Genomic DNA, 72,089 nt, shown 5'->3' with positions numbered 1-72,089 from the left:
AAGTTAATTAGTAGAAGGCACTGTGGAATTAAATATGCAAGCTTACTGCATTACATATAGTCAGGCATGCTAAACAAGTCAACTGCAGTTATGAAGCAGACTACTAGGTTGATTATATTATGATCTGTTTCCCACCATTGACGGAAATGTACAGCTTTCCGTGTTTTCACTGATACGGTAGGGGGGGCGCTGTTACACAACTTCTGAAAGAGTACAGAATCTCTTGATTAAAGTGGTCATGAACTGAGAATTAAAATTTTCCTCTTTTGACAGTTGAGAGTTATAGAAGGACGTGAGCTATGTTGCTGCCAGGCCTTGGCCCGTGTGGCTAGGGGTTGAATGAAATCTGGGGGTTGGTTGCCGTGTGACGGGGACCTGACCGGCCGAACTATGGAAGCTAGAAAAATATTATTTTCTAGTGTGTTTTGGTTTTCTATAAAGGCAGCTTTTGTTGTCTGTGGCGCGTGCTTTGTGACGGGCATAGAAACTGATTTTTGAACATTTTCAGCCGGCCGAACTGTGAGGGGGGGCATGTTAGGAAAACATTCAGTTCTCGCTCTGTTTGAGCTGCTGTAAAAACAGTGTTTTTTTTAGCAGTTATAAGGTGGGTTAATAGAAAAGTGCTCTTTTTGTGCTTTATTTGGGTTAAAACAGCGTTTGTTTGTAGTGTGGGTTTTTGTAATGGGCCCACTGACTACAGTTAAAACCTCTCCAGTCACCTGAACTTAAGAGGGGACTGAGAGAAGTGCACAAGCTTTCTTCAAGGGAGGTCCGGCCGGGGCGGGACTTAAAGCCTCTCTTTTTCCCCGTCTAAGAGGCCTTCCGAGGATCAGGGTCCAAAACAAATTTGGGTTGGGGGACCTGATGTGCCAGGAACGGGTAGTCCTTTGCAGGCTTTAGGCGTCGGCATCAAAGTGTTTAAACTTCAGCCGCTGGGCGGGGCTGCGAAGTCGGTGACGCGGACTTGGCTGGCTGAGGGGGTGGTGCTTTCTTGGGGCACCCTGAAGCCGATCTCGAGCGTTTGGTCAGAAAATGTCTCATGGCCTGCGACGATTTCTGCGCCTCAGTGAAGCCTGTGAAGGGCATCAAGGAAAGCGGTTCTGTCCCTGTCCTTGATCTCCATAAGGTTCAGCCAGAGGTGGCGCTTCAGCACAACCAGACTGGCTACACCTCTGCTGATCGCCTGGGCGGTGGTTTTGGTGGAATGCAGGGCCAAGTCAGTGGTGCTCCGCAAGTCCCCAAAGGCCACAGGGTCTGGGCCAGTCTCATCCATAGAGCGGAGGAGCTTGGCCTGGAACACATGAAGGATTGCCATAGTGTGCAAAGCCGATACAGCCTGGCCGGCGGCGGTGTAAGCGTAACCGGCGAGGGCAGATGTCATTTTGCAGGGCTTGGATGGATGGACCGCCTTGGTTCTCAATCTGCTAGAGGTGGGTGGATAGCTTTCGCGAGGACGCGAATAAATTCAGCGTCCCCGCTTGCTCTAACGCCGTCTCCGCTGGCTTGGGATTGAGGAGCGTGGTTAACTGTCAAGCCCGGCCAATCTTCTCCCAGAGACCAGCTTACGTCGCCATCTTCCGTAGATGCAGCAAACAAAACGAGTCCTGCCGCTTGAGAGGAGGGGGATAGATCCGTTTGCGATACCGGTGAGAGGGTCTAGCAAGAAGAGAGCGAGACTGGATGGAGATTGGCAGCCGCCATTGTTGAGTGCAGTCTCTGCGTGGGCGAGGCCCAGGCATGGGGCACACTCGCTGTGTCCGTCAGTTTCATGCAGAGAGGTTACTTACTTTACACCTATACATTGCATTATTTAATAATTACATTATTTGAATTCATATTTGTCATTATTATTTTTACTAAAATAAAAATATCTGAGAGACTTGCTGTCTATTTTTTACTTATGGGGGTTCCGGATCCCCCAGCCCCCCCCTCAATTCGAGCACTGCTTACCACACGAACACAACAGTCATGCATCCTCGCAGCGGGGTGAAAGTCCAGTCCAAACGCAACAACAATGCAGCTCGCGATGAGTCCCGTCCCCCAAACACTGTTACGAGTCTATATAGTGAAAACAGTCTCAAAACCTTCCACAAATGCACGTGAGAGATCCACATGTGCCCACACCAATCCACAAATGTGTGAGAGAGATCCGCATGCGCGCACCAATCCATGCGAGAGATCCACGTGCGTGCGCCAATCCACAAATGCATGCGAGAGATCCCCACACAAAAGCAATCCACAGATGCACGTGACACGCAAATCAATCCACAAATGCATGCGAGAGATCCACACACAAAAAGCAATCCACGGATGCACGTGATGACATGCAAATCAATCCACAAATGCACGCGACAGATCCACACACGCAAATCAATCCACAAATGCACGCCAGAGATACACACACACACACACACACACACACACACACACAGCGATCCACGAATGCACGCGAGAGAGCCACATACACAGCAATCCACAAATGCACATGAGAAAGAAGTCATTGAAACTGTTAAATCAACATTAAAACAACATTGAAATCCTGTCCATAGATCAATGGAATTTCAATGGTATTTCAATTATCAGGAATATTGAAACAATGTTGCAATTTCAACTGAACTAAAAATCAACGTGATTTCAATGGAATTTCAATTGTTTTTAAATGTTAATTTTAAATGTGATGCCATAAATTAAATAGCCTGCTTTATCTACAGCCAGGATGTTAAAAAGTAATGGAACATTTGAAATCTTGTATAAAACACTGAACACACCACACAAGCAAATTCATTTTTTTTAGCCTTTTTATTTAATTAATTGTAGGCAACTCTTTATTTACAATTCAATGTCCTCTGACGCCTGAATATTTTGTCGTCCAGTCCCTCCTGCCCGGTCTGGCACATGTGAATTGGGTGACGGCCGCTGTCCCCATCTGCTAAGGAAGAGCACCTAAAACAGAAAATAAAATCACAATGCAAAAAATTAGCATTTAAGTTAAACAGGAGATTATATTTATTTGTATTGGTACATTCGTGCCGCGAGATTAAGTATGTAACGTGGGGCTAAGCCCTCCCAAGTCCCCCCTTGACACCAGGCCTGGTTGTCAGGCGCTATAACAGTGCGCGCAAAAATCGTGATATCGCATAAGCACTAGTACATTCATATTTTGGATTTGTATTACGACGAGATTGTCTAATCGGCATTCCCAGTTACAACTCGAGACAGTTCTGCATTGAATAAAGTAAAGTAAGTCATGTCTTCTGTGTAATTCTGGCCCGCCGCGGTCACTTCTGTGGGTAGCGCTAGATGGAGCCCTGCTAGCGTTGGTCCCGCTGGTGTTCTCCGGTCAGAAGAAATAGCGGTGCTGTGTTAATAGTTTTCACGACACAACCAATGGATAGGCTACAGACATGTATTTTGAGCTAAATATCACAAAAATAGACTGGACTCGGAGGTTTTGCTAACTTTATAACCTAGAAGAGATCTACAAAGTAGGCCTAGGCTACTTTTGGCAGATTTTGACACCGTGGTAAAACAAAAATCTATTTCCTGCAGCACAGCGTCGGTTACTACACTAACCATCATGTTAACGATCAGCCTAACAGTATTTGATTTGGTACAATTCATTTATATCAAACATTAAGCAAGCTTACCTTTAGGCTTGTGCCAAGGGTCCAGAAATGAGCTGTGTCCAGTGAAGTACATTGGTATAACACCCGTTGATCTCCCGTTCAACCAAAAATCTATTGATTTTCAATCATATTTCCCGGTCAACTATATATCGATGCATTTTCAATCATATTTCCCGGTCAACCATTTGTTGATGACTTTTCGACAACAGCGTCGTTTCCCGGTCAACTATAAATCAATGACTTTTCAACACATTCAGCGATTGCCCGGTAAACCAAATATCAATGCTTAATCAATCATAATGATAACTATAGATCAATGTTGTTCCAATATCGTTGCCATCAACAATAATAACATCAGGTTTTCATCGACAGGGTAATGGTGATTCAACATTAATTTTGCATTGAAATTTCAATATCAACCATAATGATGATTCAGATGGAAAAACAATGTTCATTCAATGTTGGCTTGCTGTCTGGGTACTCATTGCTTTGCTCACAATCCACAAATGCTATCTTGCCTGCCTACCTGTAATTTCATGCACAGCAAATCACGAGTCTTTTTCATTGGTGTTCTGCCTTAAGAATGCCCCTGAATGTGCGCTTTTGTATCTGTGGAATCTTTTGAGACTGTCGTTCCGCGGCCTTGATTCACAAATGCACACAAGCCTATCTGTCCACATTACCTGCAGTGCAAAGATGGTGTCTTCCTGCAGAGGGCGCTAACGGGCCTTCGAGCTGAATCTTCCAAAGCGCTGGATTCATTTAGTTTTCTGACTTGGCCAGACAACTGAAGTCTAAACATTTTCCCACTAAATATCATATACATAAATGCAAATATAGAGTGAAACCAAACCTCTTTTTTTTATTCTTCAACGTGAAATCAGAATATATAGCCTATTAAGAAAACCATTCAAATAACAGGAAAGCTTCAAAGTCTTTATAATTATTTCTGTAACTGTTAGCCAACAACTAGGCTGTATGTTTTCTTTTGTTTATATTATTGTAGTTCTGAATGTACTTTGTGGTAATGTAATAACCCCTCCCCACACACACATATTAAATAGAAATTAATATATTTTCAGCAATTTCATATGTTTTGCTTGGATGAATGCTTCCACATAATTTAACCAAGTAACATATTTCTTTCAAAAGAATCCACAAGTATTACCCTCAAGTAAACAATTCTCAAGAATACTATTACATGCAAAAGTTTAAAGGTGAGATTTGCCTCAAATCGCCTCGGTGTTACTGTTTGGCTTCTAACTCAACACAGCTTTGCACTCTTAATTTTGGACCAGGTAAGTTGTCCCCTCGAAGGCTAATGAATGATTTCTCGGAGTTCGGGATCAAATGTTATAAATCCACTGATGCCATAGAAATCCGCAATGTGTGTGTGCACTATTCAGCATAACATAACAGGGCTCTCAAGTGTCACGCATTGAGCCACACATTGTATTTCTCACGCTGAAAAACTATTTGTAATATAATTAATATGCCGCAGCGCGTAAACTCGGCCGCGCCGCTCTCACTGTGGGACAGGTGTCGTGCCGAAAAGCGATGGTCTGCTGAAAATTGATTGCATTATTTAACGTTATTGCAATAAGTAGAGGCTTCAATCATTTTCTTGTTAATAGAATAATGCATTTTATGGGTTGTTTTCGACATTTAAAGGTAATTTAACAGGTAAAAAAGGCTGGATTGGTTGGTACACAGCAGGTAAAATAATGCAGTCATAAGGATAATTGCAAAAGAGATCATGTCTTTATTTTATATATAGCTCAGCAGTAAGTCATGTTATTATCCACAACTTTCCCGAACTTTGACCTTTCCATGAATCGCTATGGTAACGTAGAAAGCTTAGAACAAGCCGGTATCAAACTTCCTGTTTACATTAGCCTGTAGCTGCTGCTATCAGCTAAACGCTATTAGTATTTAGGAGTAGAAGTGCTATACTCTTACAACAACGCCGCTGGCAAAATGAGCACATCTCACAGATGGTCCCATGGACCTGACTATCTTACGAGAACTGGCGATAGAACAGTTAAAGTGCCCCATCCGTCTACCTTAACGGAATGGGTAGACGATATGAAATTGTGGCCAGACGTTAGCTATGTGGATATCGTTAACTATTTCGTGCTTAGTGAGGGTGTTGATGGTGAGACACTACGAAATTATAAGAGCACAGAGGCTTACAACTATCTACACAGCAACAAAATTGGAAAAATACTGTGTACAAAATACGACGAGTTCATCTTCCTTAAGGCTGAGGTCGAGCCGAGTCAGAGCATCAACAAGCCCAAACAACTTGCTTGGATAATGACGAGGCCGATTGGTATAATCGAAACAGTCGGCTGTTCATGCATTGCAGGGCTAGGAAAATCTTGTAGCCATGCAGCAGCTGTCATTTGGAAGGTAGGTATAGGCTGTTAGAGCGATCTTGCTACACATTAAATCTGTAAATTATTGAAAACAATAAAGAATACCCCTTACAAAAACAGCTTAACTGCAGTTTTTATTCTAAGTAAAGTGCAGGACAATGTCTGTGTTCGAAATATTGAATTTATGCAGGAGCCTTCGGCATTGAATGGAGTGCGTAGGGTGCTGGGCAACAGGTCAAGCGGGTCCGTCTATGTTGGAAACAGATCCCGTTCATAAAGTCCTTCAGTTTTCGCGTGTTGTTTGTGCACCCGACAACGGCACACGTTGAGCCACAAGGAGCCATTGCGTAGTCTGTCACATTTAATATTTATAAGTAATCAGTTTTCCTCCTTTTGTTTGTGCCGCGAGTAGTGTCCCTTGTTTGCTAGCTTCATTGCTGTCGTCTGTCTCCCTGCTAAGGCTAAACCGGAACTTATATACCGGCAACAGGAAGTATCGTGTGTCATGGCGACGCCCAATAAGACTCGCAGGAAAGTTGTGAATAGGCTACAGTCTGTTTTCCAAATACAAACACGTAACTGTTATTCCATCAGCAACAACAGGCTTCTATTATTTCCTATAATCACGTAAATGTCATACCTGATTAAGCTATAACCTGCAAACACTTATTTGGCCACAATTGTTATTATTATGTTAAAAGAAACGTTAAAGTATCACACAGACATACCTTTGCTATTAGGCCTACACCGGACATAAACTGATGGTTGTTTGCACGTTATTTCTGTTTGATCCAGCTGTAGACGTAAAGAGACTGGGCGCAATCAATTTACGGCGGACCATTAATTTTCGGCACAACAGCGGCAGGAATCAAGCGCGTCTCCTCTGGTGTTGTTCGTCGAGCTACACAATAGCCAATCAGAAAATAGCACTATTGTATCTGGGTAAGATTTAACACAAAAGCCAATGAAAAAAAATACACAGTTCTGATGGTGTATATGGGTTGACTACATTTTTCTACGTTTTTGTTTTGTAGCAGTGAAAAAAAAACCTACCAACATTAGCTAGCAACAGTATTAAAGTAGTAGTAAAGAGTAGAGAAGAGAGCCGTGGAATTGCTCAGTTAGCTTCAGAGTCAGTAACGTTACTGGTAAATTCATTTACCTAACACACTGTAGCCCAATGTCAAAACGTTTTTATGTAATTATATTATTAATTATTAATTAATAATAATATATATATTACCCACGGCAATGGATCTATTATTAGGGGTGGCCCACCACTAATAATAGATCCATTGCCTCTGAGAAGCTGACGGATGTATTCCGTCAAAATGGCTGACACGCGGCTAGGGGTCACGTGACTGGGAGATCCCTATATTTGCATTTATGTTCAGACGAAAATGCTTATTGGTCTTAGTCACATTTTAGTCATTTTGTCTTTCATAGTTTTAGTCTAGTTTTAGTTGATGAAAAGTAATTGCAACTTTGTCATTACTTTTAGTCAAACTGCAGTTACCGACATTCATTTTGGTAGCTATTTTGTATATAGTCTTGAGACAAAAAATGTCAATTTTTCTCTCCAGGCCAGTTCAACTATGCTTATTATGAGAAATTTTAATTAAGGTAACCGGCTGTATTGACATTGCACTCTTTAGCAGCAATCGTGCAATTCATATCCCTTTTCCTTAGCAGAAAGACTCGGGAGGTATAATAATGTAACAAAGCATTAATTTATTGACAGCCCAGCAAGCAATTATTTATAAAGTTCTTTGGCGTAGGCCCCGTCCGTAGTTCATAACCCGAGGGTAGCGGATCTGCATTTCCTGCCTAGTTGTCGCGTCAGTATCTGCGAACTCAAACATGTGTAAGTACCGATCTTTTATACAGCAAGTATAAGGACATGATTGGATAGATGTGAAGGTAATAAGTGTCGTAGTAATTAAGTCTTCCTGGCAGACCTTACGCTAAAGCTTTCATTTCAGTGGTGCTCCAATTTTTTATATGGGTGGGAATTGGCAAAAATGTGACGATTCGATAGTATTGCGATATTTGGGCCATAATTCAATATTATTGCGATTCTCAATATATTGCAATACAGCAAGTATTGCGATTCAATTCGGCGATATTGCGATTCATGTCCCCCATATAATCCAAAGACATTACAAAAAATTAGGAAAATAACACCGCTCAACGCACTTTAAATGTCACATTTAATTCTGTAAACATTATCTTCTACACATTAACTGAAGTGCAAAAACTTAGGAGGGTAGAGCAAAAACTTGAAAACTTGTTCTTGAACATTCAGGACACAGGACCTTATTACAGGACAGGACATAATTATTCTCTGAATAGGAGACCTCTCACATGAATGGTAAGCTCTAGGCTTGCTACAATAGTCTGTGTTACCGGTGTTACACGTTGTTCAGTCCCAACACTGGTTTCATCACTTCCCCACCGTGGCACCGCAACAAAAACAAACAAAAAAAGTTTAAAGCGTTAAAAATGTTTAACGCAATTACGCAGTATCCTTAATACCTTAGTATTATTAAATCCTGCCTGTATTACACACACACACACACACACACACACACGACCCACAGAAAAGACGCGCGTCAGTATCGAGTTCTCTTTCAGGCTTGAACAAACCATAACACACAAATCATGCCAAAATGTCTGTTTTGTCGAGTGTTCTCATAAGAGCAATCTTAAATGATTTAAATAAAGTCTTAAATGAACGTAGAGATTTGTGAGAAAATGGGACGCGTGTCAGATCGCGTCTCTGTCCCACATTGCACAGCATTAATGAATGTAGGCTAGTGTACGCTCAACGCCTGTCCAAATACGCTTACTCGTTTTCATTCACTCCTTCAAGTGAGTGAACAGTATTAGTGGACAAACTTAGGGAATAGGCCTAACTTAGTGAATGAGTGTTTAGGGGGCGATTTCAACAAATGTTCTCAAGCAGTGAAAAATAATTCCCAGCACATAACTTAAAATTATTTAAATACAATAGAGTAACATAAAGCAGACATAATAGAGTAACATAAACCTGAGAATAATCATAAAACCGAAATTTACCCACACTTTCGATTTGAAAGAAGACGGAGCGTCGTGTACAACCGTAATATTGAAGCCATTTTCATTTGAATTTGCTGTTGAATGTACGACAACAAAGCACCGCAACAGGCGTCACCTTGTGGATGTTATACGCAAATGTAAATGATCAGAGTAAACTCTGAGAAAAACAAAAAGTAAAACAGATAATTTTATAATTAAATATCGCAATACTTTGCGCTCCTGTATCGATATAATTGCGTGCCCAAAATATCGCGATACTGAATAGAATCGATTTTTTCCCCCACCACTAATTTTTTGTGCCGTAACCCCTCTTCCACTTAGACTGCAGTCATACCTTTTTCATTAAGGGACAATATTTGTGAAACGGTATTGATTGAATTTGAGGGGACAGTATGGCAAAAAAGGTATACCTTGGTTATATAAGCTACCCAGTGAGAATGTATGTGCCAAAACCATTGAGGTGTTTTAACTATCAGAGGTTTGGACATATAGCCAATAACTGTAGGTTATTAATAAATAAAATACGGCGTTGTAATTACAAAAGCCGCAAAAAATTTGCGAAATACACCAATGACGCCGCTTTTTACACCTTTCATCTCGCTATATTACGGTGTAAAAAACACTGTTTTGGTTAAGAGCGCGCGTTATTTTACGCCGTTTTGCTTATAGTATAATGAGCAGCGCCCACTGATTTCCACAGCCAGTAAATTTGAACTGTTTTCTCCCAATCAATGATGAACTGAGTCAGACCAGACCCAACACGGATCATTTGTGGTAATCCATTATACAAAGTAAAGAATCCAGATCGCTTTAAGATGGCCAGAACACTGAATATGTAACCTGAAGCACTAAAACCTTGATACTACACACTCCGGTACAGTAGGTGGCAGTGGTGTAGTCTAGTTTTTTGTAGTGAGTATACTGTGATATACCAGCCCAAGCCCCCCGTACGCGATATTTTTTTTCACAGGATGGTAGGGGAAGACTCATGAATATTCATTAGGGAACTCATGCCTGATTGGTCTGATGACCTACCCCCTAACCCCGCCCCTAAACCTACCCGTCACTGGGGGTCTGATGACCTACCCCTAAACCCCGCCCCTAAACCTACCAGTCACTGGGGTTAAGACCAATCAGGGATGAGTTCCCTAATGAATATTCATGAGTCTTCCCCTACCATCCTGTGAAAAAAAAAAACGCCCCCCGTACCCCCTTGACAAAACTTTGATTTTGACAGGTTGTCATGAAGACTTTAAAGTTTGTGAGTGTGTATATGATACGAATGAATGACGAAAGTTTTATCAAATGAAATGGTAAAATTCTTGTGAAGTGACTCTCATAAAAGCTCTGCAATGAAGTTCAAATGTGTGCATGTCCTCCTCATAGACGCTGAAAACACCACGAGTGTCACGTGCGCGTCAGTGTGTTGCACACATTGAGCACTCATTCACAGAAACACGCAGCACATTCAGAGTTTATTTCAATAGCAGTCTTTTTTAGCTTTAATATTCATAGACACTTAGTACATATCGAGATTTGATTCATTGTATCATTACTTTTGATTTATTCATTCAAAAATGGCCAAATTGCGTGACGTTCCGCTTTACAGTATGAGTTACATTTGTTGCTGGATTCCGCGATTCGATCCGTGTCGCTGCGCAAACACAGAAGTCACGGCGGGGTGAATTTATGAATTAAAGTTCTTTCACAAAACAATGTTATTACGTTTACGAATCCTCACGCTTTTTAAAGTGGGTATACGGAGATCTTTGACATTTCCTAGTGGGCATACGGAAATCCTTGACATTTTCTAGTGGGTATACGGCGTATACCTGCGTATCACGTAGACTACACCACTGGTAGGTGGTGGTATGCACCTGAACAAGTTGGTTGGATCAGCCATTAATCCTAGAGAAGAAGAAAATGGCCCATAGAAGCTTGTTTTTGCGTTGCAAGCGGACATTAAATGACTGCATAAGTACATTTTGTTTTGTTAAAACCTTACACAAATCAACTTTATAGCTAATGCTGGAAAGACTTATAAAATACGTGTTCAATGTTTGTTTTACAGTGTGAGAATGGTGATTTGCAGCCAGGGCCGGCCCTGGCCAATTTGCTGCCCTAGGCAAGATTTTACCTGGTGCCCCATCCATCACAGCCCATTGCGCCCTGTCATTGTGTTCATGATTATTTATCCTATATGTATATATATATATATATATATATATATATATATATATATATATATATATATATATATATATATATATATATATATATACACACACACACACACACACACACACACACACACACATTACAGCCTAAACACAAATAGCAAGAGCATTACACCTAGCATTCAAGCCAAGTCCCATTTATTTTTATAGAGCTTTTTACAATATAGATTATTTCAAGGCAGATTTACAGCTTTACAGTTTTGTTGCGTTTATAATTTTGTTCAGTAGCCTATATATAGCCGCTCTGGATAAAACAGTGATGTCATCGTCCAAATGTCATTCATGCACAAACTATTCATTGAGCGCTAGCAAAAGTGTTTGTATTGCATTTGATGGCAGCAATCTTCCACTAAACTATGGCACATGTAATGTTTTCACCATGAATGAAACTGTGAAATGTCTTCTTTAATGTTAATTTCACATAAAACGTTGCTACTTTTAATAAACCTGTAGCCTATATAAATATCATTAATAATTTTGGCAAATAAATTTAAAAAATGCCATATATCCCACTCAAAACTGCACAACTGTAGAGTAAAACATTAATTAATAAAAGTGATAGTGAATCCGTCTAAAAAAATTGACGTGATTGTTACAAATCACACTGTCTGGGGCCTCTGGAGAACTCAGAAGCTTAAATTTTAAAGTAAAAATAACTGCCATTAAATTATATATCTTACTAATATGCAATTAGATAAACTGTTCAGTGTTCATTCATTACATTACCTCTGTCTTTATCCCCTTTTATCCTCTTCTCTTCCGTTTGGCATTGTATCTATTGCAGACTATAATGCTAATTTAAAATATGTCATGTAAATTTGGCCATCCGTCACAATCAGGTAACTTTCACCATGTCTAGACCTGGCGTGAGCTGCCAGGCCCGTTTCTACGGGGTGCTTGTGTGACGGTCCTCTATGTATCAGTCTCGTTGTGTATGTGGAGCATCTGCACAAGGGGAAACCAAAACGAATCAGGAATGGCATGACATCGCAGACAGAGAATAGAACAGCCCACAGCAGTTATCAAAAGTTCTGCTCTTTTTTATTAAACTGGTTCAAATGTGATCGTATAGTGGAATGATTCTTCTTTTTTTAAACAAAAGTACAAATATACATGTTTCACAATTCTTTGTCTTTTCCACAGTAAAATGTGAAATAAAATAAAATAAATAAAATCTCCAGCTTCTAAAACATTTCTGCTATATGAAAACACAGTATATAAAACAGCAAATTGTTTTCAACAGAAATATTGCTCTTATAACATACATTTTTCACACAACAAAAATAAACTAAAAATTCTATATATTACCTGCACAAGGGGAAACCAAAACGAATCAGGAATGGCATGACATCGCAGACAGAGAATAGAACAGCCCTACACAACACACGGTAAATCAGACGGAGGAATAGCATTAGCAGCAGCCATGCAACATATGCTACATTTAACATTCAACTCTAAAACTAATGACTCACTCGACGTCAAACAAACAGCATTCATCTCTTAGTTACATCATAACAAAAATACAGTGAAATAAAACATTGTGTAATGAGATTTTAAGCACTTAGGCTATAATTGTCTCTGCAGCGCTTAACATGTGACTTACCACAGCAGTTATCAAAAGTTCTGCTGTGGATTACCCAGAATTCGCTATTTTTAGCACAGTGGCGCAATACCAAGTGACGTCCGCAGATGGCGCTGTCCCCATTTATGCAGGAATTTAACAACTATATACAACCCGTTACATACACCCCCCTAAATTTCTGCAAAATCAGGGGAGCGCATCCAAAACAGAAGAAAGAAGGGAAAGAGAAAAAAAAAATTAATTACATTGAGCGTTACTGCCTTATAGTCAGTTACAAAACTCCTCCTACAGAGATATGCAAGGATAGGGTGGTACCAAAACCTAAACCTTAACATAGACACAAGAGATGCCGTTTACACCTCTCCCAATTGACATAGCTCAAAAACTCCAGAGAAAATGGAGTATCTGTCTACACTCAGGAACAGAATTACTCAAAAGGCAAATTATAAAGTCTCAGGCTACACTGCAAAAACATGTCTCATAAGAGTAACAAAAGAACTAACTGAAGATCTTGAATCTTCCAAAACCTGGTCATTCATCTCACAAATTAATCTCTTTGGAGGTTTAATGGTCCTACCAATCCTAGTCATAGGCATGCCTCGCCTTGGCTGGTTAATTACAGGCTCAAATGATTCTGAGTCTACACTACTGGGAATATGTGAGTGTGCATCAGCTGGCGAGTCTGTGGGGAGCTGTATGGGGTGATTGTGGGCAGACTGATCGTCTAGAAATGAGGACTGGCTCACATCCCTGTCCCGGCCAGTACATCCATGACTGTCGTCGACAACATCATCCACATGAGTATTCTCTACTGTGTTAGATGAACTGGGTAACTCGACAACAACCTCATCAAGTCCAGCATTATTTCCAGATTGCAAAATCCACTGCAATGTTTTTTCATCGCTGTCAAGTTGGTCATGAGGCAAAGCATCACCATGATCACTTCCAGCTCCAACTGACATGGAATCAGACAACAGGTCAACTTCATCGTCTCTCAACAGGAAACTGACAGGAAGGAGCAAGTTCCGATGAACTGTTTTTTCTTTGCCAGTGACTGTGTCCTTCACACGGTAGACATTGATTGCAAATCTTACTGACAACACTTCGTAAGGAATTGACTCCCATTTGTCTGCAACTTTCCGTTTTCCTCTCTCGCCTCTGTTTGCCAACAAAACCCTGTCACCAACAGTCAATGGAGAGCCTTTTACCTTGCGGTCGTAGAGCTTAGCATGACGAGCCTGTTCGGCTGAACTGTGCCTCTGAGCAACCTGTGCTGCCTCACTCAGGTCTCTTTTGAGATGGGACACGAACTCTGAATGAGTAATGACAAGATCATTCCTTAGAACATGTTGAAACATTACATCAATTGGAAGTCTGGGAATCCTCCCAAACATGAGGTAAAATGGTGCAAAGCCGGTTGTTTCGTGGACAGTGCAGTTATAACAGAAAGTCAGCACTCTTAACGACTGGGGCCACTTTGCTTTGGACTTGGGGGGTAAGGCTCTGATCATGCTCCCCAAGGTCCTGTTGAAACGCTCTGTGATCCCGTTACCCATCGGGTGGTAAGGGGTAGTGTGCGATTTCTTTATCTCAGCCATATCCAACAGTTCCTTGATGAGCTTACTCTCGAAATTAGCCCCCTGGTCAGAATGCACACGCTTCGGGAAACCATATATGCAAAAAATATCATCCCATAAACGGCGAGCCACTTGTTTCGCTGACTGGTTCTTACAAGGAAAAGCAAAAGCCATCTTGGTGAAATGATCAGTCGCTACGAGAACATCAACAGACTTGTTATCTCCCTGCTCTGCTGACCAGAAATCAATGCAAATCAATTCCATGGGCTCTGTGGTGTGAACGTTCTCCAAAGGAGCACGAGCATTAGGCTCCGGCGTCTTACCAACAATGCAACGTTTGCAGTTTCTGACATAATGCACAATATCATGCGCCATACCTGTCCAAAAAAAACGGTGTCTGGCCAGGGAGAGTGTACGTGCGCGTCCTTGGTGACCTGCGGCATCGTGTATGCCATGAAGAACTTGTTGTTTTAAGCAATCTGGTACAATGAACTGATAGAGCTTGTTGTTCATGTTGTGATCTCTTTTAACTTTAAATAGCATTCCATCTTGCAGTGTGAGTTTGTTCCAGTGCTTGAGCAGCTTGATTACACTACGAGGCTCCTTTATACGCTCACGTTTTTCAGGTCTCTTGTGTCTCCGGACATAATAAACCACTCTACTCACGGTGCTGTCCTGCTCCTGCATAGTCAGAAGAGTGCTTTTAGGCAGAGCAGTGGCACAATCCTCCTTCTCCAAATGAGGGATGACTCCCGTCCCCATTACACGGCTTGTCCCACCAGAGCAGTGTGCATCCAAGAGGGCGGAGATTTCCTGAGATGTTAACTTGCCCTGGGAAAGTGGGTGGGAGAAATCAGAGCTTGGTTCAACATCTGTGTTCACAAGTTGACAGTTGTTTGTGTATCTGAAAGCATCTTGAACTGGTTCATCCATCACACCATTCAGTTGATTTAACAAAGCATGGTATGGCTCTGTCACAAGGCGATGACTGACACTCGACTGGACAAAAGGCTCTCTGCTGAGTGCATCTGCCACTACGTTCTTAGCTCCTGGCACATACTTCAGATCGAAACTATAGGATGCCAGCTTCGCTACCCAACGCTGTTCACATGCATCAAGTCTTGGTTTGGTGAGTATGTATGTGAGCGGGTTGTTGTCAGTCCAAGCTGTAAAATGACGACCTTTCAACCAGTAATGGAATTTGTCACATACTGCCCATTTTAAGGCTAAAAACTCAAGCCTGTGAGCGGGGTAGTTCATCTGAGAGCGTGAAAGCGTCTTGCTCGCAAAAGCCACTGGCCTCGCCATGTCACTGCCTCTGGGGATCTGAGAGAGTACTGCTCCCAACCCATCGAAAGACGCATCCACGGCTAATATGAAATGGTCATCAAAATCAGGGTGAGCTAATGTTACACTTGTAAGCAAGTCATGCTTTAAAGTCTCAAATGCACATTTGCATTCTTCAGTCCAGTCTGATTGTGTGAGTTTAACATTTACAACTTTCTTTTTAGGATGTCTCCCTTTCTTTTTAAAGCACTGCGTGTCCGGCTGGGAGATGAGCTTGAAGAGGGGCTTTGCTTTGGCTGAACATCTCTCAATAAAATGTTGATAATACAACACCATACCCAAAAATGATCTAATTTTCTTAGGGCAAGGAGTGACGCCATCGGAATCCATTAAATCAGACACCTGTACATCAGTGATGGCCTGAACTTTTTCAGGGTCAGTACAGACTCCCTCTTCACCCACAATGTGGCCCAGGAATTTCACAGACCTTCTCAGAAAATTACATTTCTTTGGTGGAGCTTCAAATTCTGAGTCTTCAACCTGGAAAACACCATCTCCAGCCGGTCGAGTGCAAGCTGCTCTGTAGGAGCAAAGACCAAAAGATCGTCAAGGTAACACAACAGACTGGTGAAGTTCTTGTCACCGAAAATCGACATCATCATCCGCATAAATGTAGCGAGCTGTTTGTGAGGCCTTGGGGCATGCGATTGTATTCGTGGAGTCCGAATGGAGATGAGAATGCTGTATACTTTTTGTCTCCCTCATGTAGTGGCACATTGTAGAAACCGGATGTCAGGTCCATAGTGGAGAAGAAAGCATTTCCACCTAGAGCAGCAAGTGCATCTGACTGGTGTGGGAGAGGATGAGCATCTTTTACTGTCCTGGCGTTGAGCCATCTGAAATCATTACAGATCCTGAGGTCGCCATTTTTCTTCCACACAAGTACTAAAGGTGATGCGTACTCACTGTTAGACTTTCTTATTATGCCACTCTCTTCCATGTCATTCAGGGCTGTCCGCAGCTTCTCATAGTGACTTGGTGGTATCCTGCGATAAGGTAGACGAAACGGTTTGTCGTCAACTAGACGGATCCTGTGAACAAAATCTTTTGCCAGACCACAATCCATCTTATTCCTTGAGAATATAGACTCATGAGCTGTGATGATGCTGAGGAGTTTGTTCTTCCACTCGAGAGAGACTTCACATGCACTTAGGTCTAAATCGTTCAATCCCAAGTCCCTCAGAATGTTGGTCAACTCCTCTTCCGACAGTAGTGGTTGTTCGGAGATGTGAGAGGACTGGGCACTTGACTGGATGTTACACTGGACACTTTCAACCTCTGTGAAATCCTCTACGGCAATGCATGGGGATACATCAGCGATTTTTGCATTCCTTCTCAGTGTAACAGGGCGATTAGTGGGGTTAACTAGTTTAACTGGGACTAAGCCATCACCAAATAGTGGTGTGATAACTCTGCCGACCAAGATCTGTTTAGGCCTGGAATTAGATTGGGTGGGCTCTATGACTACAGTACTACCCACAGATACCATGGCCTTGCTAGGGAGTTTACCCCAAACTAGATATTCACTCTGTGGCTGTAATGTTACACTGCCTTTAAGTTTGGCTGTACCCACTTTGTCTGGCACAATATCTTCTTTCCACCTCTCTGTGTTGGAAAGTAAAGACAAAAACTGAAAGGATTCATCCATTCCATCTCCACTTGGGATGGTCATCAATTTCCAGTAACCGACGGTGGTCCTCAGTAAAGTCAACAGCGGTTTGATAGCATTGCTGCCAAGAATCAGTTCTTCTGTCTGACCTGTCACAACCAGAACAGAGATCATCATTTTACATCCATAAACGGAGACTGTGACATCATATATCCCTGTGGGGTTAACTCTATGACCTCCACATCCAACAACGACGATATTATCTGCTGGAGTCTTTATCAGGTTAGGATTGGCTTTCAACAAGTTAGCTTCTGCTGCTTCGCTTATGGTGCACGCCATAGAGCCGCTGTCAATCAGTGCTTTCAGTGTTGGACCATTCTCGACAGACACAGGGGTATAGAACAGACTATCAGTCATAGGAACGTGCTGTAAGCATTGAAAAATAACAGTTTTGTCAGAAGGGGCAATACTTTTTTGTACCTCGTATACAGACTCATAATCCTCAGTATCACAAATGGGAGGCTGACTAATTAGATCTACACTGCCCTCCCCCTCGCGCAGATCTGTTAGTTTCCCTGATTAGACGGAGGTAGAGTAGCCCGTGACACAGGACAGTTGCGTCGGGAATGGCCGGGTGACAGGCACTGAAAACACAGGCGATGCTCACGGCAGTGGGCTAGGGCAGAGTGAGCTCCATCATTACAGATAGCACAAGGTAAGGCATCTAAGCCATCAATTCTTGGGAGTCTGGCATTGCGTCGACCTGAGTTAGGCTGTCGTACGCATGAATTGCGCAGTAAAACTTTCTCCAGCATGTCAATCACTCTCTCTAGATTAGCCTGGTCTGTAGATCCACACCGCTGTAATCCAGAGTCATGGCAAGCGACAGAGGCTGCATTAACATCAACTTTGCAAACATTTGCCTTATCAGTCCTAACACAACATGTCGAACTAGCAGGTTTGAAGCTGGACTCTGATTTATGGGCATTTAACACAGCTTGCACTTCATGGGCTGACCACTTATCAATGGACTTGGATCGAAAGGTTAGAGCCAAATCTTTACTGGGACAATGGCGGATGAACATGTGTGCAATCTCTGTTCCTGGATTATCAAATGATTTGCCTTGCTCCTTTAGACATTCAGATCTGCTGCTTTGTTTAGCCTCAACCAGTAATCGTAAGGCTCCTCATTGTCATTAGGCAAAGTGGTGTAAAAGTCAGAGAGGGGAACTGGTGAGTACTGACTGCAACTGAAATGCTTCCGTAGCAGACTGTAAATAGCATTGGGGCTAGTTTGGGTGTCAGACTCGCTGTTCCTAATCCAAAATTTGACAACGTCTTTTGCTCTGCCCCGCAGGTGAACAAGTATCTCCTCAACATGTTCAGCAGTATTCATGTTTCCCTTCTTAACAAAGGCCCTCATCAGGTCTTCCCACTCCTCTATGTCAACTGAGTCAGATCCGTCCCCTCTGAAGGAAGGAGGCTCTTTGACATTCCTGTGTGTGACCAAATGAGCCTGGGATATATCCACAGTGTTGGAGGGTCGAGTCAGAGTGGTACTGCCAGTATGTGGGTTGCTGTGTGTGTCTGACCCCAGGCTAGGTGGATTAAGACGAGATATAATACTGTCGGCTATCTGCTCCCCAATCATTAGAGCAATTGAGCCTACTTGATCTAACAAGTCGGGGGCAACATTTTCAGAGTGTGGTGTTGAACTAGTGACTGGTTGCCTATGTGGGTTACGCATATCAGTAATGTCAGGGGGATCAATTGAAAAGTCAACCCTATTCACTCCTAACGCAACGTTACTGCCAACAGGACTACCAAGAAAGGAAGCAGGTATCTGCAGTACACCTCTCCGCCTACCAACAGAAGCTGGAGTACGAGCCGGCGAATCAAGTCCTGTTGCGCTCATTATGACTACACTTCAAAACAATAAGATCAGGAAAAAAAACAAAAAAACAGATCAACTAACAAGAGAAAACTGACCCAAAATAATCAAAATTATAAAAAAAATCAGAGCATTTAGAGTCCTTTTAATGTGCAAAGGATAACATAAAGATGTCCTCTTCAGGAAACTACAGTCCACGATGTCCGAACGAAGCCACAGCTACAGCGGTCCGTCAATGGCAGGCAGACGTCCACTCACTCACAGTCACGGCACCAATGTGACGGTCCTCTATGTATCAGTCTCGTTGTGTATGTGGAGCATCTGCACAAGGGGAAACCAAAACGAATCAGGAATGGCATGACATCGCAGACAGAGAATAGAACAGCCCACAGCAGTTATCAAAAGTTCTGCTCTTTTTTATTAAACTGGTTCAAATGTGATCGTATAGTGGAATGATTCTTCTTTTTTTAAACAAAAGTACAAATATACATGTTTCACAATTCTTTGTCTTTTCCACAGTAAAATGTAAAATAAAATAAAATAAATAAAATCTCCAGCTTCTAAAACATTTCTGCTATATGAAAACACAGTATATAAAACAGCTAATTGTTTTCAACAGAAATATTGCTCTTATAACATACATTTTTCACACAACAAAAATAAACTAAAAATTCTATATATTACCTGCACAAGGGGAAACCAAAACGAATCAGGAATGGCATGACATCGCAGACAGAGAATAGAACAGCCCTACACAACACACGGTAAATCAGACGGAGGAATAGCATTAGCAGCAGCCATGCAACATATGCTACATTTAACATTCAACTCTAAAACTAATGACTCACTCGACGTCAAACAAACAGCATTCATCTCTTAGTTACATCATAACAAAAATACAGTGAAATAAAACATTGTGTAGTGAGATTTTAAGCACTTAGGCTATAATTGTCTCTGCAGCGCTTAACATGTGACTTACCACAGCAGTTATCAAAAGTTCTGCTGTGGATTACCCAGAATTCGCTATTTTTAGCACAGTGGCGCAATACCAAGTGACGCCCGCAGATGGCGCTGTCCCCATTTATGCAGGAATTTAACAACTATATACAACCCGTTACACTTGAGTGTGTGTGCCCTCAAACAAAAGAAATGCTGTCTACATTGGATGCAGCGAGGGGCGAGTCTACACAACAAATTACCAACATTAAACTGATCGCGCGCGCTCTGTTTCTGACGCACTTCAGGCACTCGCTGGGCGGGGGAAGATTGATGCGCCGGACCGGAGTCGGGGGACTTAGTTAAGTTTTTGTGGAGTTTTTTTGCTTTATTTTGTAGTATTTTGAATTAATGTTTTTAAAATAGTATTAGTAAAAAATAAAAATAAAAATAAAATGCACTCGTTCACTCATTTTGGCGCCCCTATTGAGTGGCGCCCCTAGCATTTGCCTATTCCGCCTATGCCACGGGCCGGCCCTGCGTGCAGCAATATCTCCTGCAGCACATACTATAGCCTAACCTATACTCAACATACGTTTGAAATAAGCGTCACATATCAGTGCATATTTTACGTGTATTTAACACATTGGCTGCTGAAGACTTGGGTCTAACCATTTCTGTGAGCTTATGGGGATGTACCTTTCATAGACTAGGCAACCACCAGTTTACATGCTATAGATCAGCTTATTCAGCCTATTTATTTAGTCCCTTTTTGTATAACCTATAGAAATAATATATTTAAATTGCAGTTTTATGAAAATTTTGATAAAAATACAATTGCCTTGTTTTTCTCCACTCATGCCTTTTTGTAAATAAACAAATTAGTGGACATTCTAGCTTTAACATCAAATCATTAACTTTTGTGTGGTGAAATCAGAAAAAAATGGTGGAGGTAGCCAATCTATGCAGGTTTAAGGTACAGACCACTGTAATCAATATCTGTCTTTGGAAAACAATGCGAGCTTTTGTTGTGCTTACATTTACATCTATAGCAAGCAGGTGCCGCTATTTGAAACCTTTTTGTTCTGAGATTGGGCAATCATCAGAAAAACAGTAATTAGGTACAGGTCAGGACAGGTATAAGAACTTGATTTGGCTTTCCTGACAGCAGAAGTAATTTACTGTACTAAAGTCCTAGGCCACCTTGATAATTGGTATTAAAGCAGTTTATCTGTAAAAATTATTAGGCAATTTGTTAAAACATTATATAACATTTAAGTAAACATATAAACATAAAAAATACTAAGTAGCTTATGTGTTTTTTTTAGAATCACACACAATTAATCTGCAAGTAATCTGGATTGTTGCTGAGAAGCCTATTGTACACTTTTATAACAGCTAGAATTAATTTTACAGCTGCTTGTGAGAGTTTAAATGCTTGTTTAGCAATGTGACAGACTTGATTGGCTTACGGAAAGTATTAAAAAGCTAGGACAGAAGACTAATCATACTGCACACTGCTCAAGGACCTATACCATTAAGGTAGCTGAACAAACTCAGGGTTAAAGGATTAGTTTTGAGTTGACAAAACCAAATCAAAGCAATCAGGCTTTGTTGATGCCATGAAGCTGCTCATGAACTGTCTGAACTTTGATCTTGAAGCTATGAACCAAACCTCTGCAATAACTCCGTGTTATTGGCACCAGATCAAGAGAAAATATAATTCAAAGTTGTAAGTATATGTCACAGCCTTTTTTTATTGATTTTGGGGAACGTCACTTGCATGTTCTACGTTACACTACTGTATACAGTGACCATGCTAAGGCCATAGTTCATTGTCTTAGTGCCCGTTTTTGAGATATTCTTAAGAACATGTCCAGACATAGCACAGCTGATACAATATAGAACAAATCAAGCTGTTTACTGTTTGACTTACGCAACCCAATGGCAGAATGGGTTGAAATGATATTAAATAACACTTTAAACAAACAAAATCGAGTAGATGAAAGTTCTGTTTGTCACTTTTGGCCTGTACTAAAACAAGTAGCAAAGTCTCTAAGAATGACGCTCACGTTCGTTATAACAAAGACATGTGCTGCACACTTTTCGCCATGTGCGACCTCCTTCCCTGTCGTCTCTATAACACAACTTTCGTCCGTAAGCTTTAAACACTCTAAATGCTGATTGGTCAACATTATTACACTTCAATTCAACAGAAAGAAAGAGGTCAATAAAACAGCTGCAGAACAATGTCACATAACGTTACATTTGCCTAAAAAAAAAAGAAAACCTTTAATGACCATAGCATAAATACTAATTATGTATTTATGCTAATAAATTAGTATTTTATAATATATTTAGAAGGCCTATTGTCATGATCCCGGTATCCTCCTCTTACACTCTACCACCCTCTCCTGGTCACACTCTTTATTACATCCATTTACACACACACATTCCCATTCATTATCTCTGCCGCTCTCAGCTGTCTCTCATCACCTCATCACTCTCCCTCTTCTCCTCCCCAGCTGGTTCCCTCTTTCTCTGATTAGACTCTCTATTTCTAGTCTTCCCTGTCCTTTGTTCTTTGTCAGATTATTGCCATAGGTTACGTACCTGTGTACCTGCAGAACCAAGCCCTGTCGTATCGTGTCCTGTCTGGTGCGTGCCTCAATCTGTCTACCGTGTTACCTCGTCTCTGCTTTGTTACTTCTTCAGCTAACGTGAGTGGTCAAGGATTGGCGTTCCCGTGCTCTCTACGGACCCAGCCTGTCTCATCCTCCGGGGATTTCCCGTTGCCGGTCCTGACCGTACATTTCTGTTCTATTACTGAGAGACTTTCCGTTTTCCTTTGGATGAGACTTTCTTCAGTTGGATTTATTCGCCTTATGTGCCACCTGTGTTATTTTGCCTGAACTAATAAACTTTGTCAAACTGCCCTTTGCTTTTGGGTCCTCTCTCCTACACGTGACAGAATAATCTGACCAGAAATGGACCCAGCAAGGGAGAGTCCTCTTCAATCTGCACTTGAGATCCAGGGAGCCATGCTGGGCCGTCATGAGGATGAACTGGCCGCCGCTCACCATGCCATGGATTCTCTTGCTACTCGCATGACCGATATCTCACAACAGCTTAATCACCTCCGAGTGGAATCCTCCACCTCTAGAAGCCGTGACACGCCTGAGCCGAGAGTGAACAACCCGCCGTGCTATTCCGGTGAGCCCAAGGAATGTAGATCCTTTTTGACTCAGTGTGAGGTTGTCTTTTCACTACAGACTTCCACATACGCTGAGGATCGCTCTCGCATCGCCTTCGTCATCTCCTTGCTGGCTGGCCGGGCGCGGGAGTGGGGAACAGCTGTGTGGAGTTCGGAGGCTGACTGTCTCAGCCGTTATTCCTCCTTCAAGGAGGAGATGCTGCGGGTTTTTGACCGTTCTGCATTCGGAGCGGAGGCTTCCCGTCTTTTGTCTACGCTTCGTCAAGGGAGAAGGTCAGCAGCAGATTTTTCGATTGAATTTCGTACCTTATCTGCTTCATGTGACTGGAACGAGCCTGCCTTAGTAGCCCGTTTCCTCGAAGGGCTCAATGCTGACATTAAGGATGAGATCCTCGCCCGTGAATCACCCACTCGACTGGATCCTCTTATTGATATGGCCATTCGTGTGGAGAGGCGCTTCGACATGCGCCGCCGCAGCCGCAGCCTTGAGAGGGCACTTTTCTCTACCCCGGCTCGCTCTTCTACACCGCCGCCTTTCACTGACTCCGAGCCTATGCAGCTGGGTGGTTTACGAATCTCCGCGGCCGAACGCCAGCGCCGTATAACGGCTCGTCTCTGCATGTACTGCGCTTCCGCCTCCCATCGTGTCGCCTCCTGCCCGGTAAAAGCCAAGGCTCACCAGTAGAGAGAGGGTTACTGGTGAGCGCTTCAACCCTAGACCCTCCGTCACGCGCACGCACTACTTTCTCTGCTCTTCTCCGCTGGCCAGGGTTTTCCACCTCCTGTCCGGTTTTGATCGATTCGGGAGCCGAGGGAAATTTTGTGGATGAGACTTGGGCTCGAGAACAGGGGATTGCCCTCATTGAACGTAAAGACTCCACCCCTGTCCACGCCCTTGATGGTAGTATCCTCTCTAGAGTGCGCTTGGCCACTGCTCCGGTGAGTCTCACCATCTCTGGTAATCATCAAGAGACAATTTCTTTTCTAGTTTTGCATTCTCCTTTTAACCCTGTTGTTTTAGGACATCCCTGGTTAGTCGAGCATAATCCTCAGATTAACTGGTCTAGAGGTTCAATTCTTTCATGGAATTTGTCGTGTCATGTCAAGTGTTTGATGTCTGCTGTTTCTCCTGTCTCTTCTGTCTCTGTCTTTCAGGAGGAGCCGGGTGATTTGTCCGGGGTCCCGCGGGAGTACCATGATCTTCGAGCGGTCTTCAGTCGTTCCAGGGCCACTTCTCTTCCTCCCCATCGACCGTATGACTGCGCTATCGACCTCCTTCCTGGCACCACCCCTCCCCGGGGTAGACTTTACTCTCTCTCCGCCCCCGAACGCGAAGCTCTAGAGAAGTATCTTTCTGACTCGCTCGAAGCTGGTACCATTGTGTCTTCCTCCTCCCCTGCCGGTGCGGGTTTTTTCTTCGTTAAAAAGAAGGATGGTACATTACGCCCCTGCATAGATTATCGAGGCTTGAATGACATCACGGTCAAGAACCGTTATCCCTTGCCTCTCATGTCTTCTGCCTTCGAAATCTTGCAGGGGGCCAAGATCTTTTCTAAACTAGATCTTCGTAATGCTTACCACCTTGTCCGCATTAGGGAGGGGGACGAGTGGAAGACGGCGTTTAACACCCCCTTAGGACACTTTGAATATCGCGTTCTTCCTTTCGGGCTGGTCAACGCTCCCGCCGTGTTCCAGGCGTTAATTAACGACGTGCTCAGAGACATGTTGAACATTTTCGTTTTTGTCTACCTTGACGATATTTTAATTTTCTCTCCCTCTCTCCAAGTACACACTCTACACGTTCGACAAGTTCTCCAACGTCTCCTCGAGAACCGACTGTTTGTTAAGGCCGAGAAATGTACCTTCCACGCGCAGTCCATCTCATTTCTTGGTTCGGTAATTTCCGCTGAGGGCGTTAGCATGGATTCCTCCAAGGTCCGTGCGGTCACGGAATGGCCAGTGCCTGAGTCGCGCGTTGCTCTTCAACGTTTTTTAGGCTTTGCAAATTTTTATCGTCGGTTTATCCGTAACTTTAGTCAGATCGCCGCCCCTCTATCTGCCCTCACGTCCGCCAGGGTCCGATTTTCCTGGTCGGAGGGAGCTCAGACAGCTTTTGATCGCCTCAAGTCCCTTTTTTCCTCCGCCCCGATCTTACGAACTCCTGATATCTCTAGACAGTTCATTGTTGAAGTTGATGCATCAGAGGTGGGCGTTGGAGCTATTCTCTCCCAACGCTCATCTTCTGATGAGAAGGTTCATCCCTGCGCCTACTATTCGCATCGTCTTTCGCCCGCCGAACGAAATTATGATGTTGGCAATCGCGAGTTATTGGCCATCCGTTTAGCTCTCGGAGAGTGGCGTCACTGGCTTGAGGGTGCCTCAGTCCCGTTCGTTGTCTGGACGGACCATAGAAATTTAGAGTACATTCGTTCTGCGAAGAGGCTCTGCGCTCGTCAGGCTCGTTGGGCACTTTTCTTTACGCGTTTCGATTTTTCCATCTCCTTCCGCCCCGGGTCTAAGAACCTCAAGCCTGATGCTCTTTCACGACAGTTTGCTTCCCCAGAGGTTGTTCCCAATAAGGAGGAGATCCTTCCTCAGGGCGTGGTGGTGGGCGCAGCTGTCTGGGGAATAGAACGTTTGGTCAAGCGCTCTCTGGCCCACGCCGTTACTCCTCGTCTTTGTCCTAAGGGTCTTTTGTACGTTCCTCCTTCTGCTCGTCTCGCGGTCTTTCAGTGGGGCCATTCATCCAAACTGTTTGCCCATCCCGGCGTTAGGGGCACGCTCGCCGCGGTCCGCCAAAGATTCTGGTGGCCCTCTCGTGAGCGCGACATTCGCCGTTTCGTCGCTTCGTGTGCCGTTTGCGCTCAGACTAAATCTGGTAATTCTCCCCCGGCCGGGTTGCTGCGTCCCCTTCCGTTACCGTCTCGCCCATGGTCTCACGTCGCCATGGACTTTATCACGGGTCTCCCCTCCTCTGAGGGGAACACCGTGATACTTACTGTCGTTGATCGTTTTTCTAAGACCGCCCGCTTTATTCCTTTACCTAAACTCCCGTCTGCTAGGGAGACCGCCCAGATTGTCGTCGACAAGATCTTTAAGATACATGGTCTTCCCTCCGACGTCGTTTCCGATAGGGGTCCCCAGTTCTCTTCCCTGTTCTGGAGGGAGTTTTGTCGCCTTATTGGAGCGTCGGCTAGTCTCTCCTCCGGCTTTCACCCACAGACCAATGGCCAAGCCGAACGAGCAAACCAGATAATCGGTCGCATTCTCCGTAGCCTCGCTTTCCGCAATCCGGCTTCCTGGTCAGAGCAGCTCCCCTGGGCGGAGTACGCTCTTAATTCCGCTCCGTCTTCTGCCACTGGTCTATCCCCTTTTCAGTGTTGTCTCGGCTACCAGCCTCCGCTTTTTTCGTCACAAGATACAGACTCTAAGATGCCGTCGGTACAAGCCTTCATTCAACGTGCTAAGCGTACTTGGAGAGGGGTCAGGTCTGCTCTATTGAAGTCTCGTGCTCGCACCCGGCGGGCCGCTAATAGACGTCGTGTCAAAAGCCCCCGTTATTCCGTTGGGCAGAGGGTTTGGCTGTCTACCCTTAATCTTCCTCTCCAATCCTCTTCGCGTAAACTGGCCCCTAAATTCATCGGGCCTTTCCGCGTCCTTAAGATACTCAGTCCTGTCTCAGTCAGACTCAAATTGTCTGCCAATCTTCGACGCGTTCACCCGGTTTTTCACGTATCATGTATTAAACCCGTTACTCGTGTTCCTCCCCGTCCTGTCACTACCCCTATCCGTGTTGAAGGCGCTCCCATCTACAGGGTTCGCAAACTTCTCGACGTGCGCCCCCGGGGTCGGGGTCATCAGTTTCTGGTTGATTGGGAAGGATACGGTCCTGAGGAGAGAAGTTGGATTCCTTCCCGGGACGTCGTGGACCGCTCGTTGATCGATGACTTCTACCGCTCCCGCCAGTCCTCCTCCTCCGTTGCGCCAGGAGGCGCTCCTTGAGGGGGGGGGGTACTGTCATGATCCCGGTATCCTCCTCTTACACTCTACCACCCTCTCCTGGTCACACTCTTTATTACATCCATTTACACACACACATTCCCATTCATTATCTCTGCCGCTCTCAGCTGTCTCTCATCACCTCATCACTCTCCCTCTTCTCCTCCCCAGCTGGTTCCCTCTTTCTCTGATTAGACTCTCTATTTCTAGTCTTCCCTGTCCTTTGTTCTTTGTCAGATTATTGCCATAGGTTACGTACCTGTGTACCTGCAGAACCAAGCCCTGTCGTATCGTGTCCTGTCTGGTGCGTGCCTCAATCTGTCTACCGTGTTACCTCGTCTCTGCTTTGTTACTTCTTCAGCTAACGTGAGTGGTCAAGGATTGGCGTTCCCGTGCTCTCTACGGACCCAGCCTGTCTCATCCTCCGGGGATTTCCCGTTGCCGGTCCTGACCGTACATTTCTGTTCTATTACTGAGAGACTTTCCGTTTTCCTTTGGATGAGACTTTCTTCAGTTGGATTTATTCGCCTTATGTGCCACCTGTGTTATTTTGCCTGAACTAATAAACTTTGTCAAACTGCCCTTTGCTTTTGGGTCCTCTCTCCTACACGTGACACCTATTAGTATAAATGAGTATTTTGGTAAATATGTGCACTATTATATATGTATTATATTTTTACTTATATCATTAAAATATTATAAAGTTGTTATTATAATAAAAACTGCATGTACTTTTTAACATTTAATAATACCAGCTGACAGGGCTCTCTGTAGCCTATGTTTACAGCGTTAGGTGAGATTTTCTTAATTTAAAAAATTAACATGTATCTATTGTACCTAATATTTATCAAAATGAATCGATATTGAATCAAGATCGGAATCAAACCACAATAATTGAATTGAAATTGTAAAAAATCCTTAATCTGTCTATTTTCCTTTTTGTTTTTGAGTATAATAACATTAATTAGCCTAATGAGATAAATGTGATATTGATATGTGTTATACCATCTATGCAATTGTTTTCATTTCCATAATGATGATACTGATACTTATTTGCGTCAAATGTGTGTGGCAATGTAACTTAATTTCTAAAGGATGTGAAGAATGCTGCAGCACTGGTTGCAGATCTCTATCAGAAGGTGAGGTAGGGTGAGGTTCAGGTAACGTTCACCACATCATGCTGAATGTTCACAGGTGTGTCTGCATACGGACTGGCGAGGCTTTGATCCGCCCTGACTTACGACTGGTTCTCCCAGTCAAAGTTGCCAATGCTCTTAGAATAGCTTGGACGTAAAAAGAGGCAGCATTTTGCCATACACAAAAATACCATAATACACATGCATGCACGTCATTATGTTGCTGCTATTCATATCACGGGCGAGGCCACAATAGAGCACTGATCCACCCATGACTCATAATTCCATGTTCATTTGCTAGTATACTTGCTATTGACAACAATATCACAATATTAATTAATGTAACATTTTCCAGGCCTTTGTTCATCAAACAATATGATTGAATCTTGGAATTTGATTGTTCTCACAAACTACTATGACCCTTACATTGAACAGCATTATTTAAATTCAAAGCAACTTGTCATTATGGTTTTATAACGTAATAAAAAGTTGTTTCTCAACTGATTTTACACAAATTCTCTAAACTAAGTTTAATGATCTCAAAAACAATGAATACAGAAACATACAGCAAAAAGATCAGGTTCACCGCATAATGTAGTAAATGTAAGCATAGCATTCTTATCAATAACACATTTATTAAACAAAAGATGATGAGTGGTTTACTGTATAAAAGGTCTTGTATATGATGACCTCAAGACCACACATGACAGACTGTGATTTGAGATCCTCTGATCGCTGATTCATGAGTTATATGAACTCGTTTGAAGCCTCTCTATCTCTTCTCTCCAATTCTTACAACACATCATCTCTCTCTTCCAATGCCCTCCACTCTTATTCTCTCTTCCTCCTCTCCTTTTTATACATCTTCTCCTCCTATTTTTCTTCCATCATCTCTTTCTTCCTTATCAACTCTTTCTTCTCCTCTTGTTCTGCCAATTGCACTTCTTCCTTTTCTTTTTCTTCTGGTAACTTATTTATATAAAGGGAAATCATAAGTGTTGTCTGAATAGTTTAATAAAATGTACTTTGTGGAAATATGGCTTAATAGTTGCCTGTGTTAACAATTGAAACTTGGATAGGAGAAATTTCTTTAAAATTTGTATTTTTTAAAATGTTGTATGTAATTTGTATGAAACCATCAAATATTTACAATAATGTTTAGGAAAATGACAAACTTTTCAGGTGGCTCTGTTAACTGTTTTGAGAAGATTGACCTTAGTTTGACTAAATGTGTCAAAGCAAAATGTAAAACAGGCTGAGATACTGTAATGTTTTTGGGAACGAGTATCCTCATAATTCAGATTCATTTGATTGTCTTAGTTCTATCTACGCTCATCTATTCAAGACTAAAAACTGTGTTTCTGAGTTACAGGTGTACAAAGAATCACTGGCGTCATGCAGCATGGGGAACAAATGTTGTTGTTGGCCGGTATTGTTAGAGTTGTCAACCCATCTAGAAAAGGTCCACCCACACTTAATACAGCCATAAGACTGTGAAGCCAGTAGTTCATTCTTCAATGTATTTCTGCAACTGGATTAACTAAGCGTCGCTGTGTTTTGGAGTTTGTGAATTAACATTTTGTATCAGGTAATGTCACTAAGTTCATTTTATCACTTTGAGCTCTAATTACTCTTTCAGTGATCTGATTATATTATAAGTTATAAGTTATATTCTAACTTATAAGTTGTTTTCCCAAGTGTTGACAACATTAAATTTAATACAATAAATATAGAAACCCATATTTCACATGTTTATGTTCATGTGTGCAGGTGCAGGAAGTGTCATTTATTACAATGAGTTTTCTTTTCTCATTGTGTGTTTCAATATTGCTGTTTGGTGAGTGTTTTTAAATCTTCGAAGTTTTAATACACATGTGGCTGTAATGACGCTACAGTATGTTCATATAAGTGAACTGACTGTATCATCTTTTAAAATGAAACCTTTTTTCTTATATTTTTATTTGTTTGTTTTAAAGGTAAAATAATTGAAGGACAATCAGGTAATTATTTCCATTCATCTTCTTATAATAACACTGTACTTATACTTCATCTTCACCAGTTTTAATACTGCTTCCCCTTTCTATCTATAGCTTTCTATTAGACAAAGCATGTAGTGAAAAAAAGATCTTCAATGTGGAACTTTATGATAAACATGTTATTTCAATAGTACAGAGACACTTTTAATAACTTTTAGCTGAAAAGTTGGCACTTTATGTACATTTTACATAAAAAAAATTGTTGTTGGCTAAAGTAAGAGTCTGATTGGATCACTGTATTAATAGTTTTAAAGAGCAAGGACATTAGTCTGGAGAAAAAGTAAAAAAATAAAAATAAAATAAATATTCGCGGAAAACCTATAAATGGAATCAGAAGTTCCCCACTACTTAGTTTATTGAAAAGTGCAATCATTTAAGTCTCAGATAAATGCACGGATCATGAAAAATGTGTGCTGTGTTGCAATTTGCCCTAAAACTATGGCCTAAAAGTATGTACTGTTTGTCATAAGAAAGTACATATTTTTTGAGCATGCATGTCAGAATATGATTTATACGCTTCTAAAGGGATGTATACTGCGTCATGGAATTTCATCTTGAAAACCACAAAGTGTAGTAGGTGTGTGCATCATGTCACCACAAACCAGCCTGTCAATCATTCTGTCACAGTTGACACCATGAGATACACATTTCAATACTTTAAAACATTAGGCAACCAACACACCATTACAATACTTATCAATACTTAAAAGTAAGACTGTTTATATCCCCTTTGTCACAGCTAAAAGAAAAGAGATGCTCATTCTTAATCTAATTGTAAAAATGTGTAATAGTATGTAGCATTGAAATAAGAATTTACAAATATTTACAAACATTATTTTATTTTTTCCACAACAGCAGACCCCTGCAAGGACTACAGTGGTCTGGATGATTCATGGAGAGCCACCAACAATCAATTTCCCTCTCAAATAATGTGTGACTGTGAGGTCAGCTGGAACGGCTGGTACCGTCTCTATTTTGAGGGTCAGAGTGTTCAGATGCCAGACACATGTGTTGATGAGTATAGTTGTGGCACTCATGCTCCTCTGTGGCTGAACGGAGGACATCCAAAAGTTGAGGATGGAGTGGTCAATCGAGATGTCTGCGCTCACTATGACAATAACTGCTGCGCTTTTCAGTCCAATCCCATTAAAGTCAAAGCCTGTCCAGGAGATTATTATGTCTATGAGTTTGTGAAACCATCTTTCTGCCATTTGGCATACTGTGCAGGTAAATATATTTACATTTTTCTTTTCTTCTTTTTTTCTTCAAGTCATGATTGCATTTTTTTAATTTAATTTTGATCTTATTTTATTTTTTTCAGATGTAAGGAACATCAATGTCACCTATACCATCTCAACATCAGCTATAGAAATGACATCCATGGCTATTACGACTGGTAATGTGATGTTTTTGAAATGTTTCTGAAGTATTTTGGTTCAGATTAGCAAACCTACAGTATGCAGTCAGATCAGATTCAAGTTTTTGACTGCATGTAAAGTATGTGTTTGTAATGTGCAGCTGTGATTTTGATTCAGGTTTTCATAATTACTATTAGAGAGTTGTTTGAAAACAATGCATCTGCATGCAGATAAGTGCACTTATATTCTGCAATCACAAAAGTAAAACGGGTCTGAGGAAATGAATTGGAGCAAAGTAGAAATATTCCAAAAATAGGCCTAAGAACATTTCAAATCCTAAAATCACCAATTCAAACTAATTAATTTCTTAAGTATTCACCCCCTGTAATGTGACAAATAATAAATAGTACTTATTAAAGAACACTTGTGTGTAGTCAGGGAGTTTCAATTGATTGTAGCTGTTGAATCAGTAATTTGACATAATTTACATTATAAAGAAAAAGCTTTTGGTAGCTTTGCTATCCAAGGCATGGATAAAAGAACGTTTCCAAATTACTGGAATCCTTTAGTATACAGTTTAATCAATAATTAAGAAACAGATCTTTTCTGCAATGGGAAGGTTAGTTCTCCATTAAGACAATGATCCTAAATGTCAAGCCAAAATCTACACACAAATGGCTTTAAAACAGCAATAATAATGTCATTGAGTGGCCAAGTCAGAGTTCAGATCTCAATTAATTTACAGTATGGGTGACCTTGATAAAAGTCTGTCAAATCCCAATCTCAATGTGAAAAGCTGATAGAGACCTACCCACACAGGCTCAAGACTGTAATGTTGTTAAAAGTGCATCTACTAAATACTGACGTAGAGGAATGAGAGCAGTCAATTATTGGTGTTTAATACATGCCATACATTTTTGAAATGTATACAATTATACTAGTCAAAAATAAAATAAATTTCAAAAAATTCTGTTGTTCATTTTTGGAAAATAATTTAAAAAGTAACACTTTGAAGAGTTTTGATTGGTTTAAAAATAACTCATAATTTTAAGTAGGGCTGGGTACCGAATTGGCTCGATAATACCGAGTATCGAAACATGTCTTGTTTTTCGGTACCAAGTTTCGGTACCGAAGTGGTTAAAAATCGTCAACGTCAGTGAAACAATAAGCATGCAGCATGATTGACTGTGACGGAAAAAACTCTAGTTTTCGCGGCTGCCAGAGACGTGCCTCGTCGCACATGAGGCTGTAGTGTGTGTGTGTGTGTGTGCGTGTGTGTGTAAGCGTCCCAACCAAGATAGATAGAAAATACTGTATGTGGAAATGATCAAAAGTGTACCTACCTATGCTAGAAGCACGCAATGCAATATTTTCGACAAGATAATTGCTGCCAAGACTGGCAACACGGTAAATCTGATAAGGCACTTAAAAGCGCACAGAATATAGGCTACCTGAGAGTAGAAAGTTTATCCGTCTTCGACTGCAAGAACTGGAGCGCGTCACAAATGAACCGAAACTCAGCGTATAGGACACTTGCCTCACAGACATGAGAAATAGTCCCATATACGGTCAAAATATGTCTACTATTATACGAAACAATTAGAAATAAATAGTTTGATTACCTAATCCATAGGCGTGAGCACGTTCACTAACGTTACTGCAGGAATGACGAGTCAGCATCACCATAATCATCTTTGCAGCCAACACACTCAGTAAACACTTGTTCATTAATAAACAATTAAAGTATCTCCTTGCTATTGTTTCCCGACACATCCATAATCATTAGGCTACTTCTGCCAGTGCTTTGCGGCAAGCTTCATGTGTGCTGAGCGCGAGGCATATATACCGCACCCCAGTTGCCTATATTTAATTCAATTCACATTTATTTGAATAGCATTTTTCACAATACATATCGTTTCAAAGCAGCTTTACAGAAAATGCATGCGTCTAAATTACAATTTAGTTATTGTAGGTTATCAATAACCTACAATATCACTGTTATCAGAGGTGACTATGTGTAATGCATTTCAATTAATTTTCATTCAGTTTCAATGTTAAACAATGCATTAAGTTAAGGCAGAAACAATGAGCTCATTGAAGTAAAGAATATATGTCGTTATATTATTAAGAAACATAGAAAACTTTAGCATTGGTGATTTTTTACAGACTCAAAATATGAATGTAAAAAGTCAAAAAACTGAAAAAATAAAAATAAAACTTAGGTAATGTTATATTGTTAAAACTTTCATAAAATTGGTATAGAAAAAAGTATCGTTCAGGAACCGGTATCGAAGTCAAGGTATCGGTATTGGTATCGAAAATTTTGTTACGATACCCAGCCCTAATTTTAAGGCAACCAGGTTAAGCTCTACTTACATTTTTATGTTAGACCAATAATTCATTGTTACAGTGTGATTGTGTCTTTAATTATTTCTGTGCATGACTGCATGTTAATCTAATGCCACATCCACAATAATCCATTTTAATTTAAATATTAAGTTTTTAACTGAAAATAAAATTGTCTAAATTATGTGTTAATGGGTCTGAAGCACTCCATTTTCACTGGAGGAAGACCACTGTAGTGTGATGAGAGGTGAACGGAATGACAACGTTTTTATAGTGGATGGGAAACCATCTTTTATGACTCTGGCATCACATTATGTAAACTACATTTATGACAAATAACTGCACAGATGCATATTTCATAACAATCTATCAATAAATGCACACACCTTGTCCTCTGCTTCTGGTGTTGGCACGCCATCACTGCGGACACGCAAAATAATACAGACTAAAAGACAGGGAGGAGCTTAAGCATGCCGCCATTTTTATATGAGTTTGAAAGGGGACTTGGGCGATCATGGAGCTAATCACACATTTTTAGGGTAGCAGGGTAGAAATTGGCTCTAAAAAGGGCCTAGTGATGCCACTGAGTCTAGATATGCACTTTAAGATTGGTTAAAAAATGTCAAAAAGCAACCATTATAAGTCAGTTATATTAAAATAAAAAGGCAAAGTCTACAGTGAGTGAAAGCATTCTTACTTAAGTACTGCTAGTAATCATTTCAGTACAATGGGACTTAAGGTCTACTGCTCATTTCCTTTTGACAATGTTAAATGAGATGCTCAGACACCAAAAACTGTTTTAAGATTTTATAACCCAATTGTAAAAAAGTATAGGCCTATATTAAGTAGAAATCAACTTAATCAGAATTTTGTTTCCCACAACAGCTCCCCCTGTTGACCCCTGTAACAACTACAATATCCTGGATGATTCATGGAGAGCCACCAACAATCAATTTCCCTCTGAAATAATGTGTGACTGTGAGGTCAGCTGGGACGGCTGGTACCGTCTCTTCATTCAGGGTCAGAGCGTTCAGATGCCAGACACATGTGTTGATCAGGACAGCTGTGGCACTCATGCTCCTCTGTGGCTGAACGGAGCACATCCAAAAGTTGAGGATGGAGTGGTCACTCGAGATGTCTGCGGTCACTGGAGCAATAACTGCTGCTATTTCCAATCCAATCCCATTAAAGTCAAAGCCTGTCCAGGAGATTATTATGTTTATGAGTTTGTGAAACCAGATTTCTGCTCTTTGGCTTACTGTGCAGGTAAATACATTTACATTTTCCCTTGTTTACATAAGTTATAATTATAGCTTTGTTGGTTTACAGTGCATCAATATTTTTCAGATGTAAGGAACACAAACACTATCTATACTACTGTCACTCCTGAGACAACGTTAACAACAGAAACTACAACCATGTACATTGCAACTGGTAATGAAATGTGCTAATTTGCAATCTGTAGGATTTATTACAAGACTATATCCATCTTAAGCATTTGTGTCTGCATATAAAGAAGATCTCTTCTGTTTATGACTTCTGTTTATGATTTGCTATTAGTAAGCAAAGAGTATATAATATAGTACAAAATGTGTGTGTGTGTGTGTGTGTGTGTGTGTGTGTGTGTGTGTGTGTGTGTGTGTGTGTGTGTGTGTGTGTGTGTGTGTGTGTGTGTGTGTGTGTGTGTGTGTGTGTGTGTGTGTGTGTGTGTGGGTGCGTGCGTGCGTGCGTGCGTGCGTGCGTGCGTGCGTGCGTGCGTGCGTGCGTGTATTAGTGTCTGAGTAATTGTGTATTGTTAATTGTTATAGTATTCATAAAATTTCTATTGATTTTTTTTCAGGTATTGGGCACAATACCAATTTCTATACTACTAACATGATGGAGACCACTTCAACCATAACAACTACATTTATAGATACTACAACAATGGACTCTGGTAATTTAACATACTATCTGAAAATTATATATATTTTTTTGAATGACCATCAAATATGTTATGAGTTGCATGTGTATAAGTTAAGCAGTTTGTGAAACGTGGAATTCCCTATTTTGATTTGAATTTCATTTGTGAAATAACAGATATTTTATAAATACAAAAAAACAAAGTATATATAATAATATATCAAAATAAAAATATATTTAAATATATAAATATATTTACTGCCCCTTACAGAAAAACTGAAAACAACAATGACAATGGAAACCACAAAAACAGAAAGTAAGGCTGTGCAGACGACAACTCCAGAAAGTACCACAACTGAGATCACAACAGCAGAGAGCACCACCACTGAGACCACAACTCTAGGTACAACAACAGAAAGTACAACCACAGCCACAACAACTCCAGAAAGTACCACAACTGAGACCACAAAACTGGGCACCACAACAACAGAAAGTACAACCACAGCCACAACAACTCCAGAAAGTACCACAACTGAGATCACAGCACCAGTTACCACTACAAAAGAAAGTAAAACCATAGCCACAACAACTCCAGAAAGTACCACAACTGAGACCACGACACTGGACACCACAAAAACAGAAAGTACAACCACAGCCACAACAACTCCAGAAAGTACCACAACTGAGACCACAACACTGGGCACCACAACAGCAGAAAGTAAAACCATAGCCACAACAACTCCAGAAAGTACCACAACTGAGACAACTATACTGGGCGCCACAACAACAGAAAGTACAACCACAGCCACAACAACTCCAGAAAGTACCACAACTGAGACCACAACACCTGGCATCACAACAACAGAAAGTACAACCACAGCCAAAACAACTCCAGAAAGTACCACAACTGAGACCACAACACTGGGCACCACAACAAAAGAAAGTACAACCACAGCCACTACAACTCCACAAAGTACCACAACTGAGACCACAACACTGGGCACCACAACAACAGAAAGTACAACCACAGCCACAACAACTCCAGAAAGTACCACAACTGAGACCACAACGCCTGGCATCAAAACAACAGAAAGTACAACCACAGCCACAACAACTCCAGAAAGTACCACAACTGAGATCACAACACCAGTTACCACCACAAAAGAAAGTACAACCATAGCCACAACAACTCCAGAAAGTACCACAACTGAGACCACAACACTGGGTACCACAACAACAGAAAGTACAACCAAAGCCACAACAACTCCAGAAAGTACCACAACTAAGACCACAGCACTGGGCACCACAACAACAGAAAGTACAACCACAGCCACAACAACTCCAGAAAGTAATATAACTGAGACCACAACACCTGGCATCACAACAACAGAAAGTACAACCACAGCCACAACCACTCCAGAAAGTCCCACAACTGAGACCACAACACTGGGCACCACAACAACAGAAAGTACAACCACAGCCACAACAACTCCAGAAAGTACCACAACTGAGACCACAACACCTGGCACCACAACAACAGAAAGTACAACCACCGCCACAACAACTCCAGAAAGTACCACAACTCAGACCACAACACCTGGCACCACAACAACAGAAAGTACAACCACAGCCACAACAACTCCAGAAAGTACCACAACTGAGACCACAACACTGGGCACCACATCAACAGAAAGTACAACCACTGCAACAACTACTCCAGAAAGTCCCACAACTGAGACCACAACACTGGGCACCAGAACAACAGGAAGTACAACCACAGCCACAACAACTCCAGAAAGTACCACAACTGAAACCACAACACCTGGCATCACAACAACAGCCACAACAACTCCAGAAAGTACCACAACTGAGACCACAAAACCAGGCACCACAACAACAGAAAGTACAACCACAGCCAAAACAACTCCAGAAATTACCACAACTGAGACCACAGCACCGGGCACCACAACAACAGAAAGTACAACCACAGCCACAACAACTCCAGAAAGTACCACAACTGAGACCACAACACTGGGAACCACAACAACAGAAAGTACAACCACAGCCACAACAACTCCGGAAAGTACCACAACACAGGGCACCACATCAACAGAAAGTACAACCACAGGCACAACATCTCCAGAAAGTACCACAACACTCGGCACTTCAACTACAGAAAGTACAACCACAGCCACAACAACTCCAGAAAGTACCACAACTGAGATCACAACACCAGTTACCACAACAACAGAAAGTACAACCATAGCCACAACACCTCCAGAAAGTACCACAACTGAGACCACAACACTGGGCACCACAACAACAGAAAGTACAACCACAGCCACAACAACTCCAGAAAGTATCACAACTGAGACCACAACACTGGGCACCACAACAACAGAAAGTACAACCACAGCCACAACAACTCCAGAAAGTACCACAACTGAGACCACAACACCTGGCATTACAACAACAGAAAGTACAGCCACAACCACTCCAGAAAATCCGACAACTGAGGCCACAACACTGGGCACCACAACAAAAGAAAGTACAACCACAGCCACAACAACTCCAGAAAGTACCACAACTGAGATCACAGAGCCAGTTACCACAACAACAGAAAGTACAACCATAGCCACAACAACTCCAGAAAGTACCACAACTGAGATAAAAACACTGGGCACCACAACAACAGAAAGTACAACCACAGCCACAACAACTCCAGAAAGTACCACAACTGAGACCACAACACTGGGAACCACAACAACAGAAAGTACAACCACAGCCACAACAACTCCAGAAAGTACCACAAATGAGATCAGAGCACCAGTTACCAAAACAAAAGAAAGTACATCCATAGCCACAACAACTCCAGAAAGTACCACAACTGAGACCACAACACTGGGCACCACAACAACAGAAAGTACAACCACAGCCACAACAACTCCAGAAAGTACCACAACTGAAACCACAACACATGGCACCACAACAACAGAAAGTACAACCACAGCCACAACAACTCCAGAAAGTACCACAACTGAGACCACAACACTGGGCACCACAACAACAGAAAGTACAACCACAGCCACAACAACTCCAGAAAGTACCACAACTGAGACCACAACACCTGGCATCACAACAACAGAAAGTACAGCCACAACCACTCCAGAAAGTCCCACAACTGAGACCACAACACTGGGCACCACAACAACAGAAGGTACAACCATAGCCACAACAACTCCAGAAAGTACTACAACTGAGATCATAACACTGGGTACCACAATAACAGAAAGTACAACCACAGCCACAACAACTCCAGGAAGTACCACAACTGAGACCACAACACCTGGCATCACAACAACAGAAAGAACAACCACAGCCACAACAACTCCAGAAAGCATCACAAATGAGATCAGAGCACCAGTTACCAAAACAACAGAAAGTACATCCATAGCCACATCAACTCCAGAAAGTACCACAACTGAGACCACAACACTGGGCACCACAACAACAGAAAGTACAACCACAGCCACAACAACTCCAGAAAGTACCACAACTGACACCACAACACTGGGCACCACAACAACAGAAAGTACAACCACAACCACAACAACTCCAGAAAGTACCACATATGAGATCACAGCACCAGTTACAACAACAAAAGAAAGTACAACCATAGCCACAACAACTCCAGAAAGTACCACAACTGAGACCACAACACTGGGCACCACAACAACAGAAAGTGCAACCACAGCCACAACAACTCCAGAAAGTACCACAACTGAGACCACAACACTGGGCACCACAACAACAGAAAGTACAACCACAGCCACAACAACTCCAGAAAGTACCACAACTGAGACCACAACACCTGGCATCAAAACAACAGAAAGTACAGCCACAACCACTCCAGAAAGTCCCACAACTGAGACCACAACACTGGGCACCACAACAACAGAAAGTACAACCACAGCCACAACAACTCCGGAAAGTACCACAACTGGGATCACAACACCAGTTACCACAACAACAGAAAGTACAACCATAGCCACAACAACTCCAGAAAGTACAACAACTGAGACCACAACACTGGGCACCACAGCAACAGAAAGTACAACCATAGCCACAACAACTCCAGAAAGTACCACAACTGAGACCACAACACTGGGCACCACAACAACAGACAATACAACCACAGCCACAACAACTCCAGAAAGTACCACAACTGAGACCACAACGCCTGGCATCACAACAACAGAAAGTACAACCACAGCCACAACCACTCCAGAAAGTTCCAGAACTGAGACCACAACACTGGGCACCACAACAACAGAAAGTACAACCACAACCACAACAACTCCAGAAAGTACCACAACTGAGATCACAACACCAGTTACCACAACAACAGAAAGTACAACCACAGCCACAACAACTCCAGAAAGTACCACAACTGAGACCACAACATTGGGCACCACAACAACAGAAAGTACAACCACAGCCACAACAACTCCAGAAAGTACCACAACTGAGACCACAACACTGGGAACAACAACAACAGAAAGTACAACCACAGCCACAACAATTCCAGAAAGTACCACCACTGAGACCACAACACTGGGCACCACAACAACAGAAAGTACAACCACAGCCACAACAACTCCAGAAAGTACCATAATTGAGACCACAACACCTGGCACCACAACAACAGAAAGTACAACCACAGCCACAACAACTCCAGAAAGTACCACAACTGAGACCACAACATTGGGAACCACAACAACAGAAAGTACAACCACAGCCACAACAACTCCAGAAAGTACCACCACTGAGACCACAACACTGGGCACCACAACAACAGAAAGTACAACCACAGCCACAACAACTCCAGAAAGTACCATAATTGAGACCACAACACCGGGCACCACAACAACAGAAAGTACAACCACAGCCACAACAACTCCAGAAAGTACCACAACTGAGACCACATCACTGGGCACCACACCAACAGAAAGTACAACCACTGCCACAACAACTCCAGAAAGTACCACAACTGAGACCACAACACTGGGCACCAAAACAACAGAAAGTACAACCACAGCCACAGCAACTCCAGAAAGTACGACAACTGATACCACAACACTGGGCACCACAACAACAGAAAGTACAACCACAGCCACAACAACTCCAGAAAGTACCACAACTGAGACCACAACACCAGGCATCACAACAACAGAAAGTACAACCACCGCCACAACAACTCCAGAAAGTCCCACAACTGAGACCACAACACTGGGCACCACAACAACAGAAAGTGCAACCACAGCCACAACAACTCCAGAAAGTACCACAACTGAGATCACAACACCAGTTACCACAACAACAGAAAGTACAACCATAGACACAACAACTCCAGAAAGTACCACAACTGAGACCACTACACTGGGCACCACAACAACAGAAAGTACAACCACAGCCACAACAACTCCAGAAAGTACCACAACTGAGATCACAACACTGGGCATCACAACAACAGAAAGTACAACCACAGCCACAACAACTCCAGAAAGTACCACAACTGAGACCACAACACTGGGCACCACAACAACAGAAAGTACAACCACTGCCACAGCAACCCCAGAAAGTACCACAACTGAGATCACAACACCAGTTACAACAACAACAGAAAGTACAACCACAGCCACAACAACTTCAGAAAGTACCACAACTGAGATCACAACACCAGTTACCACAACAACAGAAAGTACAACCATAGCCACAACAACTCCAGAAAGTACCACAACTGAGACCACAACACTGGGCACCACAACAACAGAAGGTACAACCACAGCCACAACAACTCCAGAAAGTACCACAACTGAGACCACAACACCGGGCACCACAACAACAGAAAGTACAACCACTGCCACAACAACTCCAGAAAGTGCCACAACTGAGACCACAACACTGGGCACCACAACAACAGAAAGTACAACCACAGCCACAACAACTCCAGAAAGTACCACAACTGAGACCACAACACGAGGCTTCACAACAACAGAAAGTACAGCCACCGCCACAACAACTCCAGAAAGTCCCACAACTGAGACCACAACACTGGGCACCACAACAACAGGAAGTGCAACCACAGCCACAACAACTCCAGAAAGTACCACAACTGAGATCACAACACCAGTTACCACAACAACAGAAAGTACAACCATAGCCACAACAACTCCAGAAAGTACCACAACTGAGACCACAACACTGGGCACCACAACAACAGAAAGTACAACCACAGCCCCAACAACTCCAGAAAGTACCACAACTGAGATCACAACACTGGGCACCACAACAACAGAAAGTACAACCACAGCCGCAACAACTCCAGAAAGTACCACAACTAAGACCACAACACTGGGCACCACAACAACAGAAAGTACAACCACTGCCACAACAACTCCAGAAAGTCCCACAACTGAGACCACAACACTGGGCACCACAACAACAGAAAGTACAACCACAGCCATAACAACTCCAGAAAGTACCACAACTGAGATCACAACACCAGTTACCAAAACAACAGAAAGTACAACCATAGCCACAACAACTCCAGAATTAACCACAACTGAGACCACAACATTGGGCACCATAACAACAGAAAGTACAACCACAGCCACAACAACTCAAGAAAGTACCACAACTGAGACCACAACACTGGGCACCACAACAACAGAAAGTACAACCACAGCCACAACAACTCCAGAAAGTACCACAACTGAGACCACAACACTGGGCACCACAACAACAGAAAGTACAACCACAACAACAGCAGAAAGCTCCACCCCTGAGACCACAACACCAGGCATCACAATAACAGAAAGTACAACCACCGCCACAACAACTCCAGAAAGTCCCACAACTGAGACCACAACACTGGGCACCACAACAACAGAAAGTGCAACCACAGCCACAACAACTCCAGAAAGTACCACAAATGAGATCACAACACTGGGCACCACAACAACAGAAAGTGCAACCACAGCCACAACAAATCCAGAAAGTACCACAACTGAGATCACAACACCAGTTACCACAACAACAGAAAGTACAACCACAGCCACAACTACTCCAGAAAGTACCACAACTGAGACCACAACACTGGGCACCACAACAACAGAAAGTACAACCACAGCCACAACAACTCCAGAAAGTACCACAACTGAGACCACAACACTGGGCACCACAACAAAAGAAAGTACAACCACAACAACAGCAGAAAGCACCACCCCTGAGACCACAACACCAGGCATCACAACAACAGAAAGTACAACCACCGCCACAACAACTCCAGAAAGTCCCATAACTGAGACCACAAAACTGGGCACCACAACAACAGAAAGTGCAACCACAGCCACAACAACTCCAGAAAGTACCACTACTGAGATCACAACAACAGAAAGTACAACCACAGCCACAACAACTCCAGAAAGTACCACAACTGAGATCACAACACCAGTTACCACAACAACAGAGAGTACAACCATAGCCACAACAACTCCAGAAAGTACCACAACTGAGACCACAACACTGGCCCCCACAACAACAGAAAGTACAACCACAGCCACAACAACTCCAGAAAGTACCACAACTGAGACCACAACACCTGGCACCACAACAACAGAAAGTACAACCACAGCCACAACAACTCCAGAAAGTACCACAACTGAGACCACAACACTGGGCACCACATTAACAGAAAGTACAACCACTGCCACAACAACTCCAGAAAGTACCACAACTGAGACCACAACACTGGGCACCACAACAACAGAAAGTACAACCACAGCCACAGCCACAACAACTCCAGAAAGTACCACAACTGAGACCACAACACTGGGCACCACAACAACAGAAACTACAACCACAGCAACAACAACTCCAGAAAGTACCACAACTGAGATCACAACACCAGTTACCACAACAACAGAAAGTACATCCATAGCCACAACACCTCCAGAAAGTACCACAACTGAGACCACAACACATGGCACTACAACAACAGAAAGTACAACCATAGCCACAACAACTCCAGAAAGTACCACAACTGAGACCACAACACCGGGCACCACAACAACAGAGGGTAAAACCACAGCCACAGCCACAACCACTCCAGAAAGTCCCACAACTGAGATCACAACACTGGGCACCACAACAACAGAAAGTACAACCACAGCCACAACTACTGCAGAAAGTACCACAACTGAGACCACAACACCTGGCACCACAACAACAGAAAGTACAACCACAGCCACAACAACTCCAGAAAGTCCCACAACTGAGATCACAACACCAGTTACCACAACAACAGAAAGTACAACCACAGCCACAGCTACTCCAGAAAGTACCACAACTGAGACCACAACACCTGGCACCACAACAACAGAAAGTAGAACCACAGCCACAACAACTCCAGAAAGTACCACAACTGAGACCACAACACTGGGCACCACAACAACAGAAAGTACAACCACAACAACAGAAGAAAGCACCACCCCTGAGACCACAACACTGGGCACCACAACAACAGAAAGTACAACCACAGCCACAACAACTCCAGAAAGTACCACAACTGAGACCACAACACTGGGCACCACAACAAAAGAAAGTACAACCACAACAACAGCAGAAAGCACCACCCCTGAGACCACAACACCAGGCATCACAACAACAGAAAGTACAACCACCGCCACAACAACTCCAGAAAGTCCCACAACTGAGACCACAAAACTGGGCACCACAACAACAGAAAGTGCAACCACAGCCACAACAACTCCAGAAAGTACCACTACTGAGATCACAACAACAGAAAGTACAACCAAAGCCACAACAACTCCAGAAAGTAAAACAATTGAGATCACAACACCAGTTACCACAACAACAGAGAGTACAACCATAGCCACAATAACTCCAGAAAGTACCACAACTGAGACCACAACACTGGCCACCACAACAACAGAAAGTACAACCACAGCCACAACAACTCCAGAAAGTACCACAACTGAGACCACAACACCTGGCACCACAACAACAGAAAGTACAACCACAGCCACAACAACTCCAGAAAGTACCACAACTGAGACCACAACACTGGGCACCACATTAACAGAAAGTACAACCACTGCCACAACAACTCCAGAAAGTACCACAACTGAGACCACAACACTGGGCACCACAACAACAGAAAGTACAACCACAGCCACAACAACTCCAGAAAGTACCACAACTGAGACCACAACACTGGGCACCACAACAACAGAAACTACAACCACAGCGACAACAACTCCAGAAAGTACCACAACTGAGATCACAACACCAGTTACCACAACAACAGAAAGTACATCCATAGCCACAACACCTCCAGAAAGTACCACAACTGAGACCACAACACATGGCACCACAACAACAGAAAGTACAACCACAGCCACAACAACTCCAGAAAGTACCACAACTGAGACCACAACACTGGGCACCACATTAACAGAAAGTACATCCACTGCCACAACAACTCCAGAAAGTACCACAACTGAGTCCACAACATTGGGCACCACAACAACAGAAAGTGCAACCACAACAACAGCAGAAAGCACCACCCCTGAGACCACAACACTGGGTACCACAACAACAGAAAGTACAACCACAGCCACAACAACTCCAGAAAGTACCACAACTGAGACCACAACTCTGGGCACCATATCAACAGAAAGTACAACTACAGCCACAACAACTCCAGAAAGTACCACAACTGAGACCACAACACTGGGCACCACAACAACAGAAAGTGCAACCACAGCCACAACAACTCCAGAAAGTACAACAACTGAGACCACAACACTGGACACCACAACAACAGAAAGTACGACCACTGCCACAACAACTCAAGAAAGTACCACAACTGAGACCACAACACCGGGCACCACAACAACAGAAATTACAACCACAGTCACAACATCTCCAGAAATGACCACAACTGAGATCACAACACCAGTTACCACAACAACAGAAAGTACAACCACAACAACAGCAGAAAGCACCACCCCTGAGACCACAACACTGGGCACCACAACAACAGAAAGTGCAACCACAGCCACAACAACTCCAGAAAGTACCACTACTGAGATCACAACAACAGAAAGTACAACCACAGCCACAAGAACTCCAGAAAGTACCACAACTGAGATCACAACACCAGTTACCACAACAACAGAGAGTACAACCATAGCCACAACAACTCCAGAAAGTACCACAACTGAGACCACAACACTGGCCACCACAACAACAGAAAGTACAACCACAGCCACAACAACTCCAGAAAGTACCACAACTGAGACCACAACACCTGGCACCACAACAACAGAAAGTACAACCACAGCCACAACAACTCCAGAAAGTACCACAACTGAGACCACAACACTGGGCACCACATTAACAGAAAGTACAACCACTGCCACAACAACTCCAGAAAGTACCACTACTGAGATCACAACAACAGAAAGTACAACCACAGCCACAACAACTCCAGAAAGTACCACAACTGAGATCACAACACCATTTACCACAACAACAGAGAGTACAACCATAGCCACAACAACTCCAGAAAGTACCACAACTGAGACCACAACACCGGGCACCACAACAATAGAAATTACAACCACAGCCACAACAACTCCAGAAAGCACCACAACTGAGACCACAACACTGGGCACCACATCAACAGAAAGTACAACCACTGCCACAACAACTCCAGAAAGTACCACAACTGAGACCACAACACTGGGCACCACAACAACAGAAAGTGCAACCACAGCCACAACAACTCCAGAAAGTTCCACAACTGAGATCACATCAACAGAAAGTACAACCACAGCCACAACAACTCCAGAAAGTACCACAACTGAGATCACAACACCAGTTACCACAACAACAGAAAGTACAACCATAGCCACAACAACTCCAGAAAGTACCACAACTGAGACCACAACACTGGGCACCACAACATCAGAAAGTACAACCACAGCCACAACAACTCCAGAAAGTACCACAACTGAGACCACAACACTGGGCACCACATTAACAGAAAGTACAACCACTGCCACAACAACTCCAGAAAGTACCACAACTGAGACCACAACACTGGGCACCACAACAACAGAAAGTACAACCACAGCCACAACAACTCAAGAAAGTACCACAACTGAGACCACAACACTGGGCACCACAACAACAGAAAGTACAACCACAGCCACAACAACTCCAGAAAGTACCACAACTGAGACCACAACACTGGGCACCATATCAACAGAAAGTACAACTACAGCCACAACAACTCCAGAAAGTACCACAACTGAGACCACAACACTGGGCACCACAACAACAGAAAGTGCAACCACAGCCACAACAACTCCAGAAAGTACAACAACTGAGACCACAACACTGGACACCACAACAACAGAAAGTACAACCACTGCCACAACAACTCAAGAAAGTACCACAACTGAGACCACAACACCGGGCACCACAACAACAGAAATTACAACCACAGCCACAACATCTCCAGAAATGACCACAACTGAGATCACAACACCAGTTACCACAACAACAGAAAGTACTACCACAACAACAGCAGAAAGCACCACCCCTGAGACCACAACACTAGGCACCACAACAACAGAAAGTACAACCACAGCCACAACAACTCCAGAAAGTACCACTACTGAGATCACAACAACAGAAAGTACAACCACAGCCACAACAACTCCAGAAAGTACCACAACTGAGATCACAACACCAGTTACCACAACAACAGAGAGTACAACCATAGCCACAACAACTCCAGAAAGTACCACAACTGAGACCACAACACTGGCCACCACAACAACAGAAAGTACAACCACAGCCACAACAACTCCAGAAAGTACCACAACTGAGACCACAACACCTGGCACCACAACAACAGAAAGTACAACCACAGCCACAACAACTCCAGAAAGTACCACAACTGAGACCACAACACTGGGCACCACATTAACAGAAAGTACAACCACTGCCACAACAACTCCAGAAAGTACCACTACTGAGATCACAACAACAGAAAGTACAACCACAGCCACAACAACTCCAGAAAGTACCACAACTGAGATCACAACACCATTTACCACAACAACAGAGAGTACAACCATAGCCACAACAACTCCAGAAAGTACCACAACTGAGACCACAACACCGGGCACCACAACAATAGAAATTACAACCACAGCCACAACAACTCCAGAAAGCACCACAACTGAGACCACAACACTGGGCACCACATCAACAGAAAGTACAACCACTGCCACAACAACTCCAGAAAGTACCACAACTGAGACCACAACACTGGGCACCACAACAACAGAAAGTGCAACCACAGCCACAACAACTCCAGAAAGTTCCACAACTGAGATCACATCAACAGAAAGTACAACCACAGCCACAACAACTCCAGAAAGTACCACAACTGAGATCACAACACCAGTTACCACAACAACAGAAAGTACAACCATAGCCACAACAACTCCAGAAAGTACCACAACTGAGACCACAACACTGGGCACCACAACATCAGAAAGTACAACCACAGCCACAACAACTCCAGAAAGTACCACAACTGAGACCACAACACTGGGCACCACATTAACAGAAAGTACAACCACTGCCACAACAACTCCAGAAAGTACCACAACTGAGACCACAACACTGGGCACCACAACAACAGAAAGTACAACCACAGCCACAACAACTCAAGAAAGTACCACAACTGAGACCACAACACTGGGCACCACAACAACAGAAAGTACAACCACAGCCACAACAACTCCAGAAAGTACCACAACTGAGACCACAACACTGGGCACCATATCAACAGAAAGTACAACTACAGCCACAACAACTCCAGAAAGTACCACAACTGAGACCACAACACTGGGCACCACAACAACAGAAAGTGCAACCACAGCCACAACAACTCCAGAAAGTACAACAACTGAGACCACAACACTGGACACCACAACAACAGAAAGTACAACCACTGCCACAACAACTCAAGAAAGTACCACAACTGAGACCACAACACCGGGCACCACAACAACAGAAATTACAACCACAGCCACAACATCTCCAGAAATGACCACAACTGAGATCACAACACCAGTTACCACAACAACAGAAAGTACTACCACAACAACAGCAGAAAGCACCACCCCTGAGACCACAACACTAGGCACCACAACAACAGAAAGTACAACCACAGCCACAACAACTCCAGAAAGTACCACTACTGAGATCACAACAACAGAAAGTACAACCACAGCCACAACAACTCCAGAAAGTACCACAACTGAGATCACAACACCAGTTACCACAACAACAGAGAGTACAACCATAGCCACAACAACTCCAGAAAGTACCACAACTGAGACCACAACACTGGCCACCACAACAACAGAAAGTACAACCACAGCCACAACAACTCCAGAAAGTACCACAACTGAGACCACAACACCTGGCACCACAACAACAGAAAGTACAACCACAGCCACAACAACTCCAGAAAGTACCACAACTGAGACCACAACACTGGGCACCACATTAACAGAAAGTACAACCACTGCCACAACAACTCCAGAAAGTACCACTACTGAGATCACAACAACAGAAAGTACAACCACAGCCACAACAACTCCAGAAAGTACCACAACTGAGATCACAACACCATTTACCACAACAACAGAGAGTACAACCATAGCCACAACAACTCCAGAAAGTACCACAACTGAGACCACAACACCGGGCACCACAACAATAGAAATTACAACCACAGCCACAACAACTCCAGAAAGCACCACAACTGAGACCACAACACTGGGCACCACATCAACAGAAAGTACAACCACTGCCACAACAACTCCAGAAAGTACCACAACTGAGACCACAACACTGGGCACCACAACAACAGAAAGTACAACCACAAAAACAGCAGAAAGCACCACCCCTGTGACCACAACACTGGGCACCACAACAACAGATAGTACAACCACAGCCACAACAACTCCAGAAAGTACCACAACTGAGACCACAACACTGGGCACCACAACAACAGAAAGTACAACCACAACAACAGCAGAAAGCACCACCCCTGAGACCACAACACCAGGCATCACAACAACAGAGAGTACAACCACCGCCACAACAACTCCAGAAAGTACCACAACTGAGACAACAACACTGGGCACCACAACAACAGAAAGTGCAACCACAGCCACAACAACTCCGGAAAGTTCCACAACTGAGATCACATCAACAGAAAGTACAACCACAGCCACAACAACTCCAGAAAGTACCACAACTGAGATCACAACACCAGTTACCACAACAACAGAAAGTACAACCATAGCCACAACAACTCCAGAAAGTACCACAACTGAGACCACAACATTGGGCACCACAACAACAGAAAGTACAACCACAACAACAGCAGAAAGCACCACCCCTGAGACCACAACACTGGGCACCACAACAACAGAAAGTACAACCACATCCACAGCCACAACAACTCCAGAAAGTACCACAACTGAGACCACAACACTGGGCACCACAACAACAGAAAGTGCAACCACAGCCACAACAACTGCAGAAAGTACCACAACTGAGACCACAACACTGGGCACCACATCAACAGAAAGTACAACCACTGCCACAACAACTCCAGAAAGTACCATAACTGAGACCACAACACCGGGCACCACAACTACAGAAAGTACAACCACAGCCACAACAACTCCAGAAAGTACCACAACTGAGACCACAACACTGGGCACCACATCAACAGAAAGTACAACCACTGCCACAACAACTCCAGAAAGTACCACAACTGAGACCACAACACCGGGCACCACAACAACAGAAAGTACAACCATAGCCACAACAACTCCAGAAAGTACCACAACTGAGACCACAACACTGGGCACCACAACAACAGAAAGTACAACCACAGCCACAACAACTCCAGAAAGTACCACAACTGAGATCACAACACTGGGCACCACAACAACAGAAAGTACTACCACAGCCACAACTACTCCAGAAAGTACCACAACTGAGACCACAACACTGGGCACCACAACAACAGAAAGTACAACCACAACAACAGCAGAAAGCACCACCCCTGAGACCACAACACCAGGCATCACAACAACAGAGAGTACAACCACCGCCACAACAACTCCAGAAAGTACCACAACTGAGACCACAACACTGGGCACCACAACAACAGAAAGTGCAACCACAGCCACAACAACTCCAGAAAGTTCCACAACTGAGATCACATCAACAGAAAGTACAACCACAGCCACAACAACTCCAGAAAGTACCACAACTGAGATCACAACACCAGTTACCACAACAACAGAAAGTACAACCATAGCCACAACAGCTCCAGAAAGTACCACAACTGAGACCACAACATTGGGCACCACAACAACAGAAAGTACAACCACAACAACAGCAGAAAGCACCACCCCTGAGACCACAACACTGGGCACCACAACAACAGAAAGTACAACCACATCCACAGCCACAACAACTCCAGAAAGTACCACAACTGAGACCACAACACTGGGCACCACAACAACAGAAAGTGCAACCACAGCCACAACAACTGCAGAAAGTACCACAACTGAGACCACAACACTGGGCACCACATCAACAGAAAGTACAACCACTGCCACAACAACTCCAGAAAGTACCACAACTGAGACCACAACACCGGGCACCACAACTACAGAAAGTACAACCACAGCCACAACAACTCCAGAAAGTACCACAACTGAGACCACAACACTGGGCACCGCATCAACAGAAAGTACAACCACTGCCACAACAACTCCAGAAAGTACCACAACTGAGACCACAACACCGGGCACCACAACAACAGAAAGTACAACCATAGCCACAACAACTCCAGAAAGTACCACAACTGAGACCACAACACTGGGCACCACAACAACAGAAAGTACAACCACAGCCACAACAACTCCAGAAAGTACCACAACTGAGATCACAACACTGGTTACCACAACAACAGAAAGTACTACCACAGCCACAACTACTCCAGAAAGTACCACAACTGAGACCACAACACCTGGCACCACAACAACAGAAAGTACAACCACAGCCACAACAACTCCAGAAAGTACCACAACTGAGACCACAACACTGGGCACCACATTAACAGAAAGTACATCCACTGCCACAACAACTCCAGAAAGTACCACAACTGAGTCCACAACATTGGGCACCACAACAACAGAAAGTACAACCACAACAACAGCAGAAAGCACCACCCCCCCTGAGACCACAACACTGGGCACCACAACAACAGAAAGTACAACCACAGCCACAGCCACAACAACTCCAGAAAGTACCACAACTGAGACCACAACACTGGGCACCACAACAACTGAAAGTGCAACCACAGCCACAACAACTGCAGAAAGTACCACAACTGAGACCACAACACTGGGCACCACATCAACAGAAAGTACAACCACTGCCAAAACAACTCCAGAAAGTACCACAACTGAGACCACAACACCGGGCACCACAACTACAGAAAGTACAACCACAGCCACAACAACTCCAGAAAGTACCACAACTGAGACCACAACACTGGGCACCACATCAACAGAAAGTACAACCACTGCCACAACAACTCCAGAAAGTACCACAACTGAGACCACAACACCGGGCACCACAACAACAGAAAGTACAACCACTGCCACAACAACTCCAGAAATTACCACAACTGAGACCACAACATTGGGCACCACAACAACAGAAAGTACAACCACAACAACTCCAGAAAGTACCACAACTGAGACCACAACACTGGGCACCACAACAACAGAAAGTGCAACCACAGCCACAACAACTCCAGAAAGTACCACAACTGAGACCACAACACTGGGCACCACAACAACAGAAAGTACAACCACTGCCACAGCAACTCCAGAAAATCCCACAACTGAGACCACAACACTGGGCACCACAACAACAGAAAGTACAACCACAGCCACAACAACTCCAGAAAGTACCACAACTGAGATCACAACACCAGTTACCACAACAACAGAAAGTACAACCATAACCACAACAACTCCAGAAAGTACCACAACTGAGACCACAACTCTGGGCACCACAACAACCGAAAGTAAAACCACTGCCACAACAACTCCAGAAAGTACCACAACTGAGACCTCAACACTGGGCACCACAACAACAGAAGGTACAACCACTGCCACAACAACTCCAGAAAGTACCACAACTGAGACCACAACACCGGGCACCACAACAATAGAAATGACAACCATAGCCACAACAACTCCAGAAAGTACCACAACTGAGACCACAACACTGGGCACCACAACAACAGAAAGTACAACCACAGCCACAACAACTCCAGAAAGTACCACAACTGAGATCACAACACCAGTTACCACAACAACAGAACGTACCACCATAGCCACAACAACTCCAGAAAGTACCACAACTGAGACCACAACACTGGGCACCACAACAACAGAAAGTACAAACACTGCCACAACAACTCCAGAAAGTACCACAACTGAGACCACAACACCGGGCACCACAAAAACAGAAATTACAACTACAGCCACAACAACTCCAGAAAGTACCACAACTGAGATCACAACATCAGTTACCACAACAACAGAAAGTACAACCACAACAACAACAGAAAGCACCACCCCTGAGACCACAACACTGGGCACCACAACAACAGAAAGTACAACCACAGCCACAACAACTCCAGAAAGTACCACACCTGAAACCACAACACCTGGCACCACAACAACAGAAAGTACAACCACAGCCACAACTCCAGAAAGTACCACAACTGAGACCACAACACCTGGCACCACATGAAAATAAAGTATGACAACAGGCAAAACAATCCCAGGTACCACAATAACAATGCATTAGTACATTTCAAAGCTATAGTGACAAACACAACAGTGGCAGGGAAAACTTTCAAATTTGGAAAAAGCTACTTTTTTACATACAAAAGTAATTTAGACAAATTATGTTAAGTATAATACAGACAAATTGTTTATGTAAATAATTGTAATGCAGGTTTATTATTTTAAGCTAATAAATTGTTATTATTGTTAGATTTGCTAAACCCTTGGTTAATTGACATTTAAATTAGAGAAGACTTATCAGTAAATATGTGTTGTTATATAAGTGATCATTCATTCATTAATCAATTTGATTATCCATTTTATTTCAAGAGTAATAACAGCGCTTCCATATCAACGGTCCGTGGAGAGCTGAGGTAAACAAACATTTAATAATTTGAATGCTTATATTTATTTTTCAGTGACACCAGATTATGTACATTTTCTACATATTAATTTTATGCTTTGCATCATTATACTATGCACTGAGCCATATTCTTTCTTCTACTTGCAGAAAAATTAAAGATCCAAGTCCAGGGCTTCAGGTCTGCGCTGTTGCTTATTTCACTCCTGAGAGCCTACCATCTTCTATTTCCACAAACAATTACCTCTAGTTTAAATAATTTAGATTTTTTTGTTGTTGCAATATTTATTGTCCACATTACACTCAAAAAAAGAAAAGAAAAAAGGAATTTAACTTGTAAATTATTTTTATGTGTGAAGGAACTTATTTGGTGGTGGTTGAGGAGATTACTACCCCTTCCATGTAAAACGCTTTGAGTAAATAAATATAACGAATTATTATTATTATTATTATTTGCTGTATGTAGTAATACTGGCTTTGTTATGGTCAAAATCCTGACGATTATTGTTTGAAAGTAATTTAAAAAAATTGATTGTACAAATTTGCTTTATTTTTGTAAAATTACTGCTGTTATTGGGTAATAAATTATTTTTCACAGAAACATTATAATTCCTTTCACTGATCACAGATTTTGAGATTTTACCAAGTTTTAAAAAATGTGAAAATTATTTAATAAAATTAATATCTAATGCCAAGTAAAAGTAATTATTGTCAGAAAAAGCAACTACTTTGTTATATATGTGTTATAGAAAGTATAAAAGTTTTATTTATTTTAAAATAAATAAATGATGAAATGAAAGCTTCTTTGATGCAGAATAATAGCGGTCTATGTAAAGGTTAAAGAAGTATTGAAAATGTGGCCATATTCTCGCTGACAATATAATTCATGAAAACTATCTGCATTTCCATTCAACTTCAAGGTTTAAATTTTTCCAATCGTGCAACACAACTATATTTCTCTATAGTTTACTTATTCATCAGTGTTTGTGGACAGATGTGGTCAGTAACATAATACCTTCATTTATAATATAAGAATTGATGAAATGGAGGTACTGTGAAGTCAACAAGAGCCAGGTTAGCTGTGAGCTGTCAATCATTCCAGACTTAGGCAGCCTGGCATTCCCTGTATCATTTCTGTGTGGTGTTTAGTTGCAATCTGATCCAGAAATGTGAAGTGAAAAGTAGAGAGGGAGAAACAAAATGTATCTTAATCATAAGCAGAGGCAACTTTAATTAGATAGAATTCAGTCTGAATGGTTCGAAATTAGACGAAATATTAGAGGGAAAAATCCCTGTGACAAAGTGATTGATTACCTGTAAGTCTACCTGACACAGGAATAAGAGTGTTTTAATGACGGGCTGCTTCTTTCTGGATGTGAAATTCAAATGCTCCTCCAGAGTGTCTGAGTCGTCACTCATCCTGTGAGGCTGAACGGCTCCAGAACAGGCACTCGGTCTCGGTCACAGAACAGTGCACTGATCCCATCTCCCCTGGCTCAGGTTTCTGCATCAAACATCAGAGAATTACACTATGCTCATGATGTTCCAGAACTGTTACAGCCAAAGCTTAGAACTAGTCGAGTTGCTGGATCGAGAAGTTTGGAGCAGTTTTTTGAGAAAAGACATCTGTGGGTTTATGATGGGAAATTGCTCAGTTGTTTTAAGAAATTTGAGATGGGACAGTAGGCCTAATGCTGAAAATGCTTGTGAAATTATCAAAAAAATCACAGTAAAATGGTAAACACTTTAAAATAAGGTCTCATTGGTTAACTTTAGTTAATGCATTAGTTTATATGAACTATTACCTTACTACATTTTACAGCATTTATTAACCTGGTTAACAAATGGAACCTTATTTTAAAGATTTACAGTCAAATTGTGTTCTTCTAATAATGACATAATGTAGCTAGAGATGATATAAAGTAGGTATTTTATGTATTTATGTGCAGTTTTTCAGTTTGATACTAAAAGGTGCTTTGACTTTAAGAATTTTCCAACAATGCAGTTTTGAATATTTGCTGGATTTAGTACTCATAATCTCATAACATTATACTGTAGGCAGTATTTCAGTAAATTCTCAAACCTTTATTGGAAAATTAAAGATTCAGAAAAGAACTGTGACCCCTTTTTCAACCCATCCGTTGAGACCATTACCATTTCAGTTCAGAGTTTCAACATCACTAAGTTATGCAGATAAAACAATGCTGCCTTCTTGTGTTCAGTTTTATCTACGTTTCTCTCACTTCGTCTCGCCATGTATACACAAGTGAATTTGCATAAATGTAAAATACATACATTTATATGTTATGGTTTTTATGGTCATTTTGTTGCCAGCGCAGTGTATCATCTGTATGCATTCTCTGTTTTAAAAGAAGTTTAATGCTTGGGTTGAGAAAATCCCATTTAGAAATCATTATCTTACTAAAAACCTCAGTATACAATGAAAAACTAAAACTTGGTGTAAACAATTTTGACTCAGAATTTGCTAGTAAATTTCACAATTTCAAAGAAACAGCAAGTAGCACATTTGACTTACGCATTACATTTTGAAGTGTAAAGAAAGTAATTTTTTTGTGAAATATACTCCAATAATATTTTTTTAATTTATAACTTCAAAAAACATTTGTTACAGTGTACGATTCAATCCTCTAATTATTTGGTAACACTTTATAATAACTGCATGCTATGATTCATTAGTTAAGCATTAGTAAATAGTTAATTCATCATGGATAAAGCATTAATAGACACTAGTAAGCTGTTTGAAAATACATCTAGAAATGCTTTATTCTTGATTTATAAGCATATCTATAAGGTGTTATAATGGTGTAAGTAAATGTTTAAAGGAACATGCCGACTTTTTGGGACTTTAGCTTATTCCCCGTATCCCCCAGAGTTAGATAAGTCCACACATATCTTTTTCATCTCCGTGCGTCCCGTAACTGTGTCTGACGCACCCACCGCTAGCCTAGCTTAGCACAAAGACTGGATGTAAATGGCTACAGCTAGCATACTAATCCCAATAAGTGACAAAATAACGCAAACATTTTCCTATTTACATGTTGTGATTTGTATGTCACAGAGTGTACAAATAACAAGGTCATATATATAATACCGTTATATATATATGTATAAATTTATGCAAATATACATGTATAAATACCGGGAACTATATTCTCAGAAGGCGAAGCAATGCTACTTGGGCGGAGTGATACTGCAGCACCTGAGACGTGCCGTGGTGAGGAGCAGAGAGTTCGTTCAGAGTTGGAGTAATAGAGTCAGCAATAGATAGTAAAAGCATAGTTTACAATCATGGGTGTTCGCTGTATTGTAAAGAGCTGCGACAATAAACAAGAAAGACCAGGTAATACCATGATGTTTCATAGAATTATAATCAAAAACGCTGACCCGATGAATCAATGGCTACTTGCTCTGGATATCGATCCAAACACACCTAAAGAGATCATCAAGGACCTTCGTGTTTGCTCAGTACATTTCACAGAGGACGACTATTTTGAGAAATTGGAATTTGTCATACGGACAATGAAACGTGTGCTGAAGGAAATGGCCATCCCATCGATAGCACACACGGGACAAAGTGGATCACCTGTGGCTGCGGTACGTGTTCCGTTATGTTTTTAGATGACTAGCCTACTGTAACAGTGCCATTAGCTAGATCTAATGTAACGTTAGTGACACTATTATATGAATAGGGTGGTAACTACTATTGCAGTTGTCCCCGGGCTCCATGTATCCCCTGTAATGTTAGTGTTGTGTTTTCACGAACGCGCTCTATCGCCCCAGTAACAAATGAGCGGAGCTAGAGGTAAACTTAGTCACGTTGGTTTTGTTGACGTTAGAAACAACAGTGCGTCTCAGGTGCTGCGGTTATCACTCCGCCCAAGTAGCAGTGCTTCGCCTTCTGAGAATATAGTTCCCAGTATTTATACGGTTAAAAGATGTCTGTGTCTCATATGACCTTGTAATTATTACACTCTGCGACTATACAAATCACAACATGTAAATAGGAAAATGTTTGCGTTATTTTGTCACTTATTGGGATTAGTATGATAGCTGTAGCCATTTACATCCCGTCTTTGTGCTAAGCTAGGCTAGCGGTGGGTGCGTCAGACAGAGTTACAGCACGCACAGAGATGAAAAAGGTATGTGTTGACTTATCTAACTCTGGGGGATATGGTGAATGAGCTAAAGTCCAAAAAAGTCGGCACGTTCCTTTAAAAATCTTTTTAAATGTACATTTATACATCTTAGACATATAGTAATAGTTACTCAGTGTGTTAACAAATGCGGTAACACTTTACAATAAGGTTCATTAGTTAACTACTTTGGCTAACATAAACTAAGAATGAGCAATACTTATTCAGCATTTATGAATCTTACTGAATGTTAATTTCCACATTTACCATAACATTATTAAAATCAGACGTTGTATTTGTTAAAATTAGTTTATGTACTGTGAACTAACATGAACAAACAATGAACAGATTAATTTTTAGTAACTTATATTTAAAAAGATTAGTGAATACTGTAACAAATATATTGCTCATTGTAAGTTGATGTTAGTTAATACATTAGCTAATGTTAACTAAATAACCTTATTGTAGTGTTAGTTACCATAAATGCTTTATTAACGTATTCCTATTCCTATTTATAAATTATAAATAAATAATTCCTATTCCTAGTTATAAAACATTTAGTAGTTGTCAGTTTTACTTTTGTCAGTAATGGGTAACTAATACTGGTTTTATTATTATTATATATCCCATCATGTTATGGTTGTGCTCTTGTTTTTCAAAACCACAAATACAACACCCTTCAGTCTCACTATGATTGTAAATTTTTTCTGCATCATGAAATAAATCAGGAATCTGGGTTTGAGTTAAATAAGTGTGAATAAATACATTTATTAAGCATTTATTACATATAAGTTAAAAATGTCTCACTATTTGGCAGGTAGTGTGTTAAAGTTGCCCTTTTTATTCATTTAGTTGTAACTGCTTATCAATAATGTATAAGGTATTTGAAATTAATTATTATTCATAAACAAACACCTTTATTAACCCTTTACCAAAGGAACCTTATTGTAAAGTGTTACCAAGAAAGGTTTTGTTGTTTGCTGTGCTCCAGTATTTCCTTTTGAAACATGTATTTTTCTCTTATTCTCTTATTATTTAAAACATGAGTTGTACCTGTGTCACATGCTGCAATGACGACTGAATCACTCCTCTACATATTCTCTAGAAACCTAATTCATTCCATGTCGGAGTAAGGTTCACTGTTTTTTTGGTCAATCTAATCTTGTTTTTTGGTGATTTCTTAAGTACTCAACAGATAATGTGAAGAATGACTAAACCTGTGGGAATCAGATGTGCGGTTACATGCAGACAAGACAAAAATCACGGGTGCACATTCCAGTAGCCTCTGTTTCACTATTAGTCATATATCAGTAATAAAACCAATAAATGGCGTCATGATATACATTTTTTTCTAGCTTTAGCACTATATGCACAAGCATTTTTTCAATCATGTTATAGAGTGTGTGTAGGTTTGACTATAGGCTACTATACTGTCCAAACTGTCCTCCTTAAAGGGTTAGTTCACACAATAATGTAAATTCTGTCATCATTCACTCCCCCTCATGTCGCTCCAAACCCGTAAGACTTTAACTGTGAGTTGATGAATGTTTCTATGTGAGTAAAAGCCTAAATTCAATCTGTTCATCACATAAAGCGATGGTGTCACTTCAGAAAATGTTGGTCTAAACTACTCAATTTGTAAGAAAACCCTTTCAATAAAACAATAAAACCCACTATCTAAGGGGAAGATTTCAGAGAAAGAGCATAAAAAGAGCATTGCCCAAACTTTTACAGCTAATTAAAAAAACATACAGTACCAGTAAAAAGTCAGACCTTCTCCTTTATTTTTGTTATTTTCTAAATTTTACATTAATACTGAAGACATACAATCTATGTGTCACAAACTGCTCCGAGACGCGTAGGTTGAGGATCCAAATGAAGTTTATTTAAAGAGTTGTCCAGAATCGTAATCCAAATCCAGGCAAGGATTATACACAAGCAAACAATCCTTGAACAAACATGAACACAGGAAAAACAGACAGAACGCTCAGAAATGCAGTGTAAACAACCAACAAGACTTCGCAGATAATGAATGAGAAAACCGGGATAATGAGACGCAGGTGAATGTGATAATGGACGAAGACTCCAGAGAGTGAGTTATGGGAGATGTAGTTTGTGAGGTAATGACAATAGTCTGATGTGGAGTGGCTCTCAAGTACCCCTTTTCCACCAAAGCGTTTTGAGAGCCGGTTCGGAGCCGGTGCCTGCGCGCGAACCAGTTCTTTGTGTTTCGACAGCCAAAGAACCGGTTCTCGGCCAGGAAAACTGGTTCCAAAGCGGCACCAACTCTTTGCTGGACTAGAACCAGAGAACCGTTCTTTTACCACGTCATGCTTACGTCGGGGGCTGGGGGCGGGTTTAGATGTGTTGTATACATCTTTTCTGACCGCAAAGCCAGGAGAAACATTTGCAGAAACACGATGTAGTCCGCCATTGTAATTGTTATGCTTGAAGTTGGCGCAAGCGTTTCTAGCTTTTTTTTTATTTTTTTTATTGAAAACATTATGTAAGCAAATAAGAAAACAGTCACAAAATAGAACAAATAAACGGAGAGAAAAAAAAAGACAAGACAGGTGTACATAACTAATCAGAAAAGATTACATATCAAAGGAAAAGATTAAAAGACTTACATATTTCAATTGTTTTTAAAGCCTTCTTGGTTCACGAGTTAGAGATAATCCCAAAGTAATGTTGTACTTGCAAGCGTTTCTAGCTGAGACGTAAAGCGACGTACACAGTGACGTAACGACGTCGTTCGCTGGGCGCTCTAGAAGTGGAAAAACAAACAGGTTCTGAGGAGGTTCGCAAGTTGAACCAACTCCGAACCAACTTTGAACCAGCACCAGTTCCGAACCCGTTCTTTTTTGGTGGAAAAGGGGTAAAGGGCACTCCAGCTGGTGACTGTTACACTATGAAAGAACATATATGGAATTATGATGTAGTAAACAAAAAAAGTGTTAAACAACCCAGAATGTGTTTTATATTTTAGATTGTCGGAAGTAGCTACATTTAGCTTTGAAGACAGCTTGGCAAACTAATGGCATTCTCCCAGTCAGCCTCATGAGGTAGTCACCTGGTTGAATGGTTTTCCAGCAATCTTGAAAGAGTTCCAAGAGGTGTTGGCTGCTTTGCAAACCATCTCAATTGGATTTAGATCAGGTGATTGTGGAGGCCAGGACATCTGATGAAGCACTCCATCACTGTCCTTCTTGGACAAATTGCTCTGACATAACCTAGAGGTGTGTTTGGGATCATTGTCCTGTTGGAAAACAAAAGATGGCCCATTACTGTAAGTGCAAAGCAGATGGGATAGCATGTTGCTGCAAAATGCTGTAGTAGGCATGCTGTTTATATGTGCCTCAATTTTGACTAAGTCACCAAAAGTGTCACCAGAAAAGCACCCCCACACCATCACACCTCCTCCTCCATGCTCACATGGGAACCACACATTCAGGAACCATCCGTTCACCCTCTACAACTAACAAAGACACAGCGTTTAGAACCAATAATCTCAAATCTGGACACTTTTCCACTGACCTAATGTCCATTCCTTGTGTTTCTTGGCCCAAGCAAGTCTCTTCTGCTTGTTGTTCTTCAGAAGTAATGGTTTGTTTGCTTCAATTCGACCAAGAAGGTGTAAAAGGCCAGGCTTGATCGGCCCAAATAAGGATTTCCAGTTTGCGGGTTTTCTCATATGTATTAACTTATTTCATCTGACTCCATAAATTAAAAAGTTTTAATGATATCTCTACATCATTAAGTGTGTGCAAATGTCCGACTATTCTTTTTAACTCTTTACTGAAAATAATGGCAAAGTCGATTAAAATAAAAATAAATGTTTACAATTTATTATGTCAGGTAAATATATCACACCAGTTACATAATCAGTTCAAAGATAATAGACAAAAACATCGAATGCTCTAGTCTAGAGAGAAGGTGCAATACCTTGAAATGTCAAGGTAGTGCATCTTCTCTCTAGAGCATTCGATGTTTGTGATGACTTTGTTTTCTGTAAAATCGATGTCATCGTTTCTGACTATGTTTGTTTTCTGTAACTCATGTATTATATAATACATGAGTTACAGAAAACTGTGAAAATCCAACAATGATTCTAACTAAAACTTTTTAGTTATCTTTACTTAATGTCTTAACTTAATTGTAAAAATCTAGTAATCTGTACTATTCACATATTATGCTTTGTTTACTCAGAAAACCAAAGTTAAGATTAATTGATTGGTTTGAGTGCGTTTTTTAATGCAAGGAAATTCTTAATGTACTTTTCACTCATTTCCTCCACTTCTGCAGTTATTTTTCTCTGTTTGCATTCACTCATTTCTCAAAGTCATCTTGAATGTTAAATTGTCAATACAACTGAAAAATTTGAGAGAAAATCAGTTGACTTCATAAATTGATGTTGATTTTCCTAAAATATTTTTAGTCACCATTATGGTGATTAGTGATCCCTTAGGTTGGGCACTTGGAACTTCATTGCAATTCTCTTCCCATTGATGCAGCGATGCAACAAGACATCAGTTATTTGGTGTCAAAGAAAGAGAAGATATATACGTGTGTATATATATATATATATATATATATATATATATTAGTGGTGGGCCGTTATAGGTGTTAACGTGCTGCATTAACGTGAGACTCTTATCAGGCGATAAAAAAAATATCGCCTTTAATCTATTCTCAAAGTTGTGTTAGGATCATAAAATAGCTTTTTCGAATATCGTTATTTTTTCGCGCAATTCCATGTGTAGCCTAGTATATTTGACAATTGACGCCGCGCCTATACTGTCACAGATCGCGCAACAGGGTATTTTTCTGTCAGGGACACAAGGTGTATACTTTTACATGTTACATTGGGCGACGTTCCTCTCGTTACTTTATTTTAATGCAATTAGCCTACATGTTGTTAAATGACTTTATTCCAAGCGCGCTGTATCTTTTTATGGGCATAAACGATGCTCAATTTACAAATGAATCACTCTTTTGAGTCGATTCTGTTCAAAGACTTCATCAAACAATTTGGCCGATCTGTCTAAATCATAGACTGTAAAAAAAGATGGACTACGCCCCTTCGTTCTCTTCCATTGGCGAGAAGTGAAGCCGCCATTGTCCCGATATGGCGCTGACAACTTTGGACTTGAGTCTGCGCACTTGCGAGTTCGGGACCAGAAATGCACAGTAGTGAGCAAGAAGTAAAGCCGCGAAATCAACGTCCCACTCTGGTCCCGCCCTCACTCTCACTGAATGAAGCGCAAGCACCCGCCCCTGCTGCAGAACAAACCATAATGTCGGTGTGAAATAATTAATTATAGAAATTTAGAAATTAAATTTAAAGCTCCAATCTCCTCAGTCCTCCAAAGATCCCGAAAATAGTCCGTTGTTGCTTCAATGACTACTTTGCTCAGGGAACCTGTCAATCACAGCTGTCAATCATGTACGCCACAGGACCGTTTTTATAGCATCAAATAACTAACTAAAAACAAACTTATTTTAAAAACAAACACTTGAAATTACGTCAGCGTGATGAAAACTACAGTAAATGACAGAAACTATCTTTGGAAAAAAGATATGTGAAGTGTAATTTAATTGTTTAGTTGGTCTCACGTCCCATTGAATAACACGAGGAGGCGGGGTTTATTAGCTATACTAGGACCGGTCACCGGGGGGCGATCGAGGCGCTTTGGCTTCACTTTTCAGGGCTTGTGCGGCACGCTTGGTCTAAATCGGTTTGCGAATCAGTCTGAATGATCTGTTCAGTTTCCTCATGCACTGAATCGTCTGAAGCACGTTCAATCACACTCGACTCGGATTCGTAACAGGAAGATTTAAGAACATCAAGAGCGTTGGATGAAGTGGCCGTGGATCTACAGTTTAGTCTAGTGAAAGCAAATCTGCAAATGCATCATATTTTTGCCAGCGATGAAGATCTTTATTAGTTGAACATCTTCGTATGCTGTCTGTGAATCTATTATTCCACAGGACGATACATTCGATTTCATTTCATTCAGGTAATACATTTTACAACCAAACAGATTATTACGCCAGATAGCACTACTAAAAAGTATGACATTATCCGTTTTTTGGACATATGCATTAATTTATAGGCTACAAAAAAACGCTTCAGAGCGTCGGCGCACTGGCAAAGGTTAACAGGTTAAATAAGCTACCATTGTGTACAGTTTATGAAATGAACACCCGCCATCCCGCGGTAATGTGCGTGTATTGTGCAGGGGCATAGTCACACGAATAGTTTACACTGATTGAAAACTAATTTGTTTAAAAAGGAGGAGGGCATTGCCGGTAAAGGCAGGTTCACATAAAAACATTATGACATATGACATTATTTTTTGATCTAACGAGCATCTGGTTTGGCGATGCAAAAACGGACTGTAGCTACGTCGTGCTTATTGTTTTTTTCTTCTTCCAATTAGCCTACTATATTAAAAAAAAAAAAACGACGAAAACATGTTACTTGATCAATTAATAAACAGTTTGTTTGATGACAAATCGCTAAAGATGAAATTGGCCTCCCTTTCTGTCATTGTGAGTGCGTTTTTTCTTTTTTTTTTTGAACGATATTCGACTTTTGCTCCTCTATTGTCGAATGGCATTTTTGGCAGAAATTCACATCCCTACGCGAGGCGAACTGTTCTCAAAGACTTACTTTTAGTCATTATTTGGGTAGCACACATATTCTGAATGACCTCGGCAGAATTCAAATGAGCCATTTTAATCTAGATTAATCTAGATTAATTCCAAGATTACAGTGAGATTAATCTAGATTAAAAAGTTAATCTATGCCCACCTCTAATATATATATATATATATATATATATATATATATATATATATAAATTAATTCCAGAAACTCAGGCTCGGCAGGACTGACATGAGCTGGCTCTGGCTGAGAGGATACTGTGAGCTTGTGGGGCTCCTCATTTGCTCCACAACAGGGCAAAGTCGATATATTGTACAAGAGTGTTGTGAGGGGTATTGCCAGGCATGAGGTGGTAAAGAGGCTCATTAAGTCCATGGCGGAACATGACCAAAGTCTACCCCATGGCAAAGCTTACAAAACTCCCTCACGTAATCCTCAATAGGAAGGTTACCTTAGCTGAGACGGAAAAGACAGATTGCTGGGTCCATGTTGGGTCTAGTATTCTGTAATGCATGAGGTCCAAGATGTAGAGAACCCAAATGCAACTTTAATTTATCAACCCAAAACATAATCAAACATAAAACAAAGGCATGGCAAGGCATGACGAAGAAACAAGAACACAGGCATGAAACAGAAACAAGAACATAGGCATGAAACAGAAACAAGAACACAGGCATGAAACAGAAACAAGAACACAGGCATGAAACAGAAACAAGAACACAGGCATGAAACAGAAACAAGAACACAGGCATGAAACAGAAACAAGAACACAGGCAGGAAACAGAAACAAGAACACAGGCATGAAACAGAAACAAGAACACAGGCAGGAAACCTGGACAAGAAACATTCAATACTTGACAAAGACACAGGGCAAACATGAGGGCTTAAATACACAGACTAATCACTAGACAAGGGACACCTGTGAACAATGATCAGACGATTAACAAATGACAAGACACATGGCAGGATCACATGACAATCAGGGAATCACATGACAGAAAAGAACAAAGAACAAGACACAAAACCCACAATGTGACTGTAAGTGAACTATTCAATTCAATTCAATTCAATTCAAATTTATTTGTATAGCGCTTTTCACAATACACATTGTCTCAAAGCAGCTTTACAGAAAGTGCATTTCGGAAATGTACATAGAAAAATACAGTTAGTTAATCATGTATTAATTTATGGCATAACATATCGCCGGCTTTGAGTCGTCTCTTCACAGGCGTTGGGGCATCTAAAGTCTCCGTGAGAGGCTGGATACAAACTGGAGCTGACGAACGCTATTTACCTCGGGACTAGCGTCCCGAGATAACAGCAGAAAGGCAGATGGGAAATAATTAGCATAGCTGATGTTCATAATGTTAATGCATTCGAACTGATTCAGCAGTAGTATTAAAGGTTAAGCATTAAGTGAATGCTTGGTTAAAGAGATGCGTCTTTAATCTAGTTTTAAACTGGGACAGCGAGTCTGAGTCTCGGACAATATCAGGAAGGCTATTCCAGAGTTTAGGAGCTAAATGCGAGAACGCCCTCCCTCCTTTAGTGGACTTAGATATCCTAGGAATGACCAGAAGCCTCGAATTTAGTGATCTTAAAGAGCGCGATGGATTGTATGGCGATAGAAGGTCTGTTAAATACACAGGAGCTAAACCATTTAGGGCTTTATAGGTCAGTAGGAATACTTTGTAATTGATACGTAACTTAATAGGTAACCAGTGTAGAGATGATAAAATAGGTGTTATATGATCATATTTTCTTGATCTAGTAAGAACTCTAGCGGCTGCATTTTGCACTAACTGTAGCTTGTTTATTGAGGATGCAGGACAACCAGCTAATAAAGCATTACAGTAATCTATTCTCGATGTCATGAATGCATGAACTAGCTTTTCTGCATCAGAAACAGATAGCATGTTACGTAGCTTAGCAATGTTTCTAAGGTGGAAAAAGGCTGTTCTTGTAATATATGAAATATGATTTTCGAAAGTCAAGTTGTGGTCTAGTATAACACCCAGGTACTTTACTGTAGTGGATAAAGTAACAGGACATCCTTCTAAATTAAAGTTGTATTGTAAGGGATTTTGTGGGTAGTTTTTTGGACCAATAAGTAGTACCTCCGTTTTATCTGAATTTAATAGCAGGAAATTACACGTCATCCAGCATTTTATATCATTTAGACACTCTGTCAATTTAGATAAGTTAGTGTTTTCATCTGGTCGTATAACTATACTAACTAAGCATTTGTCAGTACCACATACTATTCCTATTTCACTTTTTTAGGCAATCTGTTTTCTGATATTTTCCTAATAATGTGAACTCTAAGTAGAAGTTAACACAACTAATGATTTTGATTCAACAGTACTTGAGTATACTTGATTAACAAGTTTTCTATACAAATGTTATTAAGTTGTGACAACTAAAAATTAATACACTACTTTACTTGGAAATTTTAAGGCAAGCACGTTCCTCACTTTTTCTAAGTTAAGTCAACTTATTACATTTTACAGTGTACCCTTCGGCGTACCCTGCACGTGAACCTCTCCAAAAATGTAACAACGCGTCAGTTCTACGCGGACGCAAGCGCTGTGATTGGTCTGGTAGAACCGCTCCCTCGGGTGTCACATGCTCCCTCTGCATGTGTAATTGTGTGTCAACGCGGACAACGGCGCAGAAGTATAATTGAAAACAAACGCATTGCCTACAGTGTAGAGGCTCCGTCGTAGGTCCGATGCAGAAGTATAAATCAGCCTTATGTCTGTTCACTTTTCAGAGTGCCGTCAGTCAAATCCATTCCACTTGAGGAATGCCCTAATAAATTTTAATCCATTCCGCGTTTTAGCTACAACGTTGATTTCCACGCTGAGTCCCACCAAACACTTACTTTTCAGGCCAGATGAGCCACTGCACATGTGCTGTCCCAAGCGCGAGTCTCAGGTTCCTATGGGAACCGGAGCTTCTAACAGTTAGAATACAGATCATACAAAGTTTAAAACATTTAAATAGACATATCAAGTAGTAATTAATAAATGTATATGAATGTTAGTTGATTATTGGCTATTAGAGCTGGTTTGGTTGGACGGAGACGCACAGAGACGGCAATTAACACGCTGTTTGATTTGTGACCGTGCTGTGCTTATTCCATTCATTCGAGCCTATCATATTGTACAGGGCTTAAATCATTTAAATATACATACAATGATATACAAAATCATATTGCAGAACATGTAGTAATTGACATATAGACATATATAGCAATTGTAAGTCGCTTTGGATAAAAGCGTCAGCTAAATGAATAAATGTAAATGTAAATGTAAATGTAGTAGCCTATTTGAGTTGATATTACTCTTGCCAAGCTGTGATTTCCGAGAGATGCACGCATAGACGGATTTGCGCTTGTTTCATTTTTACTCTCACTCATTCACTTCACTCATTATTGCATAGAGATTTTATAAAAGGAATTTGGCTTCGGGAACACCCCTAATCTACTCCAGTAAAAAAATTCTGGAGGATGACCCACCGACATTTTTTTGCTTCCGACGCCCATGCACTGAATCGTGTTTCTGTCTCCAGCCACATCATCTGACACCCGGCTTCCTGGCTGCTCTTCAAGGGGAGGACAGTACAGGGAAAAAAGTCATAAAAAGGTTTGTTTGTATGTTTTTAAGAAGAAATCATTGAATGCATTCAATAAGTTATGCAATGTTTATTTTTTTTATTATACATAAAGTAGTAATTTACTTTTGTGTAGTTAATTATAGGCCAAGCACTGAATGCGAGGAAGCAGCACAGTTTAGGTTGTAACTTTTTTTATGCAACATTTGTCAATGTTTTTGTCGAAATGCCACACTTTTCTATGATTTAAATGAAAGCACCACCTACTGGTCAAAAAGCAATAGTATCACATTCGGAATAATTTTAATTATTTATTTTTTTTCAGAAACTGCTTTGCTTAAAATTATCACCTGGAATGCTATGTACTTAAACAATTTTAACGGATGTGCCGCTTCAGTGCTTGGCCCTGTAATATACATTTACAGCTAAAATGAAGAACCATTTATTATTTTATTTAATGCAGTGAAGCAAATGACAACATATACGTTTACATGACCAGTCTGGGAACTAAAGGCACATTTGAATTTCCTGAGCAGTCAGTAAGTATAAAAAGCGAAGATATACATACAGTTTATATATATGAGCATAATCCGAGGGGAACATCTTTGGCCCCTATAATGCAAAACTTATTTTTTTTATATAATTATATTAAAGAGTATCTTAAAAATGACACTATTTACCTTGTTACTGTTATGGATTTTAGAATTTAGCATGGGATTTCAGGGAATACAATAATAAATCCAAGATTTTGTATGTAAAAACATGGATTAAGATATTGTGTGTAATCTGACAACATGCTAACTTCTAGATCATTAATTCAGTATTTTTTATGACAGCTTGGTGCCGCTGATCTCATTAGCGCAATCAACAACATGAGTGAAAATAAAAAATACTCAAAGGTATGCATTTAATTATATTTGTACGTGTGTGTGTATATATATATATATATATATATATATATATATACACTGTGTACACACAGTTTAATATAAATTGAATTTAAATACCACCTTCTGTCAAATGTGACAATCTTCCACTTTATTTAACAAATCAAAATCCCAATCTCTAATCTGAAAAGAAATCCAAACCCTGTGATTCTTCTTGCTTCTCTTCTGCTTCTAGCAGGTCCATCATCCTGTGAGTCACCACAAACACTAACTGCTTTTACAACTGCAATGTAAAGCTATCGAAAGTCACGAAAACAACCTTTAGTGATATAAAACACCTGAAGTAAAGCAAATGAGTTGACTCTCTCGGTTTCCTCATCATGTATATGTGCTACAGATGGTGATATCCATGAGCAGCAGTTTCTCTGCATCGATGTTCCAAGACCTTTCCAAAGATGTAAATGGTAAGATTTTACATGAAAACCACAACTAATGACCCTCCCTTAAAAGCAACAAGAGTTGGGCTCACACTAATTTTTATTGAAAAGTTTTGTTTTAAAAATGAAAAAATCGGATGTGATCTGAATGGGTCCTCTAGTGTATGCATTGACTTCCAGTGAGAACCAGTCCACTGATCGTGACTCAACTCCTCTGCTCTGTTGAAGTTCATTCATACGGTAAGTGTTTCTGTCAATGAACTTTAAACTCCATATGGCTTTTATAGGTAAATATTCTGATCTTATTGCATTCATGATAAATGTGTGTATTTGTCTTTATATTCACAGGCTGACATTAAGAAAGAAACATTCATGGGCTGGTACAGCAGAAACAATCTAACTATCTGAAACACAATGACATCTGCCCCTTCCAGTTTGGGAACATAAAAATACAAAGCTTTACACTCATTTTCAAATTAGTTTAATTATTTTAATATAACAGGATATGAACACATATTTATATCTCCATTCAAATGATACATAAATGTTGTTCTCTTTCTAAATTTGTTTCTATATATTTTCTTCTTGTTCAGAAAATCAGTCGCTGTCTCCTCAGTGAGTTCCTGTAAAACTGAACTCTGTTCGAAGCTTCTTCAAGATAACATCCTTCTGAGGACGCATGAAAACGATGAGATTAATCTGATGACCTTTTGTTCTAGTTTCTTGTTTCAGACTTCTGGCTTTATGATTAGAAATAAATTGATTGCAAGTTTTGCAACATAACATATCATTCGAAAGCTTTTGATTTGGGGTTGATTTTTGTGTTTCTGGAATTCTTATGTTCCAGAATTTGTTTGATCAAAAAGCATTAAACAGTTATATTGTGAAATAGTATTACAATTTAAATATATGTCAAAAATGAAAAAAAAAAAAAAATTTTGCATGTGTGTGTGTGTGTGTGTGTGTGTGTGTGTACTACTAACTACTAACAACTGGTAATGGGGTTAAAAGTCCAGTGATTGTATGTGTTATTTTGCATGGATTTGACAGCTTCTTTTGATTCATCCCATATTCATTATCCAGATTCCTTATACTGTAAGTCCTTTAATAACAATAGTGCTTATTGTTATGAGTTTACTATTATTAATATTATTGACCAGACTTTAAGCACACAGTAAGCAAAATAAGACAGTTGATCTGGAACCATTAATCTTCCTCCAATATAAATACTATATTGTGTATAGACTCACTGATACAGCATAACCAAGTTACACTAACCAATAAAGTGATAGAAAACAAAGAAAAATCGCACTCATGATTTATTGCTCACACATAACTGGTTGCATATGTAATGTTATTCTTAAGGTGATGCTGCCAATTGAGTGATGCATATCGAAGCAATGCAAATCAGAGGATCAACTTTTAGCAATAGTTAACTATAAGACATACAGTAAGTAGATTGATTCCCATGACAGTTGTAAATAATGTTGCTCTTTCAAAACACTGTTTCACTGACCAATAGAGAATCACTGAGCCTTCCAGTAGACAGGGCCGGTGTTGTGCCGAATTTCGACCCCCTGCCAAATTATTACCCCCCCTGGTTGAAGTCAGTACCTGATTGCCTAATCTTAACCCCACCCCTAAT

The 72,089-nt window shown here is 41.4% G+C and overlaps 1 protein-coding gene and 1 long non-coding RNA gene across 2 annotated transcripts; both read left to right on the top strand.

The window, feature by feature from the left end:
- Window positions 1-29,404: 29,404 nt before the first annotated feature.
- LOC143718243 (uncharacterized) lies at window positions 29,405-55,282 on the top strand. Its single transcript, XM_077209247.1, has 11 exons — window positions 29,405-30,198; window positions 30,381-30,447; window positions 30,587-30,610; window positions 31,502-31,873; window positions 31,968-32,042; window positions 35,236-35,616; window positions 35,698-35,784; window positions 36,191-36,286; window positions 36,524-54,319; window positions 54,651-54,694; window positions 54,832-55,282. The coding sequence occupies exons 2-9, from the start codon at window positions 30,405-30,407 to the stop codon at window positions 54,283-54,285; spliced, it is 18,840 nt and encodes a 6,279-aa protein (XP_077065362.1). The 5' UTR covers window positions 29,405-30,198; window positions 30,381-30,404; the 3' UTR covers window positions 54,286-54,319; window positions 54,651-54,694; window positions 54,832-55,282.
- Window positions 55,283-69,098: 13,816 nt separating this feature from the next.
- Window positions 69,099-70,654, top strand: LOC143718231 (uncharacterized). Its single transcript, XR_013196292.1, has 5 exons — window positions 69,099-69,152; window positions 69,584-69,659; window positions 69,957-70,019; window positions 70,405-70,471; window positions 70,606-70,654. It is a non-coding gene; the product is annotated as an uncharacterized LOC143718231 (long non-coding RNA).
- Window positions 70,655-72,089: the final 1,435 nt, after the last annotated feature.

This window comes from Siphateles boraxobius, unplaced genomic scaffold (genome assembly GCF_051911475.1).
Source record: "Siphateles boraxobius isolate OS27281-9 unplaced genomic scaffold, OSU_SipBor_1 60, whole genome shotgun sequence".
Classification (NCBI taxonomy): Eukaryota; Metazoa; Chordata; class Actinopteri; order Cypriniformes; family Leuciscidae; genus Siphateles; species Siphateles boraxobius.
The sequence above is the reverse complement of the archived record's forward strand: the minus strand, read 5'-3'. Positions and strand labels throughout refer to the sequence as shown.

Bases quoted from the DNA above. Each gene is read 5' to 3' on its own strand.
- LOC143718243 (XM_077209247.1), top strand. From the start codon at position 30,405: ATGAGTTTTCTTTTCTCATTGTGTGTTTCAATATTGCTGTTTG. The intron at 30,611-31,501 runs GTAATTATTTCC...TTTCCACAACAG, and splicing joins AATAATTGAAGGACAATCAG to CAGACCCCTGCAAGGACTAC. The intron at 35,617-35,697 runs GTAAATACATTT...AATATTTTTCAG, and splicing joins CTCTTTGGCTTACTGTGCAG to ATGTAAGGAACACAAACACT.